This window comes from Pseudopipra pipra, chromosome 6 (genome assembly GCF_036250125.1).
Source record: "Pseudopipra pipra isolate bDixPip1 chromosome 6, bDixPip1.hap1, whole genome shotgun sequence".
NCBI classification, from domain to species: Eukaryota; Metazoa; Chordata; class Aves; order Passeriformes; family Pipridae; genus Pseudopipra; species Pseudopipra pipra.
In genome coordinates this window covers 65,616,955-65,689,043 of record NC_087554.1, presented here as the reverse complement: position 1 = coordinate 65,689,043, position 72,089 = coordinate 65,616,955, and the positions used below count along the sequence as shown (strand labels likewise).

The 72,089-nt window shown below is 44.1% G+C and overlaps 2 long non-coding RNA genes across 4 annotated transcripts; one reads left to right on the top strand and one right to left on the bottom strand.

The window, feature by feature from the left end:
- Positions 1 to 42,368: 42,368 nt before the first annotated feature.
- On the top strand, positions 42,369 to 51,636 carry LOC135416521 (uncharacterized). Its single transcript, XR_010431619.1, has 2 exons — positions 42,369 to 43,338; positions 50,094 to 51,636. It is a non-coding gene; the product is annotated as an uncharacterized LOC135416521 (long non-coding RNA).
- LOC135416520 (uncharacterized) lies at positions 44,321 to 60,192 on the bottom strand. 3 transcript variants are annotated; one of them, XR_010431618.1, is made up of 4 exons: positions 59,469 to 60,191; positions 54,675 to 55,020; positions 53,480 to 53,588; positions 44,321 to 46,893 (listed from the first exon to the last, which is right to left on the bottom strand). It is a non-coding gene; the product is annotated as an uncharacterized LOC135416520 (long non-coding RNA). The 3 variants fall into 3 exon arrangements; XR_010431617.1 differs by lacking the exon at positions 44,321 to 46,893 and adding an exon at positions 48,985 to 51,189 and having other exon boundaries at positions 59,469 to 60,192; XR_010431616.1 differs by lacking the exon at positions 44,321 to 46,893 and having other exon boundaries at positions 48,985 to 53,588; positions 59,469 to 60,161.
- Positions 60,193 to 72,089: the final 11,897 nt, after the last annotated feature.

The window sequence follows — 72,089 nt, the reverse complement described above, 5'->3', positions numbered from 1 at the left end:
TATGCTAAAATATTTTGTGTGAGATTAATTGCAATTATGCAGCTATTCAGAAATTCAGTGCAGAACAGATTGCCAACAGTGTGCGGAGGATGTTTATTGACTTATTTCCACACTATCTCTTGGTGAATACTGCAAATGTGAAAACTTGCAATAGTGCAATAGCTTCTTATATTTACTTACATGCCAGTCAAAGTAGGTTTGCATCACCTCTAACGGAATGATAAACATAGAAGCCAAATTCTGTACCTCCTGGAAGGGAGGCATGCAGCCATCTGGGTCTACGTCAGTAACTCAGGGAGGGAAAGTGCCAAGTGCTCAGAGGTGGTCAGTTTATCTCACACAAAACTGTGTACCTTACTTGTCTGTGAATTTAGTACTGACCATAAGTAAGCACCAGAACCAACTTTGGAGAGAAGTGCTGGATTCTTAATTTTCAGATGTCTTTGAATTAGAAAATAATCATATTTTAACCAAGGATTAACAGGAGCAACAAAGTTAGATTTGAAGAACATACATAATGCTAAAATCTAAACAAGATCTACTGTAGTGGCTGCTTCAGAATTTGTTCTCAGTTGCTTTCTCAAACACTATAGTGGTGCTGTTCTTGGCTGCATGAGTCTTCCACGTAAAGTAACCATGCAGGAACATATGTTGTATGGAAACCCGTGTTAGGATATTCTGTAATCTGGATTTTAATCCGGGCCCATGGGGTAACTTGCCTCTGCGTGAGGAGGAGCCATGTGCTGCAGTCCCTCCCAGCCCCTGCCAGTGTGGCTGCACTCCTGAAGCAGGGATGGATGGACAGAGCATGGATGGCTCACACCAACGTCACAGCCGTGTGGTCTCTGCAGGAGTTCTGCAGCCATGCCTGTACAGACAAAGAGAGGGGTGCTCTGTGCCAGTGCCCCCTTCCAGCTCCTGGCTCCCTGGGCAGGGAGCTGCTGGGAGAGAGGCGGGAATTGGCAGCCGGGTTCTTGCTGTGCCATTTGTGCACAACTCAGCTCCACACACCTGCAATGATTTGTGTCATCTCCACCCTGGAAGTTGCACGGTTTCTAATCAGAAATCCCATCCAAGCTGCAGCAGGCCAGAACTGGACCAGAGGATGGTTTATCTCCATCATGGTCCTTTAATTTTGTAGTTTCACTAGAGACAGATTGCTGCAGATCTGATTTTGGACTGTCAGTGGTGCCTCCTGTGGTCTTCCCAAGTGAAGATCACTGCCTGCTTCCCCTGTTACACATACATTCCCACTCTTTAGGTTGCAGAAAATTTCTGTTTCAACTGAATATCTTTTCTTTAAAAAATCCCAACCATTAATATTCTAATTCTCTTTTCTAAAGAAATAGCTGTTGTCTTTTGCTATGTGAGTCCTGAATATTTTTATTTGCTTCCATACTTCCATATTTCGATTGTTCTGTACAGTTATGCAATTATTTTTCACTATGACCTTGACAGATTGACTATGACTCTTTAAATTGTATCTTGTGTATATATTTGTTCACCATCCTTTATTCAATTTTGACAATCTGAAAGGCTGCTGGAAATGATTCTACTTCTCATTGCTGAGCACAGTAATTGTGATGGGAACTCCTGGAGACTGTCTTGTGTGCTACACCCCGATGGGAATGTGGGATGAATGGAAGTGTGCCCTTTTACAATACTTTCATTGCTTTCTTAATTTTCCTGGCTGTTGTCAAATCTTTACAAATGTTCAGAAGGCCAACAATGCCAGGTTTTAATGAATTTTATTAGCTCTTGAGGCATGGGTGCACAGAATAGGAAATCAAGTATATGTTTGAGTAGATTTCAAGCATGCAACTTGTCATAACTGTCTCAAAAAAACTCAGTCCTACTCTTACTTGCATATATGGAGTAATCATTTTGTAATAGTGTCTTGATGGTCTTTTCATTATCCAGGCCTGTAGAAAATTGTAACAATGGTTCTTATTCCTCTTATCCTTCCTTGGAATGTTTCTGTATGCGTGAGGAAAAACATCTCTAAAGAGCAGTCATTCCTATTCTGTAACTATTATAGAATCATAGAATCGTAGAGTGGTTTGGGAAATCCTACCGCAGAAAAGCTTAGGAGCTCTCTGACTCCTGCTATTCCTTTGCACCGCTCTCACAGCGACCCTGGCTGTCTTTGGGGAGCAAACAGACACTGGGTAGCCTGAATCCCACTGCAGTAGTCAGGGCACTCTTCCTTCTGAACAAGGGCTGCTCACTATGTCCTTACACACAGTGGAGCTCCATATCTGTGTTCAGTGGTATAACATCTTACAAGATGTCACACTAGGCATGCATAGCAAGACTGATGGAGAACTCCAAATGCTATACTTGAATAAAGAGTACACACACATATATTAAATCTTTAAGCAAATGTGGCTTTGTGCAATAGAAAAAAACACTAGTAATAGTATTTAAAGAACATAGTTTCCTCTTTTATCTACATTGCTCACAGAAACAACTATTAAAGGCATATCACATCTGAGTTTGTGAAGATGTTGACCTAGTGTGTGTCAGCCATTGCTCAGGAGAAGATGGCAGATTTTCATAATTACCAACATTCCATTAACCCTAACCTTGCACCACCAGAAGAATCTTCTTCTCACTCCTATATATTCTTGAATTTCCCAAAATTGGTGCCTTCCTCCATGTGATTTTTCCCTCCCACTGTGACTCCAGTAACAGCACAGGCTCGGCCTCACCTTCCACAGTGATTGTCTGGCTTTGTGAGAAGTGCTTTGTCCAGGAGCCCCAGGGCGTGAATTACAAGTGTGGTCGGTTGGCATTCTTCCACCCAGTATTCACACTCGCATAGTATACTGCTGTTTTCATTTAAAAAACAGACATTTTCCTGTTCTTTGTGGTCAGTTGTGCCATGATTTCAAAAATTTCAAAGTATAAACAGTATGTTACTTGGAAATTACATTTCTCGAGGTGATATGAAATATTCCTCTTTAGCCACACTGGAAGTATTTCATGTCTCTCTGTGTGCTTGAGCATCCTTCAGTGCCAGAACATGTCTGCACTCCGAACCTCCACCAGAAGATAAAAATTAGGTATGATTACTTGTTTTGAAAGTGGCAAACAGTAACATCTGTTTACAAAGAACATACTTTCCTTGCAAAGTTGAACAAGATTGACAAAGCAAATGAAGGACTAAACGTCCACTAATTGCTGTGGCTGCAGGGCAAAGGGTGTTTGATCTGCAGCAACACTTGCATCCTGCTCCTGAGGAGGACCAGCAAAGCAGGGCTCAGGGTTGCTGTCCCAGTTGTTGTGAAAATGTGGTATTTTGTAGAGTTGACACTTCCTTTCTTGAATTTTGGATACTTGACTAAATTGTGTGTTGCTAATATGGAAACAGCTGAGTGTAGACTGCATTAGAAAAATTGTCCAGGAAATTGTCAGGTGTATTCATCTGCATGGACAGACCACCTGAAAACCTCATCAAAGAACTCTTGTGAATTTATATTTCACTGCACTGTAAGACAGTTCTTGTGTCATAAAAAAATGTACTTATTTAAAAAACTGTTAAATGCATAAAACTATTCCTTAAAGACAAACACAGAACATTCTGAATTAACAAACCATCATGGATTTCAGTGCATTTCTGCGTTATTTCTTGTTTCATTTCAGTTAACTTTGTATGAAGCTGCAAAAAGTGTAAAAGTTGCTGCCTGACATGTGAGAACTGTATTTTTGTTTGAAAATGAACTCTGGTTGTTTCAGGGAGGGCTGCAGAGAGAATAACTTCTACAAGTCCTTCAAAGTCAAATAGGGATGTTGAAAAACACAGCAAGGGGACAAGCTGACATGTTTTCTTTTGAATTATTTCAGGATCTTCTGCTGAAAAGATCTCGGATTGGATTTCTGGGCAAACTTTCATCATTGAAGCAAATAATTTGATGCTCTCACTCCTCACTTAGGGAACAATTCTCAGTTTGAAATCACTGAACTTCAGGAAGACAAATTTTTTCCCCCCTAAATGCAGGAGTGCTTAAGCTTTGGACTATTGTTCCAGATGACAAATTCATCAACTTCTGTCTTGCTGCCCTGACTTATTCCTGTCTTGGCTTAACCTACTCATGCAAATCCATTTTCCCTGCTTTCAAATACATAAAATAAAAGGGCAGATTTGCTCTCATGTGCTTTGTTATATATGTTTATCATAAGTAGAAGCCAAACTTCAAGAACACTCTAGATATTCCAAAAGTTACAGTCTAAAACTCCTGCTAGAAAGGAAGTGGTGCCACTACTGTCTGCTATTCTCTAGATGGAAAATCATCATTCAGTACATTAAAGAAGCAAACCCTAAATTATCATATAGTAGAAATACATTAATTAGCACTTCTATCAGTGCTAAGTATGCAAGAAAGGCCAGTTGTCTGTAACGGTTTAACTTCTACTAGTAAGAGGTGTTAAAAGGCTTCTGGATTATGGAAAAGAATCACAATGTGAAGAGCTATGGTCCTTCGGCTCTCTGTGCCCATCTTTCAACTTTATGTCTCCTTAAGATGCATCACTATTTGCCTGGAAAAACAGGGAAGGGATTCAAGACAAGTACTTTACAAATCTTTGTAGAATCACAGAGCAGCCTGGGTTGGAAGGGATCTTGGAAGATCATTTGCTCCAGCCTTTTGTGGGAAAAGGAGCCCAGAGAGATCTTCTCACACCCTGTCCAGCTGCACATTGAACCCTCCAGTGATGGGGACTTGACCCCTCCCTGGGGAGGTTCCAGTGAACGATTATTCTCACTGTCCCGTTCAGCAAGGACCCTCCTCTGAACTGGGCTCCTAGGCTATTCCATCCCAGGTGCAGCACTTTGCACAGAACTTTGTTAAACTTCACAGTTCTTGCTAGCCCAGTCCTCCAGCCTGTCCAAGTGTCTCTGGGAGATGGCTTTGGCTTCTGATGTGTTCTCCTCACCATCCAGTTGAGTGTCAGCACACTTGGTGAGAGTGCTTTCCATCGCCCCATACGGATAATTTATGAAGATGTGGAACCATGTGGGACCCAGTATCGACCCCACCTGTGCCAGTCTGCCAGCCTGAGTGACAAACCTTTGCCAGTGCTTGGGGTGTGGACTATTAGCCAATGTCTTACCCCTCTCGGAGACCAAGCATCCAACCTATGTCTTGCCTGCTTGTCCAGAAGGTGACTGTGGGAAATAGCATTGAATGTTTTGCTGAAGTCCAGGTAAAAACCCACCACTGCTGTCCCCACACTGACACAAAGTTTTACATTGTTAGAACAGAGCAGGGTAGGGCAGGATAGGGTAGGATAGCATAGGATAGGATATAGGATAGGATAGTTCAGTTGGAAGGAACCTACAATGATCATCTGGTCCGACAGCCTGACCACTTCAGGGCTGACCAAAAGTTAAAGCATGTTCTTAAGGACATTGTTCAAATGCCTCTTCAACATGGACAGGCCTGGGGCACTGAGCACCTCTGTGGGTGCTCAGTGGCACCTCAGGAGACTGACCACCCTCCCAGTAAAGAAATGTTTCCTAATGTCCAGTCTGAATCTCCATTGGTGAAGCTCTGAACCATTCCCAGGAGTACTGTCCCTGGATCCAGAGAGAAGAGCTCAGCACCTCCCTCTCCATGACCCCCTCTCAGGAAGCTGCAGGAAGCCATGAGGTAGCCCCTTAACCTCCTTTTTGCTAGACTAGGCAAACACTTTAGCTCATTAAAAGGAGTAAAAAATGTACAGGGTTAATACTTCATTATCTTTTGTGATACAGAGGTGAGAAAAAGCCACACTAAACTTACCTAGATTGAATAGAATTGAAAAGAAAATGCAAAATATTTCTTTTTGAGCATGTTATGGTAACTTTATCTTATAGAAATATTCTTTGTAATTTATATGTTTTAAAAGTCAGCATTTAAACTATTAACTCTGTACTTTAAGCCTTTCGTAAAGACAATGAAAATCACTGGGAAGGTCTACCTTATAGTCAATAGGATATTGTATATATAAAAAATACGTATTGTCAGATGAATAGGGATATGATGACATTTTAAGTTTAGCATCACATTATAAAGGCCTTAGAAAGTAGAATCAAACTCTGTCATTAACAATCATAGTGTAACATGTTCATTATTTGCCATTACATCTGAATGAATGCTATATGAATATTCATAGGCAAACACCTTGATTGTTACCAATGACAATGATTTGGCATTTCTAAATTATTCAACGAGGTATATTATCTATATTTATGATACTAGTTTAATTGACATTGGCTTAAAATGGATTATTTTTCATAATTCATGTATTCCTAAATATAAAGCTGTATATTATTACTAGTATTAACTTCTTAACCCTCTGTGAAACAGGAAAAAGAGAGACAGCATTCCTTAACGTGAAAGCAATAAAGACCCTGGAGCAGTTCAACAGGAGCCCAGGCCTCGATGTCTCAACTCCCTCCCTGCAACTCCGAATCAAGAACTGAATGGTCAGCTGGAGGTAACCAGAGCCAGGTTTCCCGCTGTCTCACGTGCATTGTGTAGCCCCAATGCCCTTTCCGCAGACCCCCCCAAACCGAACCCCTGCACAGGACAGACCCTGCAGCACCCCCAGGAGGGAACAGCAGGAGGCTCAGCTGCCGTGGGATGCTCTGTTTGCTCCCGGGCCGGGACTCCGCCGGCGTGTGCAGTGCTGGAGGAGGCAGCAGCTCAAGCAACGCAGATTGCTGCCACAGGTGTTCGGAAAGGAGGAGAAGAACTCGGTGTGCTGGTGGATTTGAGGCTGGACATGTCCCAGCCACGTGCACTGGCAGCCGAGAACCCCTCTGTGTGCTGGGCTAATCCCACAGCGTGGGCAGCAGGGGAGGGGGGATCCTGCTCCTCTGCCCTACTCAGGTGAGACCTCACCTGGAGTCCTGCATCCAGCTCTGGGGTCCCCAGCAGAGGAAGGACATGGATGTTTTAAAGCACTTGCAACTTTTTAGAAATTCCTTGTGAGGTTTTGCATACAGTTTAGCCAAGGAGGTGCAGAATAATGAAATATTTACTTGGCAGTGAGGAAGGTCAGTTTATAAGTACTTTCAGTTCCATGTGATTAAATAAGGCTTTGGAACTGTGCGACACAAGTCATGAGGAAAGCAGTCTAAGGTGGGAAGACACTGTGAGGCTGTGACACAACACAGCCCACTGCCACCTGTAACCTGTCTCCAGCATGGTCCAGCTTACCAAGTAAGCAGAGGACTGGCAGCTTTTTGCTGAGACAGGTGCCTCAGCAGTACCTGCAGCACACGAGCGTGCTGCAAGATTAAGCAGGCTCAGGCTATGCAGTTTTGATACTCGTGTCTTTCAAAAAATAGGCTCTGGAAAAAGAAGAGAAGCATTTTCATAGTTGTCAGAGGGAGTTTGCCTCTGCTTTGGCATGGTCTGACAGTAAATGAATGGGTCTGGCAACTCAGTGCCCTTCAGCACTGGGCTTTCCAGTTTATCGCACTTTGCCTGACAAGTTGCCTGATTTTTGGTGTGATTAATCACTGTCTCTAAGAACTGCATTCAGCTTCCTTGTTCTGCTCTTAGTGCACTTCAGTTGCCTCTTTTGAGGAATGTCTTCTGTTTTATGATACGCCCTGGGTGCTCAGAGATGAGTGATGTGACATAGAAAGCAGTTCCCGCTGTCCCTCTCCACAGGCTCCTCAGACATCAGCCTGCCAGCTCTGACTGTAACCACGCAGGGCTCTGCCACAGCAAACACTGGGTTCACAACTGGCTGCTTCACGTGGAAAAAGTGGGGGGCAAGGTGGAGTAAAAATTATGAGACTGAAGCAGGGAGTCAGGGCCACCTTTGGGGTGAGGAAGTAATTTACCCCTCATGGTAAAAGGAGCAGTCTGTGGGACAAAGGCTTGATGATGGATAGCCATGGTGACTTCTGACCATGACTGTGTAAAGCTGGGCTCTCTGCGTGTAATGGACACACGGGCAGTACAGAGCAATTATATGCCCAGCACCTTCACATTGGTAAATCCAGAACAAAACAGGGAAGTGCACGTGCTGAGAGGTGCAGAGTAAAGTCACTGTCAGTCCCTGCTATAGGTTCTTCCCATTTTCAGTGGGTATGTTCTTCCAAAGGGATACATAATTCCTCCAAAGTAATATGTTCCTGATTTTGGTATTGTTATTTCTGCATTAGTATACCTATGTTTTCTGTGGAATGCTGACCTCTGTGTGAAGATAGCACACCACACCCATAGTCATTTTCCGCCACCTCTCAAGTGCTCCTTTAATTTTTGTCCTTCATTCCAGCACTTCTTGCTATTCTCTTTATTTCATCATGGAGTGGTTTTTACTTCCATCTTCTATTTCCCGCAATAGAAAATTCTGGTCTCATTTCTTTCATCTTTTTTTCACATTACTGGTGCCAATAAAAAGCAAATGTAACAGAAACTTCAGAACCCACTGACGTCATGTTCTTTTTCTTGTTGACTTCATCAGAGAGGAACCAGAATGCCTCCGTGAGGTTTTGTGTTGCCTAGCAGCAGGTCTGTCACCAGCGTGAGTCTGTGATGCTGGATGTACTAATGCAAGTGTGTTTAATGGAAAGGACCGAGTGGGAAAAATGGCCCATAATAATTCCATAATAATTCCTGATTCAATCTTATTTTTCAACAACGATCTTCAGAACATTTATGAGTTTACAGATTTCTCTGCATTTACTATGTCTTCTTCTAACGTTTCCTTTGCATGCCTTTTCAGCTGAAACAAGGCTGTGCACTCAAGTAGGAGTCACTGAAGCCTTAAAAAATAAAAAGTCTATGTCAGTGCAAGGTAAGCTAATAGTATCACGTAAATCTATGGCTATAAACTGTCTGTGTGTTTCTGCAGGTGTCCCAAATGCACCAGGTTGGTTCCACAGGTGATGAGCAGCTGTTGTTGACCCGGGCTGTTTGTGTGTGCCACACAGGCACCTGCAATGTCTCCGTACTGCGGAGGGCTGTGGTGCCATGCTGTGCTCTACCTGGGGCTCTCATCTTTTGACCAGAACATCCAGCACTGGAAGCTGATCCTTGAAATGTTCTATGTAGTTGTGAATTCTGCTCTCCGTGGGGGTGGCCTCTACTGACTTTATTAGGCATTAATGGCAATTTTGATGGCAAAATACACAGAAATACATAGTTCCCTCCTCTACTGGCAGCTGTGGCAGAGCTGTAGAACCATCTGAAGAGCTGGGTCAGAAACTGCGAAAGCAAGGATCACAATTATAGCTCAAGTAAGGCTAATGTGGTACCTCACTGTCATCAACAACTTTCCTGCAGATAACTTGTTTCCTCTGCCGAAAGCAGGCCGTGAGGAGCTGGCATTGCTGAAGTGCTGTATGTCCCCTTCCACTGCAGCAGGGGCACAGAAAAAGGAGAAGTTGGTGATAATGTACAGCTCAGCACTATGCATCAGTTCACACTGAGGAATCTGCAAGAGGACTTGCCCATTTCTATGAAAGTTCTTATGTACTGATGGCTTCAGGAGAACTGAGATTATTTTACATCATGTTATCTTAAATATCAGTGAGAAAGAGCTGGGCAGAAAGAGAGCTGCAAAAGGCTGTAATCTTCAGATCAAGGGGTAATGAGGCATTAGCCTTTCAGCCCTTGTCCAGACTCTGATCTCAGCTGGGGTTGTTTTGATGGTGTGCAAACTGGTATGAAGTTAAGGATTGTCCTTCCCTAATATAATGTGAGTTTTATTTGTTGGGTTTTTTGGCTTTTTCCTTCCATTCTAGGGTCTCTTCCAATGTAGTTGCTTGAGGTTGGTTTTGCCTGGTTATTGAGATATTTCTGTCTGTAAAGCTAGGGCCAGCTGGCAGATGGGTCTAGTTGTGTAAGGAAATCAGGGTGATTATTTTATAGAAACATTAGGAGAAGGAAAACTGCACCAAATCCATCATTTGATGTGTTTTGGTGATGCTAGCACACAGAATTTACATATTGAAATGTAAAATACATTGAATAGCTCATTCATCATGGCTAGGCTTCGCGAACGAAGATTTGGGAAGGCTCTATCCACATTTGCTACAGGCACACTGGTGGCTTATGAGGCCAATATGTGACAGACATATCCGATTGCAATAGCTCATTAACAGAATGGAAAATAGCTATGAAAATGTAGCAAGCAGGATAAAAGTTCTCTGAATGAGAGATGACCAGTGGGCTGGAGCACCTCTGCTATAGACACAGGCTGAGAAAACCAGGGTTGTTCAGCTTGGAGAGGAGATGGCTCGCTAAGGGGACACCTTAGAGTGGTTTTCAGTACTTAAAGAGGATCTACAGAAAAGATGGGGAAGGACACTTTATCAGGGAGTGTAGTGACAGGATGAGGGGCAATGGTTTTAAACTAACAGAGGGCAGGCTTACATTAGATATTAGGAAGAAATTCTTCCCTGTGAGGGTGGGGAGGCCTTGGCACAGGTTGCCCAGAGAAGCTGTGGCTGCTCCATCCCTGGAAGTGTCCAAGGTTGGACGGGGCTTGGAGCAACCTGGGCTAGTGGAAGGTGTCCCTGCCCGTGGCAGGGGAGATGGAACCACATGATCTTGAAAGTCCTTTCCCACCCAAACCATTCTGTGATTCAATGGCTCTATGACACCTGCAGCTTCAGGGCAGTGGGAGACAACAATCCTTTTTATAGGGATAGTACAGCTGCAAAAACTGGGAATCTCTGCAAGCATCTGAACGCCTAGGCACTGCAAGAACATGAGAAACATTTCTGAAGGATATCCACAGGGATGAGGAGCCTGAGAGCCTCCAGGGAGCCAGATGCGTGGCTGCCCTGCAGATGGCAATCCTGCACTGTGGCAGCCTGGCAGAGCCATGCTCAGAGATCTGGCTCCATGGTAAGGGGTACTTTTGGGTTTGCTGGGAAGCCACTGTGTTGCAGCATTTATGGCTTCAGTAAAACATGCTCCAGAGAAGGAGATTTATAGCTGTTATTTACTTTTGTAAAACAAATGCACAGATTTACTGTGCTGCAGGGTCATTCCTTTCAAAGGTGTGTTGAGTACATTACAGAGGAGACAGTGATGCAGTGACCAGGTCACCTTACACTGCTGAGTAAAGGCTTTGCCTAGTGGCCATCACACCCATACTTTCATTTTGGTTCAGGTAGCAAAGAGCAAGAAAATCAGTGTAACAAAAAACACATACAAATCTCACTCCAAAATATTTATCAAAACATTTTCTAACAACTTTCCCTCAAAAAATATCCCCTAGGGGGAGAGTGACTGAACTGAGAAAGGTCAGATGGATGGGAAGAAAGGAAGCTTCATACTAGTCTGTGTGTCATACTATAACCATGTAGCCCTGCAACATGGCATTGCCTTTGCTCATAACAGGCTCTGTACTGAATTTGCCAGGCCTCAGCACCAAGACTCATCACAGCTGCTCTGTCCAAACTCGGTGTGACCTGCCTGCAGCTTCCTCTCACCCAGCTGAGCTGTGACAGCAATTTTTCTAACTTAGTAGGTGTCTATACCTAATCTGCTTTACTTCTGCTACTATTTGCACTGTACAACCATTGTTTTCCCCAGACCTGGAACCCTGGGTGGACAACACCCACGTCCTGGGCTGCTTTAGCAAAAGCACAGCCAGCAGGTCTAGGGCAAGAAACATTCCCTTCTGTCCAGCACTGCATCTGGTGTTTATCCACAAGTGTGTGGCCCACATTATGGAAAAGGTGTCAGGGAACTGAGGAGAGTGTAATAAAGGGGTTCCAAGGTGGGGTTGAGCATATGGAATAGGAAGAGCAGTGAGAGGAGCTGGGTTTGATTAGCTGGGTGACCAGGCTTCTAATGGGAGGTAAGATTCTGTGACCTCGATGGCCAGTCAGCACAATATAGAAAAGACATAAACTCCCCCTTTTCTTGAACCATTGTTTACTTGTTTGTCCCTATCTGTCTGTCTGCTGCACTTGCCTTATTCTCATAGAGAACATCTGTGCTGGTATTTGTGAGCAGAATCCTTTCTGGTCTGTACTTGTGCAGCAAATAGCAGAAGAAGGCTAGAGTTCATGCCCGAATTTCCTAGATATCACACAATTAGAGCTGGCAGCAATAACAATAGGCTGTTTTGTGTGCACTATAGGTAACTGTATAAATAACCACAAAGTCAGAAAAAAGAATGGAAAGGATGGGAATTTTTCCATTACTTAAGAGACAAGACATGAGCTGCTGTCTCTACTCAGCTCACTAACTGAGGCTGTCTGAGAGGGAAAAGTGCATGCATGAGCCATGATGTGTGAGCCATGTCCTGGCTGGTGCTAGGCCTGGGACCTCAGGCAGGGGTTTCTTCTTCCATGGCCACTGACACGATGATTTCTTTCTTTCACACCAATTTACAAAGACAGAAAATTACCTTCTGGAGCTGATGTGGCCAACAGCTCTCTTCAGCCTTGAGAAGAAGTTTTCAGATTAAGCACACAAACATTAATGGATCCTAGATGATTCTTTTCTTCACCCCTGAATACACCTGATCCTGGGAACAGAGATCTTGCTTAGATTCTAAATGCAATATGCCTGGAAACAGGATTCTTAACAATTTCTAGGATTGAGTCACTAACAGGTTAGGGGAGGAATTGCTACAAGAATGTCAGGATGTGGCTAAGCCCTCTAATGGGCGTATCTGACAAATGAGATTAAACGATTTTAAAAATGGACCTGTTGCTTGCATTTATTAGGAGGAGAAAATGGTGAAGTAATGTTGTGTGTTTCTCTGCCATCTCTATACTGCAGAACAGGCAGCCATGAAGAGCTTGGCCCTGACTCCAGGGCAAATAAGTAAGGGTTCTTATTACATACTATATTTATTATATATAATATCACAAAATGAAAGAAAGTGTTACTTTCTTTCCTTCAAATTAATTAAAACAAACATTTATCACCTTTTCCTGACCAATATCTAATTCCAAGTTTCAGAAAGAATCTTCAAATATTTCAAGTCTGTTTGCATGTGCTGACACGAGTCAATGCAAAATGCCACTTCCAAAAGCAGCCACAAGGGTGAGTAAAAGCAGAAGCATCTTGAATGTGGAGGGATTCTGAAATAAATCACATTGAAAAAATTATTTGTTCTCTGAAGAATCTCCGGCATGAAAAAAAAAGAGCTAGTTACAAACAAAAACTGATAAATTCATGTACCACAGGTGTTGGGAAGATGGGGAGGGCTCTGCTGACTCGAAGCTAACCAGTGTTATTCGAGTTCACAAGAAGGGCTGAAATGAGGACCCAGGAAAATACAGACCTACTAGTCCAGCCTCAGTTTCTAGAAAAATTATGGAGAAGATTATACCAGGTGCTACAGAAAGCCATTTAAAAAATAATGCAAAATTCACATCAAAAAATCCCACTGCCATGAGTCCCTTGGAATATTCCTGTCTTCTCTGAGGTTTCCTGTTTCACTGTCTCACTCACTTTCAAGATTAAATTTTTCTCCTAAAAATTTGATCTGTTGAAAATGTGTCTTATAATGCATATTTAGTTTCTCTGTATAATATGGCTGAATTGGATAATCAGCTTTATTTAGTGAGATTAAAATTCTAAGTGAGACCAGTGATCTTCAGGAGAAAATAGTTGCCCTTTCATAAATGTTTTTTTTTTCCCAATTTAAGCACAGAAACAAGGTAGCAGTTTATTTTCTAGCACTTAATGTACCATAAAAGTACCTCAGTAGGAACAGAGTTAGCAGATACTTAATCTGACAGCAGGCCAAAGGAGGGTTTGAGTTTTCCCTCGCTTTGCTCTGGCTGGCAGGGCTCTGGGGCAGACACAGCCAGTGCTCTCGTCCAGCAGGGCCACGAGCAGTGGAGGGGGAAGTGTGCAAGAAGGAAATGACCTCCAGCAGTAATGATGACCACGAGCCCACAGACCTTGCAGCGCTTGGAGTCCACACCATATATTTGCTGTGGAAATGCAAGCGGTGGAGCAGAGTTTGTTTGGAGCACACTGAAGTGGCGGCTCCCTGGGGATGCTCCCTGGGGATGCCCTTTGTCACTCGGCTGTTTGCCCAAGCCCCCCCAGTGTCCCACAGCTGCCATCCAAGCCGTGCTCATGGCACAGGCCTGGCCAGGGACACACATCGTGTTGTGGCCACACAGCTGCTGAGCAGGAGGGGAGCTGGGAGGCAATATCAGGGGCTGACCCTTTGGCCTGGGCCTGCGACCGCCCAGGGAATGTGGGGGTCCCCTGCAGCCATACCTTGGGTGGCCAAGCAAGCCCAGCACGTGCCACTGGGGCTTCCCGAAGGGCACAGTCTCTTGAGCTCAGATTTGGGCCGTACTCTGCACTTGGCCACCCTCTCTGCAGGAACAGCCAGTCAGGATGTAAAGCTGGCATGGGCTTATCCCACCATGAAGCTGCATCCCCACTACCCATGGGCATGAGTGGAGGGCAATGTCCTCACAAACACAGCAAGCATGCTGCCTGCTTTTCTATGAATCTGCAGAGAGTAGGCCTTCTCTTGCATAAAACAGTCATTTGCCTTCCCAAAAAAATATTTCTTTTTGCCAAGGTTTTTAATTATTGCTTGCAAACCTTGAAATATTAAAATAACCACAAGATTAGGATCTGTCTTGCATATTATTCCTCCTCTTGGGACACACAAGGTTTCCTGTGCCTTGCAGTGCTCTAATACTTGTGTTCTCTTTCAGCCTGCTAAGTTAAGTTAGGGGTAAGTGGCAACAGTTCCCAGCTCCTCCCAAGTCCATTTTATCTGAGCATTCCCCACCCTTTCTACTACTGACACCCTTAAGAGAAGAGATGTGTATTGCTTTGTTCCCTGTACATTGCTTAGTGAACAGTCATTGCATCCTTCAGTATGCACAACTGGGCTGTCACATGCCAAGTGCATTCATCCCTTAATGAGGTCCAGGCTAATTTATCTGAGGGAAAGTAAAAATAAACAAAAATAGCAAGGTCTTTTGAAGTCTCTTAACAATGAATGTGCTAATGAAGCTTTAAAGTGAAAGACAAGATTAATTTTCTAAATTCTTAAGTCAGTATAGGGGGAAATGCAGCAGTCAGAGAAAAGAGAGAAGCTACTTTTCCAGGGGTAAAAGCAAACAAATAAAAAAGGAAAGTGCCTTTCTTCCCTTAAAACAGCACTACTATCAAGGCAGAAGATCAGAAAGTGACCTGTTTCAGATTCTGAGCAAAGCTATGACTTCAGTGGAGGTTTCAAAGTCATTTCACTGTCCTCTCCTATCACTGTTATGATGGAATCGCTCCAGCCTCAGATCCAACCTGCCTGTTTCTCACATTCTTAGGTGTCTATTATATTCCTGGAGAAACTGGGTTAAGTGAATTACAGGCCACCTCCTGCTGGCTTGTCAACCCTTATGGTGTCCTCCCTTGTCCTAGCAGGCTGCCCCAGAGGGAGGAGCCAAACTCTTTCCTATCTGTCATCTACAGTGTTTTGGTGGAATTTTAGGCCTGTATCTCTAGCTTTCAGATACATTCAGAGCCAATGTCCTTCAGACAAAGCATAAAAATAGCAGTGTTGTTCTAACAGTGCTGTTCTAGACTGCTTAAATTTGAGTACAACAACAAATTCACGATGAAGTGAAAATGCTGAAGACATTTAGAAATAATGAAGAATTACTACACTGGCTAAGTTTATGTTAACAACTGTTTTATCATAAGAAAAAGTGAGAAAAATCTATGGTGAATAAATGATTAACTAGGGAACTACAGTGTATAATATAAACTCTTTCATCTTTTTACCTCTACATTCCCACAGACTGTAAAAAAGGAACATGCCTGAGACCAGAGTGTAGCTGATCAGTGAAAACCCTTGTTAAACATTCATATTCAACACATAGAATTTAAAATCTCTCACTGTGAGCTATTAGCATAATTACTCATGTGGCTGACATGGAAATCTACTTTAATTACTGTCATAGTCCAAGCACTGTAAGTATTGTGTGGCACCAGCAAAAGTTGCTTTCCTATGAGAAAGTTTATTCACTTTCCTGCTTCTTAAGGCCAGAAGAATAGTCAAGAAACACATTTAAAACTCTCCTTATATTTTGCAAGTGTGGGAGAAGCAGAATATATGAACTTTTAGACCATATGAACTTTTGGACCATATTAGATTTGATGAAGCACCACCAGATCAGAATTTTAAAAAGTAGTTCCCTGACTTTTACAGGCTATCTCAGCTACATTTGTTTGAGATCTTTAGATCCTTTTTAATCAAAGAGGCCAATCTCACCACTTATTCTCTTATTCAGAACTGAGTAGTGATTAGAGGACTTCTTAAGATTTATGTATGCAATGACCTGAGAGAATTTTAAAATATATTTGCGAGTAAAAGCATGCAGTATGAACATATCAGATGGGCAGCTATATGTGCATTGACTTTCTGTTTGGAAGGAGAATTTTTTCTGCTCACAGAACCCCACATTCTTTGCTGTTATTTGAAGCAATTTTAGAATTATTGAGCTGACAGTCAAACTGAACGTTTTGTGTGCTTTGAACTTCAGTCTTTCCACACAGCTGCAACAAGTCACTTTGAATCCTAAACTGACGTGCTTAATTATGAATTCTCAGTCTTCCTTTAAGGCTGTTTGAGAAAGGTCTGCACTGTTTGTGCTGCTAGGTGGGCACTTTGTCAGAATTCTCTGGAGAAACACTACTTACAGGAAATGTCAATGGAGCAAAGAACAGAGTACCTTTTGTAGCTACTTTGGACAAACTCTGAAAAAGCAATCATGGGTGGCACATAGGGGACTGAGGAAAAGGAAGGACAAGAGCCCCGTTTGGATACTTTGTCATAATTTTAGATTTATGGACCAACATAGCACATTTTCCAGGGAAGGAGTGAGCTTTGTATAGCCCATGGAACCTGAGGACAAGAATCACAGAATATGCTGAGTTGGAATGGACCCATCAGGAGCATCGAGTCCTACTCCTGGCCCTATGCAGGACACCCCAAGAACAACACCATGTGCCTGAGAGCGTTGTCCAAACATAGCTACCTCCCAAGAACATGCTGAAGCAGCCTGTGAAGCAACATGCCCCCCATTGCTACTCTGGAAAATTATACAGTGAGCCTGAAGTACTTTTCAGTGAGTGAAATAAGGCTGGTAGAGCTGCCTTGTGTTTGACATGCTTCCAGTGTACCAACACAATGACAATATTTCCAGCACCGGAGAGGATGCAATGAATGGATCACCAAGAAAAGCACACCACAAAATTAATAATCTGCTTAATGACTCAAAGTTTTAATGAATGAGCCTGTAAATCTGGTATATATTTAATTACAAGTGATCTCATAATGCAACAATGAAGTAAAGTGTAGAAGCTCATCTTTCTGGTTACATATTTTCTAGGTTTTGTTCTGTAGCTCCCTATTGTTGCCCATAACTTGTATTTTCTAATTAATTGAAAAATAAATTAAGAATAGGTTCATGACTAAAGGGCTGTCACCAAAATAGTTTTATGACTAAATGGCTGTCATCAAGCACTTGTAATATCCCTGCTTTATGTGCTTGAATTTTCTTTAATGAAACTATGAACTTGATAATTATAAAGATTTTGATTACCACAGAATGAGCAGTAAATTTCAACAACAGTAGTAGTGGGATTCATTTATTTTTTTGAAGAAACCTCAAGCCTTTACATATTTTAAGCTACTATAAAAATCCATTGTCTGAAAGAGAGCTAACAAGATCAGTTTTCATGAAGGTTTGATAATGATTATGCTACAAACTGTATTACTCATTATGAAAGCAATTACCCTGTGTCTGTAAAGCCATAGACTATACTTCAGGAAATTTCAAGTGCCCATGCAGAGAGAACTACACCATAAATTTTATTTCTCCAAAAGAAGCTGGTTATTCTATTAGGGAATCCTTTCAACTAAAACATAAAATAGAAAACATAAGCAGCAGGGGTTCTGCAATTCATTTTTTATGAATAATCTGTGGCTAGATCGTAGAATCAGGTTGTGGTGCTTCTCTCTAAAGTATTTTTTGGCAAAAAAAGTCCAGGAACAAGAGCTTAAAAAAATCTTCAAGTCTTGTTCATAGATATGGTTAGGAAGTATATTCTTAGAACAAGGGACAAAGCACTGGTAAACTGAAATTTTAATATTTCTGCCTTTCCTGATATTAGCAAGTTCTACTGTTCATGTGGAGGTGTAGTTTTGGGGTCCTATTCCTCTGAGTAGCCAAATTACCACGTTCTTACACATCTACCATCATCATCATGGCTGGGCTTCGCGAACGAAGATTTGGGAAAGGCTTTATCCACATTTGTTACAGGATCTACTATCATAGGGAAGAATGAAAGCACAAAGGCTTCATCTGTGTAAGTCAATTAATAAGTGCCAGAGAACATTCCCAGGAACTCGATCCTCTACACTGTCACAATGCACAGCTGTCATCCGTGAGATTTAGCACTGTTCCAAATAACCCCTGGGCAGGTTCAGGAGTTAGATGGAGCAGGGAACATCACCTGCAGCAGCTGTCCTGGAGACGGGTGAGTTTAGTATTGCAGAGGTGGTTTAGAGCCTCAGCACGGTGCCAGTCATGGTAATTTTCCTTTCTTCGATTACTACTGCTCTCAATACGACAAGCAGGAGAAAAATTTTTTCATTTTCACAGTGACTTTCGAAGCAAAACCAGTTATTGAAAGTGATGTTGCCTTGAGATAAATAAAGATTTAATGGGAACTTTTTTTCTGAACTTCGCTATACAATTGTGTGGCATTTTTCCACATTCTTTGCCTTGTCTTTTAATATTCCCTAATACATTTGCAGTGGAGACTATTGGAGTACTTCAAACACACCCCAGCCAAACCAAGCTACTTTCCTACTTCCTCACGTAGTGTTCATAGGTGTTTTGTGATCATAGGTTTCAATTTTTGCTATTCATTTACACTAAAGCAGATAAAGCGTTTAAACCTGAAACTCAGAAACAAGAAATCCCGGCTTCCTAATGTCTCTGCTGTCTCAAAGATAAAATCTTCACTATGTTTATTTTCATAAAGTTTGAAATGTTAATACCCAGAAAATACTTGCCTATCTTTCTACAGTCTATCTCTATACCTGTCTCTCTCTCTTAGACATCTGTAAGGCTGGGATTACTCTGGTACTGTCAGTGAATAAATGCCACAGTTATATATGGTACCAACAGGAAATCTGACTCGGACATGAAAACAGCCAGGCTCAGTGCAAAAGTTGTTTCATCCTTTGACTGAATCAATCAATAAACTCTTTGTTTCTTTGATTTCTTCTTTGTCTTGTGCACTATCATGGTCCTAGGGCTGACTAGTATGTTCAGGAGTGTATCAACATTATTCTCATCCTAAATCCAAAACACAGCCCTGTACCAATTGCTAAGATGAAAATTACCTCTATCCCAGTTGAAAGCAGGACATAGATGAATGTTCAGCTTCTGAGCTGTTCAGCTGTGGGGAGAGGAACCAGATAGGCTGCAGTGCAGTTGCTCAGACTAATTGTCAAATACCAGAGATATATGATGAAAAATAACCCTGCAATTTTGGCTGTGAGGAGTTGCTGTGAGTCACTGAACCCCCAAAGGATCAATATCAAGAGTGCTTTTGTAATGTATTCTAAACTTGCAGCTTTCAATGGTTGAAGTTAAACACAACATGCCGTGGTATGTCTTGTACTATGGCATCTTTCTCACAGTAATGTTTCTCTCTCCATTGGTTTGTTACCCCAGTCCCTTCTCTTTCTCTTTATTCACTCTCTTCAGAAAATGGAAATCATGTTTTCCACAATCCAGGTTTCTTTAGGGTACAACTGTTCTTATTAATCTCATTTTACTATTGTAATTAATTGTTTCAGTAGATAATAATAATAATACCTTCTTCATTTTGGAGGACTTCTGTTGAGTTCAGAAAACTACTGCATATCTTTTAATTCTGAGGTTCAAAGAAATCTTAATAAAACAATCATCCAACCTAACGCTGTAACTTGCTGCCTTCTCCAGTTCTGGCTAGAAAAATAATGTAAAACTGGATCACTCCTAAACTGAGCACATAGAGTCTCCAAGGTCAACAGATCTGACGTTAGGGATAAAGAGGGTTCCAGAAGAGTAGCCACATAGCCCTACATACTGTGTAACAATTATGATAGAATTCTGTTTCAATCAGAAAGTCTCGAAGGGCACCGTTCACAGGCAAATAAAAATGAGCAAGTTTTCATGAAGAAGCTGTAACAATCTCCTTGTCTGGTTCCTTCCTCACAGGAGCAGAAGAACATTTAACCCTCTGTCATCATCTGCTAACCCTCTCCCAGGCTGCCCCATGCCATCATCCCTCTCCTTTTGTTGTGCTCATTCCTGCACTACTTGGGTTCTCCTCGGTGCCTCATTCCCTGTGTGCTATCAGTCTCTCTTCAGCTGTACATCAACAGTCATCTGAGAGGTCACCTTTCCTTCTTTTTATTTCTGTTACTGATTAGAATGTTTTTAAGGTCCATTTGTTCTGTTTTAATTAGTAAAGGCCCGATCAGGAGGGCTGTGCAGCCCATCATTAGCAGTCTGAGCACTACCACTGATCTGTGGATTACTTTGCACGTTTAAACATCATTGCTTGACTGTTACATCCACTTACTATAGCAGGAGTTGTTAAAGATAAGCATATGAACAATTTAATGTTAAACAGAGAAGGAGAGTTGGGGTTCACTTGTGAATTTACACTAAAAACATAGAATGATGTCTGTCACCCAAGATGAACATGCAAATTACTTCCCTTGAGGAAGAGAAGCAACCAAAGCACTAGGCTGATTCTTGAGGGGAAGGATTTTCAACAAAGCAAAGAATCTGTTCTCTGTTTGATTGTTTGGTTTTTGGCTTGGTTTTGTTGGTTTTTTTTAAACTCGCGATTAGGCCATTATGTTTTCAGTACATTTTCCACTAAAAAGAAGTGAGGACTATGCTTATTCTCCATTTACCAGCTTTGAGTTCCTGCCCAGAAATGATCTATCCCTCTTGAAACTGTCTAATTCTAAAACAAACCTGGTGTCTTTTGGGAGGTTTTTTGTTGTTGTTTTGGTCCATATTTTTAAGTAAACTGAGAAATAAGTTTTTGCATTCTGTGAAGACTGACAGAAAAGAATCATTTTGGTTAGAAAATTCCTCTGAGATCATCGAGTCCAATAGCCAAGGCCACCACTGCTCATGTCCCCAGGTGCCACATCCACATGGCTCTTAAATTCCCCCAGGGATGGGGACTCCACCACTGCCCTGGGCAGCTGTGCCAGGGCTGGACAACCCTTTTGGGGAAGAAATTTTTCCTAATATCCAACCTGACCCTCCCCTGGACCAGCTTGAGGCCATTTCATCTTGTCCTGTCCCTTGTTTCCTGGGAGCGGAGCCCGACCCCCCCCGGCTCCCCCCTCCTGTCAGGGAGTTGCAGAGCCAGAAGGTCCCCCCTGAGCCTCCTTTTCTCCAGGCTGAGCCCCCCACCCCAGTACCTCTGCCATTCCTCATAACACTTGTGCTCTTCACCATCTCCATTGCCCTTCTTTGGACACATTGAACAACCTGAGACTTTTATGTGCAAATTAGTCTTGCAAAGTTGCACAGTGTCAGGGACACTCCTTCCTTACTCCTTTCAGATGTGTGTCTCGCACAGTCCTGGGATGCTGATACTTAAGGACCCCCAGGAGTGGAGCAGAGGTCCAGAGAGGTTGTGGGAAAACTGTCCTCAGAAGCTTTCAAGAGCCAGCAGAGTACAGCTCTGAGTGACCTGATCAGAAGACAGTGCTGTCTTCAGCAGAAGGCTGGAGCAGAGACACCCCTACCCCCTCTCCCATCCTGCTGGGCAATTCCAGCCTGTCACTGCACTGCGTCCCTCATGTCACAGACAGCAGTCACCCCACAACCACACTGCAACCACAGCTCCGACTGCTCTGGGTCTCCATAGCAACTCTGGGCAGCATCGGATCTGAGACAGCAGTTCCCAGAGCTGCGTGGGGGGGGTTCTCCATTGGGGAACCTCCTGGGGAGCTGAGGGAGCCTCCAGGAGCACATAGCTCTGGGACAGAGACAGATGGGACCCGGGTGGGGCCAGAAGCAGTGGTGGTCGATCCCCTTCCTCCCCGAGAAGGAGCCCCAGGGGAGAGTGAGTCAAAAAGCACCTCCAGCAGTGCAGGCTCGCAGGGCCTGGGTTAGACATGTGAACCTGGAGGTCTGCAGGAGGCCGAGGCAGCACTGGATCAGATCAGCCACAGAGCTGTACCTTTGACCAGGAATAATCAACTGCAAAGCCATGAGAGGAGCCCAGCAGCTGCTGAATGGAGTGAAGGGCCCTTTGGGAATTATGGCTGAACATCAAGCAGCAGAAATATGGTGGTGCAACAAAAATAAGCACTCAAGCCAAATGTGTTAAAAGGTATCACCTGTGGGGGTTACCTCCTTCCTGCTGCACTGCAGCAGCATTTCTTCTGCAACGTGATGACTTCCCATGTGTCCATGGAACCCCCACTCCAGTTCAAGATATTTGAGGCTCTTTTTCTCCTCTGTCTCCAGACAGATGTTCCAGATGTTGAATGTCTGGGTGACAGGGACAATACGTTGACTGCTTGGCTGGAGCCAGCTTGAGCAGGCAGGGAAAGGAGTCACCTGGCAGGAGTGGGAAGGGAAAGAGGAGATTCAGACTCAGGAGCTGGGGGAGAAGGAAAGGAAACCCGGGTGAGTGAGAAAGGAAAAAAGCTGCTTGGAACAAGGTTTTAAGCCATAAGCTGCCCAGAGCAGTTACATTTTATTTTAGGCTTTGTAAAAGCCTTTGGTTCATTATAACCTTGAATTAGCATCCAGAGAAAGAGTCACACACTCTCCTCTAACAGAAATTCTTTTAATTTAGTGAGAAAAATAAGATATTTTGGCAAAAGGTTTTACAGGAGTAAAATACAACCAAGAAAAAGCATTTCATGAAAACACTCAGCAAAAAAACCCATTCCAGAGAATCAATATACTAGCTTTAGTAAAACACAATGCATTGGTTTTAAGTTGACCACAAGAGAAGGAAAAGAGTAAAAGAAGAAAACAGATTAAAATGGCAAAGAAGGAGAGAAGAAAGAGAGAAGAAGAGAGGGGAAAGAAAAAAATGGTCACCGACAAGATCTGATGGTTCCTATGCTTCAGGTTGCGGGAGAGAAGGGAGAGAGCTGGCACAGAGTCTCATGTATTTATGGAGTTCGGTTTTCCCTCCCAGGCAGGATGTGCAGTCAGTGCCTTCCAGGCCAGAGTGAGAGGTGCTGTAGCCAGTCACAGGCTCCAGGGATGTGGGGTGAGTGGGCTACCAGGCAGCTCTGCCCTGACTGACAGCCTGGCCGCACGGCCTCCAGCTCTGCAGCGTGCTCTGCGTGGGTGCAGCCGTGTTGGCTGCAGCCCTCTGGCTCTGCCGTGTGCTCAGCAGGCCGGGTGTGACACGGCAGCCTCACCATGTACCTGCAGCTCCAGGCCCAGCCCTTCCCCACACACACACTCTCACAGTGAGTTGGTTCCAACCCATATCAATAATTCAGTGAGACTCGGATCCAGTATGTCACACAAGGTAGTTGATTTTGTTTGGGGATACCCACTGTTTACTGTTTTGTACCATTTTGCTATGTCGAATTACTGTTCTGATTTGAAGCAAAAATAAGCATCCCTTCCAAACATGCTTGCAAAGGTAAACAGCCCAGTGATGCTGAAAGGAGACCAACATCAGGCCAAACAAGGAGGGAGGGGAAACACCAAATACCAAATCAATAGATACCCAATCTCCTTCTCCAGGGAACTGATTGGGACTATGCAGAATCAATTTAGTACACCTGAGTTGTCATAAAGTAATCCTGAATCAAGTTCAACTGGTGTGGCATAATTGTTTGCACAAATTGTCAAGGAACTCTCGTGTGAGACAGTACACTGAAGTACAAAATCAGTGATATGGGTGGACATAATAGCTGTGGGAAAGTATAAATGTAACTCGTGGGCAAAAAAACGCATCCACTGTACACATAGACGTGCTGTTTGTTTGGAATGGGGATTTTGCTGTGCATGCTAACAAGGAGAGTCTTTGTGCTTGACTGAATGAAAGAATGGTTTTAGATTTCTGGTCCAGGAACTGTTTTCCTATAGCTCTGTCCTTCAGGACCCTTAGCTGCCTCTTGTCCCCTACACAGACCAGCATCCATTTAGAAATAGTGAGGGCTCTGTGACTGCGACCATCTGACTATGCCCTGCAGAAGTGAATAATGATTTTTTTTTACAGCTCTGTTGAGGCTTACACCAAAGAAGTATAATTATCTATTAACATCGGTACTCCTTTAAAGTGCAACTCTCTCTTGATATTGCCATACTGCCATTCCCATTACTTTCTACAAGACTTTCCCATAAGAAACGTACTTTTTTTTCCCCCTCCCTCTATTTTTTTACCCTTCCTTCCATGTAGACGCTGTCCAGCTTTTTTTGGTAGAAAAATTTTAGTAAAGATTTAAACCTGAAAGCTACAAAAGGTGGGGAGACCAAAATAGCAAGGACTGTCTCCTCTGCACAGATACATTTTCTTCTTCTTATGAAATTTCCAGTATAGCAACGATATTTTTTTTCCCTGAGTCCACTTACAGTTTGTTGAAGGCAATTAAAGTGGCTGTTTTGTACCAGTTTCCTAAGAAATACTTAAGAAAAGCGATCCAACCCTTTGTGCTCAAAACACACTGAAGGGTTGGGTTTTATCTGTGAGGAAAGAGAGCCCTGACAGCAGGACTTTTTGTCCTTTTAAAATGCCCTCAGATGCCATTCACAGGAAGTGTCAGTCTGGAAAACAATTAGAAGCTGATTTACTGCTGTGGAGAAAATGTTCAGAAGCCTTGAAGTTGTCAAACATTTCATCCAGCTGCAGTGGTGCTCAGAGAGGCAGTAAAAAGAGAGGGATGAAGAGGCCATCACACGGGGAGCCCTGGTTTTTTCTGATGTGAGGTTGGACGGGTGCTCTGTGTCCCACAGGACAGGCTCAGTCCTAGCCCTGGGCAGCAAGGTGAGGGGTGGGCACAGGTGTGAGGAGCTGGGAATGCTGCTCTGGGATGGGGGCTCTGATGCCCTGGCCCAGCTGGAAACCCTTGTGGTTAGGCAGCATGAGCAGGAGCTCCACCAGGAGCCTCTGGCAGGAGGGGTGGGATGCTCTCGCCATCAAAGATACTTTGTTTTTCACAGATTTTGTATTTTTAATTAGCAATTAGCATTTGACTCCACAATCTAATTAGATAAGAAATTATCTCATTAGATTTCAAGATGTTAATTTGTGTTGTGTCTGACTGCTTGCTTAAATGTGTTTGGCTTTAATCCACAGCTGGAGAGTCCTGTCTCAGATTTCTGTGCTGGATTAGAAACCAGTGTCCTCTGCCAAGAAAGATTTTTGTAATAACTGACTTTCATGCCCATCTTTTATTTATTTTTGTTTTAAACTACACTAAGAGGACTGATCTTATTAAATCGCCTAGTTCAAGGCATTTTCTGTAGATCTTAAATATTTATTTATGACCTTTTTCATTTTTGTAATATAATTTTAATAAGTATAGAGGTCAGATTTCAACCAAGTAATTCAGTGCCAGTATTTGGAGATCCTGAGCTTTGTCATCCCATAGTTTGGCTCTGTTTGCTTTTTATTGTGAATAGAATGAGATAAGGAGAAAAATAACTGTATAGCAGTCCAAACTCTGGTGGAGGAGCCACGTTTCCCCTGGGGCACAGCTCTACATCAAGTCAGAGCAGTTGCAGTATGACTGAAAACAGTTGTGCCCTCTCTACCCCCCTCTTTGGCTTTCACATGCCATCAGGCACATCACCCAGGTTTTGCAGGAGCCTGCCTTAACACTGGCTGTTTAGGAGCCGTCAGAGCAGGGGCATTACCAAAACCCAAGTACTCAGACACCACCTTAGCACAGTGTCAGGAATAACCACAGTGTCCAAAGGGCCTGGAGAGTTTGCATCACACCTACATGTCTCCAGAAGTACAAGAAGCATTTGAATATGTGCTTCCGTGATTCCGAAAAGTGGCCCCAGTGGCAATCAGGGCACTCCCCATGCATAGGGAGTGCTGTGATTCCTCTGTGGTACCAAGGAAAGTCACCGTAGCCCTAATTGTGGACCTGCTTTGTCTATGAAGTACAAACCTTTTTTGAGGAAATAGCTTGGGCTGTTTTATAGACTAACAGAAAATACAATGATCTGAAAAATGTTTTGCTAGTGAGGCACAAGATAATCCAGAAAAAAAATAACCAAATCAAAATTCTTCCTAAATTTCATTATTACTGTGTCTTTTGTTTTTCTGCTTCTTGAGTGATAGGGATTTTGTGACCAATAGTCTACAGTGAGAAAGTGCTGAACCAAATGCCTGAGTCATCAGCTCCCAGGAGCTAATGCTGGAGCTGAGGCAGCAGGGACACCTGGATGGAGCAGAGGGACCAGGCTGCCCACCCTGATAGGTAAGCCCTGGGTTTATAGCTGGCCCAGCACGAGGACATCCCTTCCTACCTGGTCCCCTCTTTGTGGCCCAGAGAATCAAAGCACGAAGTGGACACAAGCTTGGGTTCCTGCTGGGAGCTGATATGCTGTTGGAGACAGTCATGAACTGCTTCTGCTTCCAGAGAATTCCAAAGACGTATTTGCATTTTCATTCATTCATAATTAATGTAGTGACAAATAGCCCTGCTGAAATAGTGCTTCTTTCCCATCCCAATGCCTGTCTCAAGCAGTATCTGATGTTCCAGTTATTCCATGGCCTAAAGAAGCTTCTGAGTGTAACAACACACAGGGGATCAGTGTGCTGCTGCCACATCCCAAGAGCTTCAACCAAGGGGATGGGGTCACCCACAGACCTGCAGACAGCACGCCCTACCAAGGCATTGCAGCGGGGCCCTCCTCACCCAGCACTGCAGTTTCGTAATTCCTGGGCCCTTTTTGCCTTTATCCCAGTGCTTTGAGCCAGGTTAAAAGTGCTGACATGATCAGGAGGGGTCCCTACCGAAGGTAGGCCCTCGGCAGACACGGTGGGATGGCAGGATGAGCCCTCTGCCTCGCGGCAGATTCGGATGAACAGACCCTCCTTGCTCTGCTCTGGCTAGGGAAGCAGCAGAGGAATTTCCAGCTGCTGTCACGCTTGGTGAGCTCTGCTTGTCTTATGTCCTTGGATTTTACTCTTCCTGTGAGTCTCCTTCACTCCTTTATCTCTATCTTTTGAGAGTGATTAATGCATTGTTTCATTTTAAGTCAGTTCGGTATCTAACCATTCTACTTTTCCTTTGTTCAACGTTTAGGTTTTGAAAGTCAAACAGCCTGGGACAGGCTTGCAATCACTGCATTATCAAATGATCACATTCCTACATGAGACAGCCGATTGTTACTGCCAGAAGCCCAGAATGCTACAAAAATGAACTCTGGACCAAGGGGAGATCAGGGAGGGGAAGTCAAACCACGACAAAAAAGAAGAAAGAATTTGAACAATTAGCACACAAATATTTATAATCTCTTCTCTGCTGTAATACCTCCTCCATGCTTCTCTAAAATCTGCAAAAAAATCTGAAATCTGGTACAGTATCTTAACAGAAATCAAGAGAAACAGCGCTCAGCAAAAACTTCCACCATCTTGTAAAAAGCTGAGGAGCCTGAAGCACCTATTGAAGGGAGGAGAAAGGTGGACACTAAATATTTGGTTAAAGATGACAAATGAGTTCATTTTGATGTCATTTTCAACCCAGTACCCACCTCTAACAACACCACCTGTCATGAATCACCACATTAGCTCTTCAACATAAGAAAAGGAAAAGAACTGAGGAACTGTTGAGTGTGAGCCAGAAAAAGTAACACTGTACTGCATGATAACATTTCACTGACTTGAGAAAAAAAGAGACTAAACAAAAACCAACCTTTACAAAACAAATACAATTTCAAGAACTCAGAAAACTTTATGAAATGTAATTGAAAAAAAAAACACACAAGGATTATATCAAGGAAATAGAAAGTAGAAAAAACACATTCTACTTGATCTCATAGAGCGATTGCAGCTTGTAGTCAGAAGCACAGAGATACAGCATCATCCAATATAACACAAAAATAAATAAAAATGTAGTCAGTAAATCAGAATATTTTTAAAATCTCATTAATTCATGGTGACATACAGCTGTACAAAACTAAGAATGAACTAAGACTGAACAAGGTAAAAAGAACCAAAGATAGAATAAATTGTACAAGCAGAATTCACCCCTTCTAGACAGATTTTATATTTCACCTTCAAAATTTAATTTAAACTTTATTAAACATTAAACTGTATTAATTGAAGAATCTTGCAGTAGATACTCTAAGGTGTTCCTCTACAGTTTGTCCCACTACTTAATGTGCCCTGACCTTTCACAACTTTTTTCCTAGCTGTTGAAAGTAGCCAATATTTGAAATGTTGTTTGCTTTTTTCCTCCCAAGTAATAACAAGTTATCAAAGCATTCCTGTAGAAAGGATGCTTTTACTTCCAAATGTTTCAGCTTGTATGATTAATATGTATTAACATGAAATGATTTATACCTATTTTACAATACTTGGATTATTCTTTGAAAATTCTGACCGAACCCTGTTGCATTTGGTCAGGCCCTGCTCTGCCAGGCTGGGGCTGTGCCACTGGTGAGAGCACATCTCTGCACAGCCTGGTGCTTCTCCCACAGGAATTCTGCATGGAAATACACTGCAGTGTTATAGAATTAATCCTGAAGATTTGTTTGCATTTTTCCTTCTATCTTTTGAAAGCTGAAGGAAGAATGACATCCAATACATTTCACACCTAACAAAAAGATTAATTCTGGACTTATTTTGAGAAAATTTCAAGTGCCTGGAAAATTTCAAATGCAGCCAGGCTCCAGAATGTTACAGTCCCAGCTCCATTCCTGGGAGAGGAACTGTTGTCCTGAGCCCAGGCTCTTTACTGCAGGAATCTCCTGTTCTCACACAACCCTGCCCCATAAGGGCACAGCTTCTCTCTTACATGGCTGCTGCTGGGGACTAGCAGCAAAAATCTGGCATTGAGGCTTCAAAAGACCCATCTGATACCTTTAACAAAGCCTTTGCTGTCATGTTATTCTGTGCAGAATGTCGGCAAGACACAGTCTTGTCCTTCACCTTAGAAATACAATCTCACCTTTGAGTTAATATTATATATAAACTTCCTGACAGCTAAAGTGGGGATTTTCTGGCAGTGCCTACATTTAAAAATCAGAATATTCCATGACAGAAATAACAACACTACTGTTGCCACCAATAATAACTATTATTATTATTATTGATGTTGTTATGATTATTATTATTATTACTACTACTACTACTACAAAAGGAGATAGTGCAACTCAGTTCATGCAAATAGCCCCAGTGAAATCAGTTAGGAAAACCATATGGAATCAGGGTGGCTTCTTGAATGACTCATTACACAAACAAGTCAACATTGTAAACATGAGTGCTTCACATAGACAGAAAATATGGAGAACAGCACTTGGCCTCCTAAGTTCCATAACACTTCCTGGCTCAGACTGCTTCTCAGCCTCTTTGTACATTTTAATAGTGTGGTTTTTAATAAGTTAAAATGATCTGTTTGGTTCCTCAAGAGAATAAAAGTCTTTGTTAAAAACAGATTGTTGCCTCAGTTTTATTAATTAGGAAAATTATAATCCACAATAAAATTTTTGAATAATTTCTTCTGACATTGAAAAATGATGATGAAACTAGAGGAAAGTCAAAGGGGATATATTCAGGCATTACGGTTTTTCTGTACCTTCAGGACTTCACATTGTGGATGTGAAGAGACACACGTGTAAACCTTAGTTAGGGAATATAAGCAATTTTATCAGAAGCAATTTACAAATTAAATCATCAGAAAGGATCACCTGGCTCAAAAATCTTCCCAGGTCTATTGACGGTGGCTGATCTCTCAAGGGCTTGGTGAAAGGAGTGTTCAACAGTTATTGGAAAAACAGAGAGAGACACAGGTAAATAAACTTGAAATGTCAAATAGATATAAAAGAGCTCATTCTTACCTTGCTGCTCCTGAGTAAAGTCCACAGAAACCTCGCCGGCAGCTCTGAAGCCTCAAAAAGAAGCTGCTGCAGAGAGCACAAAGCTGGAGCTTGCAAGGAGCAGGACTCATAGTCTTAAATACAGGCACACCCTGAAACATCCAGTCTGAACTATCTCCAACCCACCTCTGTGGTTTGGTTTTGGTTTTACTATAGGTCTTGTTCCTCGGCATCCCAAAGGAGGTGGTAGAGCTGTACTTGGCTCCTGGCTCACGCAGAGTGCCAGGGAAGGCGGAGCAGCGTTTGTTTCTCTGTGCTCACCCAAAGAAGGTAGGTGTGACACTCAGCTGTGGGACCCCCATCAGTGTCCCCAGCATGAGCCTCTTGTTGCAGAGTTAAGGGTATCAGCATGGTACTGAGCTGTCACTCCAGCAGTAATCATGATCTAGCACTGGTTGCAGAGGAATTTTACCTTAGCTTTTGGACACAAGACTTCATGGCTTGTGTTGCTTCACATGGAGAATTGTATTGTCCAGAGAAACTGCATATTTCCAACTAAAAAAGTGAATGTGTGAATTCATCAAATGGGTGTTTTTATAGGAGTTATTTATTTAATGAGTTCCCCAGTAACTTTGGGGAATAAAAGTTTGTAGCCACACTGAATAACTGCATCAAAACAACTGTGGAGAATTATAAAAACAAATACTTTCTCCCTGCCCCCAAATAACAATAATCTCCTTCAAACAAATGTGTGAGAGCACACATCAGGGTGGGACATAGCTGCTGAAGCCATGGCATGTGATGAGGGGCCCCAACACCACTGTCCCAAAACACCAACAGCTTCTGGAAGAGTGAGCTGTGCCCTCCCAGCAGCTGCATGGGAGAGCAATGGAGTCTTCAGAGGGAAGCCTGTTTGGTGTCTGACCCAGGAGAACAGGGTCTGGTTGTGGACAGCCACAGGGGACACTGAGGGCAGGACCCCCCACCCTCTGTGCCCCCATAGTACCTTCCTGCTGACTGCTTTGCCAGCTCTGGGAGTCGTGAGGAATAAACCTTGACAATTTTCCTAATTGGGGAATTTCTTATCCACATTTTCTTCAGCTGCTTCCTGGGACTTACCAGGCCTGTCCCACAGCCTGTGAGGGACAGGAATGGGAACCCAGTGACTCAGGGCACTTTGTGTCCCCACTGCTGTGGACTTGTCAGGGGACATCCCTATATGCCTATAAATTCCTACTTTATGGCCTGTTTGACAGGGATGGACAGTCTTGGAAATAAGGAGAGTTGGAACTGATTCCAAAGTGGGACTGGTCTTCTGACAAAGGCACTTTTTCCTTGCTGGACTGTTGGCATTACAGAGTTTTTGAGAGCGCACATTCATTTTCCACACGAGTGTTTCTGGGTGTAGATTTGTGATTCTCCAGACACAGGTGGATTTCTGCAGCTTCTTTACTGAAATGTGAATATTATCTAAAGAAACTTGGGCTGCCAAAATGAAATTACATGTAATGAAAAGACTTGCTGCTTGGAGCCTGTCAAAACCCATTTGCTATTTTGGGTGGCATTCAACAGCCAGCAGTAAGAATTTGACGGGCCTTTATTTCACACCTTCAAAGAGCTTTAAACAGCTCAAAAGCCCAACTGTGGAAAACACCAGGGAGGAAAATATAAGCAAGTGTGAGTGCAAGTAAGAACGGAACAGGCACTGTGAGAACAGGTGTCTCTGAAGCTTGGTGGTGCCCGGGGAATAACAGTGGAAGTGCTTTGAACTGACCTTTTTGCCAGTGCAGACTACATTCAGCAATAGTTACCTCATAACTCTTTGTCATGGGTTAAAGTAATTACTGTGGTAAAGCAACTGCATGTGCATTCTTCTACGGATGTGACAGAAATTAAAATGGCTGTAAGAATTTAGCACTGATCATCAGTGTTGGCAAGTTATGCCTTTCACTGAATCACTGTCACATATGAAGGCTTTAATTGTGCTATATAATTTTCCAGCCACAAGTGACCAAAAAGAAAAGATATATTTCTTTATTACAAGATTTTTTTGTAATAGGAGTTAATTTGATTTGCTGTTTCACCTTTCTCAGTAGGAATGTCCTTTATATAGAGGATTTATCAAGCACTTTTGATGTGCTTGACCACTGAAGAAGTGATCTATATTTCACAGATAGAGCTGCTCACCTTTATAAATTTTCATTGCTATTTTGTGTTGCGGTTTTGGATGGATTTGTTTAATTTCTACAGTATTTCATTTTGCCCTTACTCCTAAATTGCATTTATAAGAGAAGGCTTCCAGCTGAATTAATTGTCAAACTGCCATGCTTCTCTTTTGGCAAGAGCCAGCTGGGTCAGGCTCTGTCCAGCCCATACAGGTGTTAGAGACAGAAGATGTCCAGTTCCTCCCTCCACTGTGAAGCTCAGCAGAAGTCACAAGCAAGTGTTGGAGGAGCTGGGAGCCATCAGTGTGGAGTGTGCACTCCACTTCCCCTTGGATTGGGGCTGGCTTAGCTCCTTGTTTTAGGGTAATGCTGCCAGAACAACATTCACAGATTCACTTTCCTCTTGTGCTCTTGATGTCCTGGGCATCAAGAGGCTCCACTGATTCCCCTGTTTCACCTGGCTCCTGGCCAGCTATGTCCAACAGGGTGTCCCAGCATGAGAAGCAGCAGCCAAAGGGCCACAGCTCAGGATCTGCTGAAGCTGCTGTTGCTGTGGCCCTGCTCGGCACAGCCAGGGATAAGGAGCTGATACAGAAAGGTGATAGGGAAGTCTGAAGTGGGACTGACACATCTCCAGCCAAAATCAGAGTCTTGGAAGCCCTTTCTCAGTTGCTGCTAAAACCTGGGGTCTTAAAACACACAGGTTGGGTTTTTTCCCTTGCAATATGACTGTCCTTGGATACCTAAACCCTTCCAGAAGGTACAGCAGCAGGCCAGCAGCCCCAGGGCACACTGCAGGCAGGCTGAGGGAAATGCCTCCATGAGGTTTAGTGCTGGGACATTTCTCCCTGAACTCTTCACTCCTCGGCCTAGAGCAGCTGTAAAGAACATTTCTGCAGAGGTGGTATTGGGCAGCCCAGGAAGGAACTGTGTCAGCTCCCCCTCCTTGAGCTGCAGGCCTTCGGTCACACCAGGATGGCTGGAATATAGAACTCTGCTTGGAAGCTTCAATTAACCAGCCTACTAGATGTTAATGACAGTTCACATTTTCCTGCTTCATATTACTCCTAATCAATTTGAATAACAGATTGCCATGGAAGACTGAATTAAACTATCTCTGACATTAATTCCATTTTTCTTTTATGTTTAATGATATAAAGCTGCTAACTGCATTATAGTTACTAGTGATGGATTTTCAAGAAAGCAAAGCTGTTCCAAGTTTCTTTAAAAAACAAATGAATAGGAGGATATTTAGTGGGATTTTTTTCCTTGCAGATTTATGTCCTGCCTAGGAATCTATAGGGACATAGAATAAGTTGATGTAGAGAAGCTTCTTAGTGCCAAACATTTTGTTTCCTGATTGTTGCTGAGGTGCAATGCTACTTTGTGTGATACATAAATAATTGTGATTCGTGAAACAAATGGGTGATTACATCAAAATAAAACAAACGGTTGTAAAACTTAATTACAGCCTCATAAAGAAATAAAACAGACCCTTACAAGGTCAAGAGGCCTAAAACCTCCTTACTATCCTAAGAATAAAATATAGCAGAACTTTAAATCTTTAGGCGCCTGTTCGTCCAAGAATACATGAATTATGACTGGTTGTAGAGATAACCCTTTTAGCTTTAGCTGTAAGAAAACCCATCTATTAAATACTTTGCAAAAACCTGTAGAATGTATATGTATATGATATAATTAATATGCATGAAGTAGCTAAGATAAATACTAAATGTACCCTGTAGTAGGGGTGTGCAGATTTGGGAAACTGGTCCCATTTCTGTCACCCTTCTGTCACCCAGGCTGCTTGCTTTTACCATATAATAAACTATTATTCGAAACTTATAGAAACTCGAGGCTTTGTTTATCACATTTGGAAGAAAGGATGTGCATGCAGGGAACTTGTCTCTAAGAGTCAGAGTAGAGAGACATGGCAAAACTACCTCATGAGGTGTTTTTCTGGCATCACTCCAGCTCTGAGCCTGCAAAAGAGTGCTGACAAGCAGTGGGTTTTGTCAGTCACCTTTACCTCCTAGACAAATGTTCCCTGCTTATGGACACTCACTCAAACCCTCACATTGTACATTGATGGCCCATTAAGAGTGTGATTGTCACTCTCATCAAGAAGAAAGTTAGGAATCTCTTGCTAAAAGAAAACAGAAAGGGTTGGATATTTATTCTCTTTAACTAGAGTCACAAATAATTATGTCTCTTTATAAGACTCTTAAGAAACATCAAAACTGGTAAACTGGCTCAGGACAGATTTAAATTTCTGGAATGATCCATCATGTGATGAAGTCAAGATGAGAAAACTGTGCAAGACGGAGGCTAATAAGTGCTCCATGGATAAGAGATTACCCTTTTGTCTTGAAAATTAAAGTTCAAGAGATAGGGTTTCAGGCTTTAATTTGTTTGCACTATCAAGGAGTTGAAAAGGAACTGATTTCATACACTCTTGTTCCTACAGTTTATGCTGGATGTAGTTCTTCAGTTCTTTGATTCAGCTCATACACTGATATTCAAAGACTCTAAAAGATTCCTTTGCATAACTCTTTCCCCCCAAAAATTGTAATGTTTTGTGCTGCTGTGGCATATTTTCTGCCACAGCGGAGGTTGCAAGACACAGCTTGGTGCTTCTGCTGCTTTTGAGAGATTTCTCACACACCAGGTGAGTTGATCACACAGTTGTGGTTTAAAGCCAGTCCCCAGGTGCTGAGACAGGAAACAGCTTTGTCAAGACAAGTTGATGGGATCACTCTTTTGAACACTACCTAGTGAAAATAAAAGCTTTTCAGCACTGATGAATTCTTTTGTCTCTCCAGTGCTATACTGCAGCTCCTGGCATGGGGGTGTTAATGAAAAGAACTCTCTTTGAGGATAGATCTAATACTCAAATCCTTTGGCATTCATTATTTTTCAAGTGTCATGTTATATTTTACATATTTCATTCAAAGATTCGAGTTTAAGTTCAGTCATGTTTTTCAACTCTAAGACCTACGGTGTTTCCTAAGTTTATTTGTCACTCGTGGATTTCTACATCCTTACTTTTCATAATACCCTCTGGAATTCTCATAGTCAAGATAACTGTAACAATGTAAATGTGAGTAGGCTAGAAATACACTTGGACTCTGAATAACAGTGTTTTGAATACATCTTACAAAAATTCTCCTCATTTGTCTTTCTTAACAGGATTGCTGTCAGAGACTGAAATGGTTAATGATTTATGCATTCCAGGAGTTTGCAGGCTTTGACTTTTGCATTATACCTCAGATGGGCAGTTGGGCCCATCCCTCCCTCCAGTGCTAAGCCCTAAAAAGGCAAACAACTCCTCGTCCAGGGAGGTGCAAAAGCATGCTGAGGGGATATAAACTGCCTGGTGACTTTGGGATTTCGGGTTCTCCTTCTCCCCCACCGCCTGTGAACCACCGCTCTCAAGCCTCGCTGGATCCAGTGGCCGGTGACTATATCCATTTCTTTTGTGTTCTCAGCTTCTCTTTTCCCTTACTCTCATCCTGGTTTTTTTTCTCTCCCCTAAGCAGTTTCTCCCCCCCCCCCCAAAGTTTTCTCTATGTTGCATTGTTGTATGACAGCACCCAAAACGCTAGCATACCTGTTGATACAAAATTGTTAAAATAAACTTTGTTTTCAGACACTGATTATTTAGTGTCATTTCACTTTAATCCACCCCAAGGGAACTATTGATAAAAACTTGAGTTACCCCCCCCCCTCCTTTTCCTGGGGCGGGTGGTAACAATTGCTCCAGCTGAAAGGGAATGAGTCTATTGACTCGTTAGAAACAGAGAGGTTTTTTTCTCTGACAGTGTCATTTTCACATCAAAAAAGGCTAACACTTCAATTCTGGAAGGAAACACTCTCAGTATAGCAATTTTTCTAATTATGATGGGAATTCTCATGGTAGTATTTTCAACTAAAAACACAGCTTCTGGAGATGTGGTCTCAATCCATTGTACTTCTATTTTACTTGTTAAAACATCAATGAATACCTTAGGTTCTGTTAAAGTATATAATTATTTAGACCATTTTGGATTCTATTTATGCCTAGGTCTTCATAAAGTGTGAGTTTAATTTGTGATTTTATATTCAAAGGCTGACTGTACTTTAATTTTTCTCTTTAATGATTGTTCCAAGCAATTGTTCATTCTGACATTTTGTTGCAGTGTAACACATTAGTCAGTATATTAGCAAACCATTTTCTCTGCTTGGAGAGATGCCAGTGTCTCTTTAAAGGTGCTCTGAGCATGCAAATGAAACCTACAGCAGCTCTTGGCCAGGTGATGGTCAGTGACACAATGGAAACCTCAAGGTGAGGGGCAGCAGGAGGCACAAGAAAGCAGCTGCAGTTGGCAGGGATTCTGCTGAAGGAGCTGGTCCCCACACCAGCAGGCTTTTGTTCTCTCTTGCAATCTCCTCCCCCTTCCAGGCAGCTCTTACCGAGGCACCATTCGCCCGGTGGGTTGTTCCTTCAGGGTCTCTGCTCTGCAGCAAACACAGCCCCACACCGCAGGACTCCTGCTGTCCTGTGCAGGGGTGTTCTCATGCTGGCCCAGCCTCGGGCACGAGTTACACAGCCCCAGCTCTGGCTGGCACTCAGGGGGCCCTTTTCTGTGGTAGCCAAGGAATTAAAAATCAAACCCCACCTGTGCAGCCGGGTGAGCCCCTCACACTGAGCCTTGCTGAGCTAAGGAAGGGGCTGTCTCCAGTTACTGCTGCACAGTCTCCTTCAGTAACTGAGCCAGTGAAAAGAGCCTTTCCTTTTGTGACACTTGTTTCAAACCCTAGAAGATGAGGAAAGTGCAATGATAAAAGTACCCACTTTTTCAGACAGCTAAGCATCCCCACCGGTGACACCCCCTGTGCAGACCACACACTCTGTGATTGTCTTGTCACAGGGTCACCTGCCTCCTGCAATGACCTTCAAGTGCTCCAGCCACTCTTCAAGATCATATTTGTTGTTAGCAAAATACAAAATTGATTATAATTAACTGAGATAAATAATTTGAAATGGAAATGTAATTGAGATGAGACGATGAAGAAATTAATATTGAATCTAGTGAGGTAACTTAAAATACTTCAAATTAAGATTACCTTGATTCTTTATACTAACTGCCAAAGTTTAAATATGCAACAGGGTTGAAATTTAGGAAGACAATGTTGGCACCCTTGAGACATCCTTTAATGGTCGTACTCCAGCAGTCAGACAGTGACATGCCATACAAGACCTGTGAGCCTCCACAGCTTCATTCAGGTAGAAACTCCAGAGTACAGAAAAGACCAATACTAAAATTTCTCCCGTCTTCCACTGGTCCAGAATGTCCATTTATACTCTAGTGGCAACAGAGAAACACTGGGCAAACTTGTTCTCCAACTACATGCAGAAATATTATCTTGTCAACTAAAATCAAAGTATTAAGAACAAGAAAACTGTTTTCTATATACCCTTTTTCATAACCCCTGAAGATTACTTATATGGAAAAAGAATATTTATGCAGAGGCTTTTTTTAAAGCCACTGTATGTAATTTTGCTTTCAGCAAAAGATATTCCATGTGACTCAGTTTTCTGGGTCTTTTTCTTTAAGCAAAGTCAACTAAAAACCTCTCTTGATTTCAACTTCCACGTACCATCCTAAGCAGCTCTGTAGGCAGGTGATGTTCTGGGCAGACGATGTACTGCCAATGTCTCCTGGGGGATTTGGAAGGCCCAGCTCACCAGAGGACTTAGCATAGCAGGTTTATCCATCTGGGAGTCATTTGATGAGAGGCTGGTGCCCAGGCATCTTTGATCCTCCCAGGCTACAGCACATGGCAAAGTGCAGTGGGTTCCCAGGGGTCAATAGACTATGGTCTCAGCCTCTAGAGTTGGAACACAGGTACTTGCCCTGAAAAAGCCCCTAATTCCAGCTGCCCATCACGTGTGGGCTTGCTGAAAGTGCAAAGGGATCACCGGCATGTGATCTGAGACCAGCAAATAACAAATATCACCACTGTCAAGTGTTTAATCACTGCTCACCTTTTATGTTTATCTTAATGTTGATCTTTAAAGAGCTACTTGAGCTGCACTGAGTGAAGCCTCTGGGCTGGACTGAAGTGTGCAGAGCAGCAGAACTGGTCAGGTGCTCTGGAAGAAGCTTGTCACCTTCCAAAATGGGAGGATATTTCTCAGTTTTCATCTGAGATGCCTCATGGTGTAGCAGTAGCAGAGTCAAGGCTAAACTTTGCTGAGCCACCGGGACTTACCTACCTTTACCTCAGGTAAGGGAGGAGTTGGCTGACAGAAATATGGCTAGTTTTCTTTGTTTTAATTGCTCCTTCATGGAGAAAACATTGGCTGCTTCTGTTGAAAGAATTCTCACAGAGATGTAGGACTGTCCACATTGTTGAATTCCTACACAGAAAGACTGTCTGGTTGTGCTGTGTCTTGCCCGTATTTTGAAGAGGTGCAGCAGATTATTTTCCTTTTCTCCTGTATCCAGGTAGAATTTCTCACATCATTCCTATTCTCTGGTCGCCCAAAGAACTGGAAAAGGCATCTTGAATCAGCATAATCTTATCACACACGACTTCACAATGTAATCCTCTTTATGTGGGGAAGGTGGAGGAGAAGCAGCCAGTTCTCCCACAGTGCTGACAACAGCTTGCAAGACCTCCCTTGGCGAGGCTCTTGATGGACTATGATAGTCTCAGTCCTGGTACAGTCAGTAATGCACATCTAAACATACATCTCCTTTTACACTTCCAGTGTTACACTCATTGACAAATGCAACAGCCTGTAGGCAGACCCTACTCTGGACTTTAATTCAGATTTTTAAAAAAATTTTTCCTAAGACTTCGGTTTTGATGTAAAAAGCAGAATTAATCTTCTACTAAACTATATTATGCTTTCAAACCTTAAAAATGCATTTAAAATTTTGTTTATTGCCACGTTTAATCCTAAATTTCAAAGAAAGTGATGTCATGACTCACACCTGTTTGTATAATCTAGCATTATTCCCAGAAAGACTAATCAACAGATTTGATGCAAAAGATTAATTACAGTCCTCTCCAGAGACGGTTTGTTTACTAAACAATCAGCCATATGCAAATTCTTGATGTACCATGCCATGTTTAATGGCTTCTTGAGGGAGTGTAAGGTTTTGTTTTTGTTTTCACACAATTACTTGGCTGAGGAGCTGCTTTTAGGGAAGAGGTGGAAGTTGGAAGTGCTTGAACTTCCTCTTTTGTCTCATGCACCTATAGAAGAAGCTTTCTGCGAAAGCAGATGGAGCTGGCTTCTGCTTTCACTTTTAGGATCAAAAGCCAGAGCAGACTCTTTTGGAGCCTGTTTGCAGTGAGCACTTTGCTGTGCACACCCTGTGTGTCAGTGACGGCAGTCGCAGCCGGGAAGCCACGCTCGGTGCTCACAGGGCATGACCCCGGTGGTGCAAACCAAACTCGAGAAAACTGACTCAAGGGAAGGACAGTGTGCTCAGCACAGGCTGGGGATTTGTCTCCACACCCAGCCTGAGGGGGGACTCAGTGAGCACCAGCTGTTGAAGGATAGATGGATTTAAGTTGTGGGTTCTTGGAGGAGAGTCCTGTGGAGCCCTGGGTGCATAAATTCATAAATTGATGCATTATTCACTTGATTTTATTTGTAGTTTATGGTGTTACAAATCATTGTATGGTTCTGTTTTAGGTCAATACACAAATATTTGATTGTACTTTTCAGCCTCCAGGGGAATAAAACACTCTAGTGTCTTCCAGTCTGGAGCTGTGACACTGAGTGCTAATGAGATAATAGAATCACACAGATTCACAGAATGTCATGAGTTGGGAAGGATGCAGAAGGATCACCAAAGTCCAACTCCTGGCCCTGCCCAGGACGCCCCAACAATCCCCCCCTGTCCCTCAGAGCATTGTCCAAACCCTCCTGGAGCTCTGGCAGCCTTGGGGCCGTGCCCACTGCCCTGGGGAGCCTGGGCAGTGCCAACCACCCTCTGGGGGAAGAACCTTGTCCTGAGATCCAACCTGACCCTGCCCTGGCACAGCTCCAGCCCTTCCCTGGGTCGTGTCCCTGTCACAGGGAGCAGAGATTGGAGCTGCCCCTCCACTGCTCCTCACGGGGAAGCTGCAGACCCTGGTGAGGTCTGACCTCACTGTCCTCTGCTCCAGGTTGAACAAATCAAGTGACCTCAGTCACTCCTCATATGGCCCCTCCAGCCCTTTAACATCCTTGTGTGCTTGTTTTGGATGCTCTCTGTCCAAGCTTTGCTCGGCCCCGGCAGATGAACCTCAGGATTAAAGGGTGGGCTCAGTTCAGCGCACGCTGTGTCTCACCTAAAAAAATCCACTGCGCAGGCTCGAAGGGTTTATGACCTTTCCCAAATCTTCGCTTGCGAAGACTGGCCATTATTTAATAGCTTTATATCTTTCTTATACTGTGGTGCCCAAAACTGCACAGAGTATACTGGTACTAAATGCTGATGTTCATTTTGGATAAATCATTTGGGTTGCTAATTTTGCTTAAAGCAAGTGTTACCCTTTCCTTGTTTAGGAAACATGATTGAAATATGTTTTTTTAAAAGCTTCTGTGTCCTTGCACAGTAAGCCTTTACCCAAACTATCTGCTAGAATATTTAAGCTCTGAAAATCAGCCTGTGATTGTATCAGTGCAGCATCCCTTTCACAGCTTTGCATGACTGTACTTACTATTAAAAATGGGTAGTTTTGATCCTCTCCTCTAATTAACTTTTAATTGCTTCCGAGTTATTAGTATTTGAAATATGTTTATTCTCCCAACATGACCCACCTTTTGGGGACATCTTGGCACATAGTTAATGAATACTGAAAATTCTATTTTCATGTACATACAGTGAACATTATATGTATATATTACATATTGATGTACTATTATGTTATATATTTTATTTACAGACATATAAAATACATACACTGTGTACAATATATGTGTGCCTATTTTTGGAATCATCTGCAGAAATCTTGTACAGTCAGAGGTGTTTTAACTGTAAAGGAAAGATAAAGACAATCCCACTGCACAATCTAGTAACAACAGCCTAGTAAATCAGCTTTTATTCCCAGCCTTCTTTCTTTGTATGCCTGGAAACACATTTTACGTAACATTTAAAAAGCAGGACATTTATGACAAATGGCATTAATCTCATACTGCTTAAAGTGCAATTTCAGTGGCACAGCTTAACATTTGCAGCATCACAAGTGACAAAATTTCATATGCTATTAATTCCTTAACATTCTCTACCCCATAGTCACAGACAATATTGATATATGGAAATCATTCAGCAGTCTGTTAAACTTAATGGTGGAAAGGGAATTCAGAGGGCCTGGCAAACAACTTTAAAGATTTCCAATTATGCAATAAATTAGGAAAATAGACACTGTAAAAACGGTATAACCCGTTCCTTGGTTTTTTTTTCTCAGAACACTTCTAACTTTTTTGATGAAAATAATTAAAATTTACTGTAATTTACTGTATGATATAATAAAAACAGACAGGACATATATAGAGATAAAACTGTACAAATGCAGGCTGAGAAACTCCACAGGATGCATTTTAAATTCATTCTAATGGCTTCCCACGTCCATCTCTAGTATTAAGGAAGACTGACATACAGTCAGAAGAAAAAAGAGCTACAGATGAAAAATTAAAAGTAAACTTGTGAGATGCAGTAAGAAGTCTGGCTGTCCTCAGCTGCGGAGAATAAACTCAGTGCTATTAGTGGGGAAATACAAGAACTACCTGGAAAGGTTCCACAGGTTTTTTCAGAGGTCCTTTGAGAGGTACTGAAATTACTACAGAATGTCTGTTAGAGTAACTGGTCACACTGCAGGGAACAGCAGTGCCCTTTTCTCTCCAGCTGATCCCTGAGCGGCAGCATCTCCCTGAGGACAACCCAGCACAGCCCCACTGGCACCAGTGCTGGGGGTCCCTGGCCCCTCAGACCCCCCTGTGTCCCAGTGCTGGGTGTCCCTGGCCCCTTGGACCCCCCTGTGTCCCAGTGCCAGTGCTGGGGGTCCCTGGCCCCTTGGACCCCCCTGTGTCCCAGTGCCAGTGCTGGGGGTCCCTGGCCCCTTGGACCCCCCTGTGTCCCAGTGCTGGGGGTCCCTGGCCCCTCAGACCCTCCTGTGTCCCAGTGCTGGGGGTCCCTGGCCCCTCAGACCCTCCTGTGTCCCAGTGCTGGGGGTCCCTGGCCCCTTGGACCCCCCTGTGTCCTGGTGCAGATCTGGTGGATCCCTGGCCCTGGGGACTCTCCAGTGCTGGTGTTGGGATTAAACCCACAGGATGTGCACTTTGGGAAACAACTCCTCCCTCTGCTCCCATTCTGTGCTTTGGAGCTCTGTGTGGTTGTTACTCCAGAGGATTCTCACACGGTTACAGCCTTTGCAGCTGGCACTCTGTCTTCCTGTTTTAATAAAATATAGATAAGGCTGGACAGTTTTTTAAAGCTAAATGTGACTTATTGGAGCAGTTATACTGGCACTTTACATGACAGTTTTACTGCCATCTCAGCAAGTGTCATTTAAACATAATATAATTTCTTCTCAAGTAATATAGAGTGGTTACAGATATATATTATGTAATCACAGAAAAGCATTAATAAAGAGGTTTTCTCCAGCCTTTTGAGGGATTTCTTTTTCAGGCAGTGAAATCTCATCAGAGCTAAGCTAATCAATGTCAGCTATAATGTGGAAAATATTTTTAATCAGTTGCTTTGATGCCAGGAAATGTAGGATGATTTTTCTTTTTTACCCTGAAGAAAGATTAGTTAGCAAAGCAGTTAGTCAGAGGTATGGAGCTCTTGTATGAATATTGGTGTTTTGGCTAACATCTTATGAACCTGGATGTGTATAGATGTCTTTTAGAGCCTTTTTTGATATATTTCTCATTGTTCTCCAACATCCAACAGACACTTGCCTGTGGAGTCTGCCTTGCCTGGTGTGCTCTCTTGGAACCCCCCACCATCTCAGCAGGCCCTGGAGGAGGTGGATTCCCCCGTGTGCTGCTGAGTTGTCCCCTTCCATGAGCTTTATTGATGAGTTTAAGCCACATCATCCTCTGACCTAAACCAGGACTGACTAAAGAGCAGCGGCCCTTTGAGTGAAACCCAGTGTTTTGCGATGGTTGGTATGTTTATTTGTGTGTATGGGTGCTGGGAAGATCCAGGCCTGCATAGCATGGAATGGGCAAGGCAGGGTAATCCAGGTGTCAGGGAACAGCATTACTGAGTGAAAGGGAATAGGGAATAGCGTTGGTGAGGTTTGGGAACAAGCAAACACAGATTACTGTGAAGTTCGCTATTTTTGTCAGCTTTATTCTCCTCTTTCAGCAGCTCCCATCAATCTCAGTGCTCAGTGACAGACAGCTGGGGGATCAGATGGCATTACACAAAAATGATACAGGCCACAGAGAGAATAAATGTTTTTCTATCTATCTTTCTGTCAGTGGCCTTGGGAAAGACCAAGTGCAGATAAATAACATTCAGCTCCACCAGGCAGCCGACTGCATCAGCACTTGTATCTGAGGAATATGAATTCCAGGAGATAACCCAGTTTGGGATAACCTCATTCCGTACTCTGGGGTATTGAGGTGGGTGGGTTACTCACAGCAGCAGGACCTGGCCCCTTGCCTCCACCATCTACCAGTCTCTGTCCCACCCATTGGGGAACTGATGCTGGCCATCACACTTTGGAAGCTGGTTTAGTTTCTTACCAAAATGTGGATGGCCTGTGTATCTTAACCTCACAGCAAATGTGTTAAGGTGACTTGTGAAATTGTCGGTGTATGGACAGCAAAAAAGTTGTGTCCTAATTTACATGAATTTATGCCATGTGTGAAGTTCAAAAAACTAGATGACTGTTTCACCTAAGGCAAGGGTTAATCACACAACTAAAAGCAGTCATTACTGTGTTAACCGGAGACCTCTCCAGAGGTAAGTCACAAATTGAGCTGCAGAATTTGCAATTTGAGTAGCATCTAAAGAAGAATCAGCTACAGAAAAAGGTAAAAGGAAATTTTTGAGTAAAAACTTGTGTTTTCTTGTCTGTTAAATCAGTTTGCATAACAAATGACCTGAGCGTTTTGCAGATAAAGTGGTGGTTGGGCTGTCCCAGTCCTACCACTCAGTGTATGGATGTTCTTGTCTTTAAGGGTGAAATTTTCTGTGTGCTCTGCTGCTTTGTGCAGCATAACAGAATCTCTGAACCCCTGCGAGTCAGTGGTAATTAAATTGTGCAAATGGGAGAGGGTGAATTGCTCCTGTGCCCATTACTGATTCCTATTTTTAGTGCTGCCAGCAATACTCCGTGGACCCACAGCAGGGAGCACAGTCCCTGTGGTGCCTGCCCTGGCACACTCGGCCCTGCTCAGCACACGGGTCCTGGAGCAGTTGGTGCTCTGGCACAGCTGCACACAGGGGGGTGCTGAGCCCAGCCCTGTGCTGCTCTGAGCTCCTGGTGACCGTCCCTGTGCTGGGACGGTGTCACCGCCCACAGCCGGGGGCTGGCAGAGCTCAGCTCCCTCAGCCCAGGCACCGGGGCGTGTCTGGAGCTGTGCCTCAGGCAGGTCCCAGCTGGTGACTGGCACTAAGGTGGTGGGGCATTCCTGAGCCCTGCCCAGCTGCAGGTTATAATGCCTGTCTCTGAAAACAGTGGTCTGGGCATGGATAGAAATAAGTCAAGGAGCTCCTTGGCTAAATTTGGAGTTGCTCCACCTTTGAAAAATATGGCTACAAAAAGCAAAGTCAGAATCCTTCTCAATACATGAGGCAAAGTGGATTTTAAATCTGCCCTTGCAGTTCAGATCTGGTCCCTAAACCACTCTTGATCTTGCAATGGACAGGGGAATGGATGCCACTGCAGAAGGTCTGGGGAGCGATGGATCTAAATTCCTAAAGGGGATGTGGGTCCTTAATTTGCATACACATAAACATACACACATTTTGCAAGAGGAAATTAATAGTGGAGAGGCAAGAAATATAAATTGTACAAAAATTATTTAGGTAATCAAGACCAGAGGTGCCTGTGATGATCTTCAAAGGGTACAAAAATATGGTGAAGTGAAAGGATAACAAGATGACAAGCAAAATTCAGTTTTGACATATGCAAAGTAATTTGCACAGAGGAATTAATGAGAACAATTTATACTGCTGGCTAGGTTCTAAATTAACTGCAACAACCCAGAAAAAAAGGTCTTTGCATCACTGGGAAAGCTCAAAGACTCAACATGTAGCTGCTTTCTAAGGAGCAAGAATCATTAGAATGCAGAGGAAACAGGATAAAATAACACTGGAAGTATTGGAAAGCTGTCAAATAAATCAGTGTTACACGCTCACCTGAAATAATGTGTTCAGCTCAGGTCACTGTGTCTCAGAAAGGACATAGACGGAATGGCTGGATTCGGAGATGAGCTCTGAAAATGACTAAATGCTTGGACAGAATCTACAGGATCTGCAGGGCCAGATGGCTTGGATTTATTGTTAGAGGAAGTGATTAAGTGGGAGACTTGATAAGAAGTAACGAGCAGTGTTGTGAAATCAAATTGTAGGTGCCCGCACACCTTTTAGCATGGAGCAGAAAACAGAAGGTCTGTCACTGAACAAGGGTGAGAGGAAAACAAGCAAAACAAAGCCAGGGAGGTGCTTTTCCACACTACTAGCTGGTGAGACTCATTGCTGTGAGTTCTCAATAAGGCCAAAACTTGCATGAGCTACAGGAGATCAGGTGTTCATGGAGATAAGAGGAACCTCCAGACACACTCTGATGAAGATTAAAAACCAAGCAAAACCAGTGCAGCAGGTGGAGATCTTTATGCCCCAAGGCTTGAGCTGGGACCTAGTTGGTGTTGGAGACACCCACAACACTGGTAGTGACTGAAGGGTATCCGCTGTGGCCCTGTTCTGAGGGAGAGGGATGCAGACTCAGCGACCTTGGGCAGCCAGGGCTCCTCTGGAAATCCCGGGGTGCTCCAGGACAGGGCAGACACTGGAACAGCACCAGTGCTCGAGGGCTGGTCTCACCTGGAGCTGGGATGGTGCCTCCTGCCAACCTCAGCATGGGCAGTGGGATGTGCAGAGGCACTGCCAGCCTCGCCCCTGCAGGCAGAACCTTCTGCATTCCGTGCAGGTGAATGCTCCCCTCGGGCAGTGAGTGCTCCAGGCAGGACCTTCTGCACATTCTGTACAGGTAAATGCTCCCCTCGGGCAGTGAGTGCTCCAGGCAGGACCTTCTGCACATTCTGTACAGGTAAATGCTCCCCCCGGGCAGTGAGTGCTCCAGGCAGGACCTTCTGCACATTCTGTGCAATTGAATGCTCCCCTCAGGCAGTGAGTGCTCCAGGCAGGACCTTCTGCACATTCTGTACAGGTGAATGCTCCCCTCGGGCAGTGAGTGCTCCAGGCAGGACCTTCTGCATTCCGTGCAGGTGAATGCTCCCCTCGGGCAGTGAGTGCTCCAGGCAGGACCTTCTGCACATTCTGTACAGGTGAATGCTCCCCCCGGGCAGTGAGTGCTCCAGGCAGGACCTTCTGCACATTCTGTGCAGGTGAATGCTCCCCCTGGGCAGTGAGTGCTCCAGGCAGGACCTTCTGCACATTCTGTGCAGGTGAATGCTCCCCTCGGGCTGTGGCAGGAGCGGAGCCCACATTGGTTTCACTGCTGAGGAGCTGCAGAGGTGCCCGTCTGTGCCCCGAAGCAGAAAGAACCATCACAGTAAAGGAAAAAGGTCAGAAGTCTCCTAGAGGCAAATTCCTCACATGGGAAAGGTTTTGTTTTGCTGGTCAGGGAGCTGCAGAGGATTTTAGAGTGACCAGGAGGTCTAGCCTCTGGCCTGAATTTCTCTAGTACCAGTAACACGACTTTGCTTTCTTCGCCAAAGGAAAGAAGGGAAAAATCAATATTTGTCAAATGGAAAAGACCAAAGCCATTAAGAAGGAAATTTCTGGATTTTTTTCAAGCTTCAGTTCACAACAAATAATGACAATTTGAAAGCACACTGAGAATTCCCTGTTAAGTATAAACTCTAACAACATCTTAATTTGACTGTTGAGTAAACTAGAGTAGTCTCAAAATCTATTCTGAAGACCATTCATTTCCTTTGGCACAATTGCGTATTAGTTTTAGAAATAATTAATTACAGTGCATCATGGAATGATTAGCACACTGTGTGGTACCTGTCATCACCACCACCCCAGTAGAAGGGACAGCCAATTGGTGGGAGTATCAGTTTACTCAGGCTGTAGCAGGGAAAGGAAATACAGGAAATCTCAGAGAGAAGGTCTATCTTCTGAAGTGTTTCCCTATAAAACCTCTCCCACTGGCATTGAAATGTAAAAATATATGCAGTGGCTTGTCTGGGAACTGGGGAGGCATAAAAGGATGGGATCACAAAAGAACACTTGCTTTGGCCTTTGTTAGACTTAGCACTACCAAACTGGAAATCACCTGCTTTGTCTTGTCTTTTGTGGTTAATATTATGCTTCAGAGTAGCGAAGATTTGTTATTTCTTTTTTATCTGCTATCCTTAAAAGTCCCGATTAAAGCCCCATCATCTAAATTCCAGCTTCCTCAGCCATTAGGGTAGCTGACCAGAGAGGCTTCCATGGGGAAGGAAGGAAACTCCCATCCCCATCTTTTACCACCGTAAGAGTGTTCCTATGTGAGATTGTTCATTTTTCCTGGTGGGAAGGGCCTTTCTGCCCCCAGTCCCTGTGAAGGACAGGGAAGTGGTCACTCTGCCTCTCCTTGCACTCTCTGCCCTCCATCTGTCAGCACTGGGGAGGAGAAGGCAGGACCGGGTGGGCTGAGAACAGCTCCCAGTTTGTGTTTGGGACTAAAGGAAGTCCAAGCAGAGCTCACACAGCAAGGGTGAGACCAGGGTGAGCTGGAAGCTGCACTTCTGAGCTAGCAGTGTACAGGGACTAAAGAGGAAAGAGCAAAATGGACCAGAAGGTGCACTATTAGTTTGGAAGAGATTGCTAGAAAATATGGGAGAAGCAAACTGAAGGGAATGAAGCCAGTAGGTCAGTGCTGTTGTAGGGAAGGAGTTAAGGCTGGTGTTTCAGACAACATATTCAGTGGTCTTAGAGACAGGAGAAGGGAAAGGCCTGAAGTATATAAGATGAGACTGACAGCCTTGAAAAACTCCTAAGGAATCTGGAAGAATAAAGTAATAGGCCCCTGTGGAGAAACAGTTTGTGATAATATTGCCTTGAACTTCCCTGTAGACTTCTGTAGAAGAGATATCAAAATGCTGAAGGACAGATCAAAACATTTTAAAATATTATCCTCCTCTTTGCAAAATTACACAGGCCATTCCTGTTATGTGTAAATTCAGTGTTTTGCCTCGTGGTAATGCCTAAACCTCCTGGCTGTTTTATAAAAGAACGAGTAAATACAGAAATGAGATTTCAGAAAGGCAAACCCAAACCTGCCCTCTGTCAGCCACCTTTCTCTCAGCTCTTGGGCACTCTCTAGTCCACAACAGCTCATCCACACTGGGATCCTGCAGCAGGGTGCAAGCCAGAGCAGGGCAGCTCTGCTCCACATCCTGGTGCTGCTTCTGACTGTGCTACCCCGAAGCCAAGAAGGGACTCTTCCTCTGGCTTTGGAATCCCCTGTTTCTTCCCAAAGATGTGCAATGTTATACTTGGTGGGCACCAGGCTGTGACATCACATGGAAACCCCTTCAGTGTCTGCTCCAGATCACATAACACACTTCTAGTGAGAAACGTGTGCCCTCAGTGATGCATAATGAATTCATGTTCTAAAGGATGTGCAAGATTCATTCCTTCATTTATTTGCACACATAAAAAGAGTGACATTTACACTTTGAGCAGTGAGACAGAGGGAGAAGCTGGTCTGGATTTTTTTCCTCTCTCTCCCCTGCTTTTACAGCATTACTGGCCTCTTTACAATGTGATTATACGAGCAAGCAATTGGATTAGTGAGAGCAGGCAGCTCACATTTCCTCTGTTGAAAAGAGCTGTGAAAATCTTTATATCTGTGCCAGAAAAGAAATAGAGATACCATAAAGTAAGTGCCTAGCCTGATATCTCTGCAATCTGATTATCCATGTGAATGCATTTCTGTTCAAAGGCACCACATTTCCCATTTCTTTATCTAGCCATTTGTGAGGAATGTCTTTCTATTTCATGGGTTTGAAATATCTGTTGATGAGGGAATAATTTTTGTGAAATGCTCTGCCTCCCTTTTCTCAGAGCTCTGTCCCTGGGGTTGCCCTCTGCAGATGTCACATGTGTCCATGGAGGAGCCTTCATATCATCCCTCTCTATGCTGGGGACGTGGGTGCTTCTGAAAGCAGGAGTCACTTCATGGACCCACTGCTTTAAGTGTCTGTGCTGAGGGCAGTGAATGTGGGGTGTTCGTGCATGGTTGGGGGTGTCTGAGTGTGGATTTCCCACCAAAAGACACCAAACAACCACTCTGATAGATTTCTTGGAAATAATTTTGGAGAACTCTACCTGGATAAGGGAGAGAAACACTGTCCTACCAAATAAATAATTTCAGTTCTTTTCCATTTATTTATCTGTGCCTAATTGAACAAGATGAGGCGAGCAGTACAGGTAATGAGGGTTACTGGTCTGAGGTTATTGTGATAACTAGGGAACTGATAATATATAGCTCTGGGGTTAGATTCATTAACTGCCTCCACATGAGGAAAGCCAAAGTACATTTTCTGAATGTGAATTGACTCAAAATGAATTCAAACTGGTGTTTTAAATTCCTTGTCTTTCATATAGAGAAGGGAAATTCAATGGATTTTAATGTTTTCCCTAAATGTTTATTATGGTTCTGTTTTATCGGTCTCAGGAATGAATTCCTTTCCACTTAAGATGTGCATATTTTCTACTTTGTTTCAGTTTCATCATATTGGTCCCAGCAGGAGTGAAACCAGAAGTCAGATGATCTCCTCTCAAACTAACCTGAACTAGAAACCAGTAGATGTTAATTACTCGCTTGCCAGTGGTCTTGTCCTTCCTCCTGCAGTGTTGCTCTGGAGAGCTGCTCTTCTTGCTGTGTGCTGATCCGTGTGGGACAGGGGGTTCCAGATGCCTTCCAGTGTGTGAACGTGTCCAATGGGCTTCTGAGTGGCTGCTGTAGGTTAATTCAAGCCAGCTGAATTCTGTTAATTGTATTTTTCTGTCTGAGTAGTTTTACTTAACATGAGAAGCTAAAGTTACTGAAGCCTTAGGCTGAATTTATCTTAACACTTACCTTTGGCTGAACTTAATTTGTCTTGAGCTCTTAGTTATGTAAGCTGGAAGTTACGAAGTCACAACCAGATCAAAACAGCTACTGGCCCACTGGGAGAGAGAGAAAGAATCTACTAAGGTGTGAGAAGACCCCAGACCAAAAATCACCATTGAACCAAGAGCTGTGTGCAGGGTGTGAGAAGCAGGTGAGGATGGGGTGCAGGGACTGTCAGGGTATAACAGGCCAGGGATTCCTTTGTTTGGGGTCCCTCCTCGGAGGCACCCATCTCCAGCTGTTCCTACCACTGTAGCACTTGAATTGGGCTTAAAGCTTGAGACTCTGCTGCAGGATACCTGGGGAATACAGAGAAAGTTCTGTAACAGTGACCTCACCTGCATCCTCACAAAGTCCAAAGTCCCTCCTGGACAGAGCCAGCAGTGCTGAAGCAGAAGGTACAGGGTGAGGTGCAGGTGTGTGGGATGTCACGTGTCCAGCAGAGCCTCAGATGAAACCAGAGATATGTCCAGAGCCAGACCTCACTGCACTGGGGCCAGGTAGGTGGGACCAAGCCTCCTCCTGACCACCCCACAGTCTCGAGCTGGCTCCCAGCAGGATGAGGTGTCAGTCATCTGGGGCATTTCAGAAGAGAGATCTGGTTCTTGAGAGCAGGTCCTGTGAAGGACATGGCTCTCCAGGCACCCTTCAGGTCTTCCTGGTAGCAGCACACTCAGACAAGATGCTCAGAAGGCTCCGACCTCATCCCTGTGGGCACATGTGAGTGTCTGGGACAGCAGTAGGGAGCTGGGCATTGATACATGCCTTCAATGAGCCCTGTCCCCAGGTCCCAGATAAAGCAGTCAGGTTTTTAGATCACATGTCTTTGAACATCCTGCTGCCCAAAGCTAGTGGAAAGCAATCCTGTTATCGTTTACTTTAAACAGGCATTTTGGAGAGTGTCTAGAGCTTTAGGGATGTCTGCTTTCATTTGTGAAGGAAACAATGGTGTTTGTCTCCAGAATGCGTTTTGGCTTGTCAGTAAACATCACAGTGGCATCAGCCTGCTCTGGCCCCAAGTTGAGAACAGCACTGCGCAGCTTGTGACGTGATGTTCATGCAGCTCATTTGGAGTAGTCTGAGAAAGTGCTAAAATGCAGTTCAAATGGCACCAGCAGAAACTATTTCAATAAAAATTTCTAGTGTTTTTAGTCATCACTGTGTCATGGGATGATGATTAGGGCAATGGGGTGGAATTCAGGGAAGAGGTGCCAAGAGGAAGAATCTGGATTATCCCATTCCATCTGAAAAACCATCAGCACAAAACACAGCTTTTGGGACTTTGTTATGGATCAAAAAACTCTGACAAGAGAACAGCTGATATCCCACAACAAATTAAAATACAGCTACAAGCAGAAATTTTATGCTTTGGGAAATTCCAGCAAAAGTGCTTTTTAAGTACAGATGATCAGGGCTACAGCTCAGCCCACAGCTCTGCCTGAGGACAAAGAGAGAGGCCAGGACCTCGGTGCCCTCGGAGTCGTGGTATCAGCAGGACTCAACTGTGCAGAATTTTCCCCCTAAGACAGGGCAGTCTGAAGATTTTGTTTCTGTTTCACTCTCTCAAAAACTTCCTACTCAGTAACCTTTCTCAGGGCTCTGAACCAAAGCTCCCTGTTACAAAAGTTAGTCCCTGAACCCTGCCATCCCTTCAAAGGCCTCCTTTTGCCAAAAGAAACAGCTTAATGAGAGATGTTGTAGGACAGCTGATACATCATTCTCAGGTCTGTGCAAGGGGCAGGGTCTCGGTGCTGGTTGAGGTGGCAAACACCATTTCAGCAGCCAGAGGGATCTGCAGCAGCCCCAGAGCCCGGCTCACTGCCAGCCCTGCCCTCTGCAAGGGCTGCTGGGCTCAGAGCTCCCGGGCTGTGCTGGGCCGGGCAGGGGCTGGGCACTTTGGCCGTGTGCCCGGAGCCAGCGGCTGCTGCCTGGCAGAGAGGAGCGGATTTAGCTCTGCTGGTGGAACAGATTTGTCGGGTTCCACTGAAAACACTGCAGTAATAAACTAGGAAAATGGACAGGGCTGGCTTTTGGAAGCAGATCTGCTCTGCAGGTACCTCTCAACTTCATCAAACAGAACCTCGGCAAACCAGTTTGCTTCCTCTTCCAGGGAAGGTTCTCCTACAGATGTTGAGGTATCTAATCAGTAACTAATTTGAAAGCTGAAATGGAAAAATATTTATGGTCTGGGAGGTACAAAGCTCTGTGGAGATCCCAGACAAGGCTGAATTTATTTTTAGTGCTAAGAGCTATTTAGGCTTTAGGTTGTTTGTTACCAACTTGCAATTCTGATTTTTTGATTAGTGCTTGAAGCCTTATTACTTGGTTTGTAACATTAATGCCTACAGGAACAATGATTGTTCTTTGGAAAACTCATGTTTATAGAGCTTTTAAAATATGCAGTCTGCCTCAGAGAAGATTAAAGTATTGCTCCATTCCTTATCCAGGAATTGACAAAACTGTAACAGAATATATTTCAGCAGAAGGAGTAGTAGAAGAAGCAAATATTAAAAATTCCAGAGCCAAATATGATTTCTTGTTCTCAGGTACCCATGAATTTTCCAGACAGATGTGTGTTCCAGGCTTTCCCATGATACTATCAGTTCAAATGATTAATTTCTGGCTGTTTTAAAAGACTTTAAAAAAAATTTTTCATCTGTACTCCTTTTAGAAGGGTAGTGAAGGTGGCTGTGGAAGTTACACAGGTAGAACACCACTGTCAGAAGAGAAAATATTTTGAATTGGTTTGTTGATAAAAAGAGCTGGAACAGAACCTGAAAACTTTAAGAAATGTGTTTTGGTGCAGCTCAGAAAGAACGTGGAGAGGCATGAGACATGGAGACAGGGATCACCCCCCAGGACCCTCCCGCCCTCGAGGGGTGGGAGATACCAGTCTGTGTGTGCTCTCACAGCAGGGGAATTCAGCACCTGGGCTGCTACCTGCTCGGAGAGGCAGCTGAGTTTCCTTCCCACAAAAGACATTAAAGCAAAGACTCACCTCTGCTTTCGCACAATGTTATCTCCAAGCCCTTTCTCCTTACAAAAATCTGCCCTTCTGCTGGGGGCAAGGCAGCAGAGCACAGAAGATATTGTTTTGTTCCAAAAACCTGCAAGTGCAATACCCACAATTAAAAAAACCCAAATGTCCTGTGCCACATATCTGATCACCAGAATTAACCCAGAATTTTCACAAAGACAAATTAATCAAAACCCTTCCCCTACTCGCCTTTCTACCCAGGCTCAACTTCATTCCTCCATTCTCACCTTGTCCACCTCTCCCCTTAGATGTTTTCCTCCTATCCCTGTATGGCTGTTAGGTAACAGAGAGAGGACAGAGAGAGAGACTGCCCTGCCAACAAACAGTCGGTATTTGGAAACTGTCAGTGTTATGGTGCTTGGTGCCCGTGTTTATTTTCCATGTGTCAGGCCTTTGAGGGCACTGTCAGCTCTACTGGCTGTTCCCAGCCATGCAGGGAGAGGCTGGGGAGGATGTCCTGGGGGAAGTGAGAAGCACTTACTAAGTCAGGGGCAGTCAGCCCTTTGCTGAGAGGTGAGGACACAATCCTGCTAATGCTGCAGATGGTTCGAGGGAGGGATGGTTCGAGGGAGGGAAAATACAAAGCACACTTGGCCGAGTGTCTTGAATTCCACTTGCAAAATGCTAATAGGGTGCACTGGGCTTTTCTTCAATCACAGCTTATTCAAGTGAGACTTTAAATTATAATTAAAATAGGATGCACTTGTCCTGTGTAAATATGATAATTGGTTCATAAATGTATAATGCTGTTAATTAGCATATGATCTCTTGTAACACAGGAATGTGTGTTGCTGTCTCCTGAGCCCCTGAGGACAGGATAATGAATCACTAATCAGTGCTCCTGTCGTACTTGGAAAGAGCATCACTCACTCAGATCAGGCTCTTTGGAAACTTTGACAGCAAAGTAAGGAAGAAAAGAGGAATCTTTGCAAGACTGAAAAGCTAATAATCATCTAGTAGGAAGACACAAATATTTTTCTGTTCAACAGAGGGGAAAAAATCTTTTTACTCTTCACATCACTCTGTCGCATTTAGTGCTCCCTGGTCACATGAGTATGACTGAGGAACACTCCTGTTTGTATCCTAGCATGAAAGCAGTTGTATAAACAGAACAGTTAAAAAAAGCTGTGAGGAAAATGTACTGACACACACTGACATGCGTGAACAAGTTTAATATCAGCTCTAGTTGAAGGAATATAGAGTAAGCCACACTGGAAGCACAAATACTTGGGCTCCGAGAACAAATGGCTCCATCCAGAAGACCAGTAACACTCGTGTGGTGTCATTCATTATTCATGTAGCTGTTCACTTTGTTTCTTCTCAAGGTTTGTTTGAACAATTGTTTTCACTTGAAAGGTATTCTCAGAAGCAGTAAACAGTCGGAGACTTAGCTTTTGTTCTGCATCCACATTGTGCTGGAGATACAGGGGCTTTCACTCTGCTCAGCTCTAAGATATCAGTTTGAAGTGGGTTTCATCCACTGTTCCCTGGTCTGAAAAGATCTGCAAAAAGTGGTATATCACTTCCTCAGCCACTCAAATTCTGCTTTACTTGTAATAATTTTGATGCTGTCAAATATACTGTTGGAAAGAATAGAGAACACAACTTGATTTCAAAGGAAAAAGAGCTTTACACAAACCCAGGACCTATCCCCTCGCAGTCTGTTTTGCATTACAGCAAAGCATCTTTGTATCAGAGATGTGTTTACATTGCAGAGCTGCCATCAGCCCCTCTGCCAGCCCTGCAGACTTTGGCTTTCCAGCCTCATAGAGGGGTGATGTCTGTGACCCATTCATAGCCAAGACAGTTACAATACCTATTGTTCTCATGAGTTAACAAACCACGGCAAATCAACCCCAGCCCCATTAGAAGAAAGGAAGATAAGGAGTAAAGAAGAGATGAACTGGCTATCCAGGAAACAAGGGGGCTGAAGGCACTGGTGCTTATTCCCAGAGGGTGCTGGGTCTATCTCCTCGAGGTCTCTGTGGCACAGCAAGGACAACAGCCACAGGGACATGAGGAGTGTGGTGTGTGGAGGTTGTGAGACAGTGGTCAGTGCCTGAGCAGGGAACTTTGTGTTTGAATACCCCCCGATGCAGCTTCACAGAATCACAGAATAGTTCAGGCTGGAAGGGACCACAATGGTCCTCTGGTTCCTCTCTGCTCCAGCAGGGCCATTCCAGAGTACATGGCACTGGATTGTGTCCAGACAGTTCTGGAATATCCCCAGTGAGGAGACTCCACTCCCTCTTTGGACAATCTGTTCAGTGCTCCGTCACTGCACAGCAAAGAAGTTCTTCCTCATGTCCAGGTGGAACTTCCTGGACATCAGTTCCTGCCTGTTACCTCTTTTCCTATTGCTTGGCACCACAGAGCAGGGTCTGGCTCCAGAAGAAACCAGAACACTTGGGGCTTTTCTATAGTGACAGGAGGACAGGCACTGTCTCTCGCTGTTCCTCTGACCATGGTAAGATCAGAAAAGAGAAGATATAGAGCACTTTTCTCACTAGTTGGTGTAAATTTACTCTTTATTATCTCAGCAGTCATTGTAAAAAATCAGTTGTGATGCTCTTAATCTGCGCTGTGGTAGCTGGTATTCACCAGCTCTACAGTTTTCATGTATAAAGAGAACAAATGGCTGAGAACGGATAATAAAACATCCAAGAGAAACTAATATTTGGTTTAGGGAAAGGTTTTCTGTTGCGGGAGAAGTGGATTTCTGAGAAGAAAATAAAAATGTGACCTCTGGAAAGCATCATATAAAAAGAAAGTAAAAGTAAGAGAAGTTGCTGAAACAGTTACAGACAGACAACGGCTAAGCACCTCCTCCAGAAAGTTACTATGCCAAGGACAGAGCAGACTACATTTCTCAGAGTCCAAGGGCATGGGAAGAAACCAGACAAAAATAGGTTGGGTGGGTTTTGTGGTTTTTTTTGTGTTTTCTTGGTTACAATGCATGTATTCACCCCCAAACTATCTGCCACATATGGCATGTGTAAAACACAGTTGCTTTTTTAAGAGAAAATTGCAGGAAATCCTTTGCAAAGATCTGCCTCTGGCTCTCTTGGCAGGGAAATCAGAAACAGGGAGAATATTAGAAAGCTAAGCAGAAGCCTGCTTTCTCCTGTGCATTCCCAAACATTGATTTAATAATATCCTTCTGATGCTATTCATAGCCTGACTAGGTTCATTCATCCCACTGACCAGTGTGCTCATCATCTCCTCACAACAGCTTTAGTGCCTTCAGGATTTTCAGATAAATCTTTTTTTATCAGTGACACAGGTCAAAATGATTACACATAAAAGTGTGTCGTTTTAAGGTAGACTCAGACTTGTTTTTTATTGCTCTGCAAATTATTGCCCTAAAGTAATCCTAAATTCAAGGCTGAGACCTCGTGGCAAACTCAGGCTTTTGCTGCTGGGACACACCCAGGAGGAGCCTCGGGACACATCCCTGCAGGAGCCCAGCCCATGGCACACACAGCCCCACTGCTGAGGGCTGGGCTGAGCTCCCTGCTGCAGTGAGTCCATGGGAGAGCCAGCCTTTGGAGCCACCTGAGAGCTCTCTCTGTCCTCATGGAGCTCTGTCCTGGCTGGCACCATGTACCCATGGGCAGAGTCCTGAGAGATGTGGTGACCAGCTTCACCTCCTTGGCGTCAGGCTGCTCGCCTGCCCTGAGCCATGCCAAGCTCCTCTCCAGGCACGTCTGGGGATGAGGGAAAGCTTCTCTCTGATGCATTAATGCAGGGGACCCTTTTATTAATCGCTAACATAAAGGTCTAGCCTTTATGACTCCAGTCAAATAGTGCTCCAGAGAAATTATTGGTAAGATTTCAGTTGTCAGCATGGCTGTCTTCTGGAAAGATTTATCTATGGATCTGGAGGATTGAGAGAGAGGAATTTTCCATTTCTTTAATTCACTCCCTTATGATTCCTTGTATGTGTACACCCCCACGTCCCCAGAGACACACGCTTATAAACACACACACATGCAGTGGCCACCTTTTTGAAACCCGCAGTCATAGAATAAAAAATATCCAATTTTGGTAGATCCAGTGAAAATTATAACAAAAACATGAAGGCCATTTCAATACCTAACATTCCCAGTGTGTTCTTTATTATGAATTTTTACAGTTGTCTGGTTAGAATCAGAAAGCTTGTTTTCCTTTAACAACGTACAAGGCTGGCAGCAGTGAGGTAAGTTGTGGTGTTACAGAATGTTTGAAATATATTCATTCTTAACAACTTTGAACTACTGAGAAGCAGGTAAAAAAGAATGTAAAAAATATTAAGTAAAGACCTTCAAAATTGATTTTTTTCACTCTCTTTTGTGCCAATCTTTTTACATTTGGGTTTTTATCCATTACTCCTTGAGTGTTGTTTTTTTAACAGCTTTTCACTAATTCCCAAACATGCCTTTTCAAATTCTGTAAGCCAAAGGAACTGCAAAAGCAAGTGTGGTGTTGTTGGCAGAGAACCAACAACGCTGGTTAAAGGGCAATGGGGCCAGTGACCTGGATTTGGCTGGTTGCACTGCTACTTAAATGAGACAAATTGGTGAAACCCACTTTCATTTCAGAGTAGCCTGTCGTTAAAAGGCTTTAAATCATCTCTATTTCTATTTCCTTAGTTTGGCTTCACCTCACTTCATCTGTGAGGTGCTTTTGATATGTTACACTCTGTGCAAACAGAACTAACTCCTGAATCTTGCCAGCCCGCAAATACTTTCCTTCTTACCCAGAGCCCAGAAACAGACTTCAGAAGGGGGAGTTGAAGAAATTGCCTGGTCAGCAAAAAAACCTTTCACTGCATTATTCATGTCTTAACTGAAGATCAATGGCCCTGTGGGACACACAGTGATACATCGTCTGCTGAATTCCTGCATTTTTCTCCCAAGGCCCAGCCATTCTGCAGCACCAAAGTCTTGCCCACACAGGCAGCAACTGGCTGTGACCTCCTTTAGATCCTGAGTTACTCTAGAGATGTGCTAGTGTGGCCTTCCAGACAAGCTCAAGGAAACGCAGTGCTCCCGTGGTGCTGACATGGCTCCCTTCCCTCCCTCGTGCCCAAAGTTCTGAGGATTCCCTCGTGCCCAAAGTTCTGAGGATTCCTGCCTGCCCAGGCTGACACCAGGGGCTGCTGTCACAGCACTTGGCCAGTCCAGCACCCGTGTCAGAGCTCAGGGGGCCAGGAGGTGCTGGGGCTCAGAGAGCCCCTCGCCTCCTGCTTGTCATGTAGGGAGTTTTTCATTGTCACTTACTGAACATCCTTCCATCGCTAGTCAGGCCTCCATCAACCATTCCAAGTAGAACTTTAACATGACGAATGAGGTATATGAAGTTTTTAAGACATTTTTCAGTCTATGTTTCATGATCTTGGGAAATAAATTAGTAATTTTTGCCTCCAGTCTTATTTAGAAGCTCTAACAAAGTATAGAGGGGAAAAACCAAAAAAGAACACACATTTAGAACCGAATGAAAGATTGATTCCAGCTATTTTGCCTACCTTTGATTTTGCTTTGGTGGACTAGTGAATATTTGTGAACATAAAATAAAACTTAAATTCCCAATTCTCTTTCGGAAACAAATTTCAAGCAAAATATTTGATTTCCAAATTTGTAACACATACTCCAGTGTTCAATTCTATCATAAGTCAGCCATGCAAGGAGCAGGAGCAGTGTCACACTGAGTGTGAAATTATGTTGTTTTTCTTTCCTTATAGAAGCCCACATTATTACAAACATAAAGAGACACAGATATTCTTGTCTCGTTACATTTGCTTATGTTCCCTCTGGAAAAAAATTCTCAGTGAAAAGAACTTATGAAATTGTTTTAATTAAGGGCATTGGAAGTTACAAAAGAAAATAAAATTTAATGTTTCCTAAACAACATTGTTAAAGAACTTAGCATAAAAAGAATTCTAGGAAAGAAAAGAAAATTATTTTCTTACCATTGCTGAAGCCATCAATGATTTTTACAGAGAAAATCACATCAGTTATTTCAGCAAAAGAAAGAACTCCTTCAGCTAGTTCTGTCCCTTCCTTTCCTTGGTAAACACCTTTCCTTGGTAGACCCTATCCCATTTTTGCCCAGAAAATGGCACAATTTGTCTTCAAGATTGCTGCAGCTGTTCTGGTTTTACCTGCTCAGGCCCCGGAGCAGGATGGGGAGGGTAAAAGTGAGAAAACTGGTGGGTTGAGATAAAGTCAGCTTAACAGGTAAAGCAAAAGCACCATATGGAATGCAAGGACCTGAACTTCCTCTTGCTGGTGAACAGGGCAGCTCTGACCTCACCTCCCAGGGACAGAGCAGCTTTCCCACACCCCCCAGGGACAGGGCAGCTTTCCCACACCTCCCATGGATGGGGCAGCTTTCCCACACCCCCAGGGACAGGGCAGCTTTCCCACACCTCCCATGGATGGGGCAGCTTTCCCACACCCTCCAGGGACAGAGCAGCTTTCCCACACTCCCCAGGGATGGGGCAGCTTTCCCACACTCCCCAGGGATGGGGCAGTTTTGCACTGGTGTGAAAGGCAGCGCATACCCTGAGCAGGTTTGCAGGTGGCACAGAACTGGGAGGAGAGGCTGATGTGCCAGGGATGCAGGAGCTGTTGGCACTGTGATGGTCCTCGGGCGCAGAGGCAGCCCTTCCCTCTGCAGTAGGAGCAGCTGATTGCAGGTAGATCTGCCACCTCTTTTTGAACAAACACATTGTCTGCAATTGTTAAATAAAATTACAGACTCCACCCCCCATTGATTAGTTTGTAAAAATTGCAGTGATGTGATGAATGTCACATATTGACCTGGGTTTTCATCAAAAAAAAAAATCTCAAGAGCGTTTTAGGCTGGTATTTCAAGCTGGCAGTTCAAGAAGAAGAGTAGGCAAAATGTGTAACCTGATCAGCTGAGCGAGTTATCAAGTGTCCCGGCTGGATTTGCTTATGGTCTGTGCTCATCACTGGTCTGGAGGAGGGCTGGAATTGCAGGCGAGTCACAGAAGCAGGAGGAGAGGGGTGGGAGTCTGCTATGAACCATCTCACTCACGACAAGGCAGGTGTCAATCAAAACAACTGAGAGGGATGTCCTTCTTCTTTAGAGTCCTCTGAGTGTGAAATAGCATCTGAAATGTGATGTTGTGTGAAATCTCAGCTAATAAGTGAACAACAGTTTTGCTGTTAATTTAAATTTAATTTTGCTGGTGTTTAAATAGGTGCTCAGAAATGTCAGTCCCAAGTAACATCCAAATTTTAGTGTTGATCATTGAGTTTTAGGCTGATAGAAGAACATTTCTGATTTTTAGTGTTGCAAAGGGCATTTCTGCCCAGTCAACAGGCACTTCCAGCTGCCCTCTGACTCTCCTCCAAGCTCTCCTATCTTCCTCCCTTCTCACCCAGCTTCTTCTTTGCATTGTAGCAGCTTTTTATGTTGCAGTTCTGCCTGTTTCTGTGTGAAAGCTCCGGCAGCCAGGGTAGATGCTGCTTTGAGACTGGCTCTTCTTATGCAGATGAAGAAATAAATGTTCTTGAAAAGTCTGAAGGGAAGGCTCACACAGAAAGATGTATAAAATATCAGCATTAAAGTACACAGCATATTGTGACTGTGGCATGCAGTACACTATAAATCACTTTATTTGGATTCAGCAATAAGGATTAACAGGAAACTATGGGTTTATTTATTGCTCGGAGTGACTAGTTACATAAACCAATTGAATTTTAATGTGTAAATATTGTCTTGTTTATAAACAAAGAACACATGTTATGTCTAGACAGAGTGAGTAGTGAGCATGTTTTGCATGTTTCAGTGGTTTTGTTGCATGTACCATTCATTCATCTCTCTTTCAGGAATTCATTTCAGCATTCCATTTTCCTTTAAACACATTTGAATCAGGCTTAAAGAGAATGGGAATAAAATAAAGCCATCCCTTCTTCTTCCCCCTCAGTGTGACATTTTCTTTGTCCATTCACAGAAAAGTTGACATGTCCAAACTCCTTCACAGGAAATATATTGGAGTGGTTCTGGAGAGATGTTTGAAATGTGCTAGTCATCATTTCTACTCTGTTTAGCCCTGCATTATTTGGCTTGTGATATTTAGTTATGAAGTGTTACAGGTAGACACTAACAACTGCAATACAGCAAAGATGATAAAACAAACCAGCAGCAGTGCCCCAGTGGGGACTGGGTGTAAGTGCGATCCTGCCTTGCCTGCCGTGCCCTGCTCACCCCGCACAGGGACAGCTCAGGCACAAAACCACTGAGCACTGATGTGACCAAACCCAGCCATCCCTGGCAGAATGCAGAGAGGGCAAACAGCTGCCCCAGTACCTTCACCTGCACAGGTGCCCAGATTGAGAACTGGGCAGACTGCACATGAGGAAGAACCCCACAGCCACATCTGTGTGGGCCAGCACCGCTCTGCAGATCGAGTGTGGGCTTTCCTTTCAAGTTTTCCTAAAGAAATCATGGACAGGGTTTGGTTTGAGGGACAATGACATTGCTGGAGAAGGATGCATTGTCCCAGGAGCAGGTGTGGACATAAAGAGAGCATAAAGAGAGGTGGGTTGGCTTAAAGATATTTTTTTCAAATGGTTTACCCTGATGTTCCTTCACTGAGACACATTGCTTGAGTTGAGTTTTCATGCTTGGTCAAACACTTCTAGCTTGCCCAAGAGGGCAAGATGCTTTAATATGCTTTGCTGAGGTTTTGTATTGCACAAAAACCCTGCTGAATAGAAAATTCAGAAGCCTCAACATGAAAGTCATCTATCCTCTGGTCCTTTTAGGAAAACCCCGCTAGGGCTGGCTGATGCTAGGACACTAGCACTTTTCACATACCATCCTATCCTTACCTGGCAATATACAAATTATATTTTGGGCAGGGTTTTTTGCTGGAGCAGTTTGGAAAGTCATGCTGGAGCCTGCTTTGATCACCTGACTAGAAAACCTGCCAACCTCAAGTGGGCAGAGTGTGGCTTTCAGTTATTCCAGCTCCTCTGTCTTTATAGACTTGTCTGAGCATGTGTGCCTGCAGCACATGGGCATGTGTGCCATAGGTATGCGTATGTGCCAACCCAGCCTGGACTCTGCCTGCATCTTGGCCCTTGCAGTGTGTAATCATCACAAATGGCACACCAGGTAAGCTGAAGAAGTCTTAGGGTCACTTTGCTGTCTTGGTAGACATGACCTTCTTAAATGTTTTACGTCTACGTTCAAACTAAGAGAATAGTCATAAAAACAGATGCATGATACTGGATGGAGACAAGTAAAACCTGCATATCCAGGCAATGTTCTCAGTGCAAATCACATTCTAGATCCATACAACTCTAACTGTATCAGCAGTGCTGTTGTGTCCTGTGTCAGGGCAGGCACTGAGCTGTTTGCTGAGCACAGCCTCCTGCTGAGACTTGCAGTGGCTGAGGGACAGGCAGGGTCACAGCCCCAGCTCAGTGGTGGACACTGCCCTCTGTGCAGGTCCTGGAGATGTGTAGGAACAGAGCCGTAGTCCACTTGGAAATTGCTGCTTTGCTTCAGAGGCCGAGCCAATGTTTCCTGTCTCTGGGATTCTGCTGGTGCCTGGAAACAGAGCAGCTGTGGCACAGGGAGCTGTGTCTGGAACCTCTGCTCCCAGGTGGTGACAGCCTCTGAATACTGCCCAGTGCTGCTGAATACTGCTCCGTGCCATGTTCAAAGAGAAAAGGAATGAGAAAGAGCAAAGCATGTGAAATACATGAGTGGGTTGAGCTACAATCCCCAGAAACCCTCACTCCACCACCACCAGTTTGCACTCCAGCCTGGCACTGTGGCTGTTAGCCAGAGCTGAGACAGTGCCTGTGAGAAGGAGAGGCTAAGAGGGCTTTCCCAGGGAAAGCTGGAATGCCTGTGAGCACTGAGGGCCTGCACAGGGGGAGTCTGGAGATGAGTTGAATCTCTCCTCCAGCCAGATATAAGAAACACAGAGATAAGGTGTCCTGTGTGCTGGTGTAAAGGGAATGGGAGAGATTCTGCACACATCCTCCATTTGCTTGTTAAACCAAAAGAGCAAAGTGAACAAAGAGTGAAGATCTTCCTGGGAGCTGTTTTAGGGCCCTGTATAAGCTACAGGTTTTGTGTAGCAGAAGTGCAATGAGTTTTTTTATTTAGTTTTTTAAACATGTGAACATTTCCTTCCACGAGTTGCATAGTAGCACTCCAGGGCAGGCATACTGAACAAGGTGCTGGTTTATAGAGCGTAGAAAAAGAACTGCAGATAAAAAAGGAAATCTTTGTAGTAAAAGTTGTCACTATAAGAAGAGGCAATTTTCTTCACAGAATTCTAACAAGGTGGATCCTTTTTTTACGAAGCAATCTGGCTTGTCCCTATCAGCAAAGGTGTCTCTTCTTTCCAGCAGACTGAGTTCCAATAATTCATCTCACCAGACACTTGTTGGCAGGCAAGAAAGCAATTTCTAAGTCTGAAAAAGGAATTTCTTTAACATCACTGATGTTCATAACACCAATTTTTAGAACTTTCATAGAGAGAAGCATAGAAGATAAGCAGCATTTTCAAACAGCTGGGTCTGATTTGTGTGTGTACATTTCAAAAAGCAGCAAGAGAGCTTAGCTGTTGTGAAACCTGGGAGTGAGAGGTTAAGGGATGGCTCCCACAGGTCCAAATAACATGATAGTGTAAAACGTTGGACCTTCAGCATGTTCTTGGCCACTGTTTCCTACTGCATTTACTGTCCCTGCCTCAGGTGAGTGGTCCCCCCTTGGCACCAGTAACAGGCCCCAGCTGTGGCTGCCACCTCATGAATAACAACTACTGACTGCTCCAAGGCCTGTTCTGTGCTTAGTGTTGGGGTTTGTTACCATTGGGGTGGTCAGTCACTGGTGTGTGTTGCTCAGAGGGGTTGTGGAGTCTCATCTTTGGAGATATTAAAGACCTGACTGAGCACAGCCCTGAGCAACCTGCTCCAGCTGACCCTCCCACAGCAGTAGGGCTGGACCAGTGAGCTCCAGAGGTCTGTTCCAGCACCCACCGCTCCGTGATTTTGGTGCTTCATGGACAAGAGGGAGGCAGACCTTGATGGTGTTAATAAATACAGTTCTCACCAACCAGTAAAGGCAAAAGGCCAGTGGGGCCGGTTCAGACCCAAGTGGAAGCTGCACTAGAGATGACCCAGCTGGCTGGGATCAAGGGGGGCCTGTGGGAGCACTGGGCTGAGCTGGGGGGTAAAGGCTGCCCAGTTCATTCAGCTGGGTGTGCAAATTGCTATGTTTACACCTGCAGTGTACTTGTGTGCACAGGAAACACCACAGCTCCATAAAGGTAAACTCACAGCAGCCACAGACAGGCACATTTCCTCAGAGAAAAAGGAGGCACCACTACTGTGGGGGTAGCAGAACAGCAGAAAATAAAGACACAAATGAAAGCAAAAGGCACAATGAGATTGCTAATGATAAGAGTGGAAAAGGACCCTGACTGCTAACACTGATGAATGTTAACCTCTGGTAGTGATTGAGGGAAACAACAGATTTGCACCTTAGAGGGCTTAAAAGCAAGAACAGGCACCTTCTGAAAGGAGCAATTCAGTAGACAAGATACTGGAATAATGCACACATCAGAAATTAAATTCTCTGGCTTAAGTTACTCAGTCTATCAGATAAAATGATTTAATGGTCCTCTTTGGTCTTAAAATCCAAGTTCTTAAGAACATTCAAGAGTGAACAGAGATGTTCACTCCTCTGATGGTGGAACTCTGCAGACAACATATAGCTGATGGTTCATTGGTTGAGACTATCTTTTATAGGTAATAGTGCAAAGAAAATGAATTGACCATGTACAGACTAAACATTTCACACTCTTTTGAAACCCCTGGCCAGATTTCAGAATCATACTTTCCTTGTTGATGTACAGAATTGTTCGGGTGTATTTCTTCCTCATTTCTGGTTTTCTTTCTTTCCCCATGCAGGTGTGAAATTAAAGGTCACTACTGTATACTCAGAGTAAAGGCAGAAACCAGGTAAATCCACTCAGGTGTCCAGCCCAGACTTGCAGATAAGAACAGGTTTGACCCCTATATGCAAACGCCTCCATTGCAGAGCTGGTGCCAGTTTTGCTTGTCATTAGTCCTTCCTGGCTCCCAAACAATAGCTCTGGACAGAATTCTTGACAGCCCATGGGTTATTAATTTCAATATGTAACAGCTGTCACAACACTTCTGAAATGGAGGCATTGGGTTCCAGCATTTACCAGCACTTTTATCTTATAATCATTTTTCTTCGCCAGTTTTGCCCATTCTAACACCCTCCAAGCACATCTGAACAATATGTCTGTAAATGGGGCATGTTTTCAGAACATTGTTTTCTTTTCATATTGTATAAGAAAAGACAAAACCTGTAAGCAGAAGCCTTATGTTAATATGCTGAACTGTCACAAACGTGAAAGTGCTGATGGAAGGAAATCCATAAATATGTCTCTGCTCACTCTTCCAGCGTGTGTCAGGAACTGTGAAAAATTGATCTTTCAATATATTTCTCGGAGAGAAATTTTGTCACAGAGAGGGAATGACTACAGAGCTGGTGAATTCGAGAGCTGAGACTCCTGGATACCCTTTTGCCAAAAAATCACACTTATTCCTCTGAGCAGACAGAGCCCTGCCTGCTGACTCAGCTGGAGTGCTCTGGTCATAGTAAAGCAGAAAAAAGTGAAAGCTAATACAGGCAGGACTTGCTGACTGAGGGTCCTGGTGCACAGGCAGGATGTGTGCTGGGCTCCATCCCACCTGCCCCAGGACAAAGCAGCTGCTCTGCACGTTCCTGTGTAGCTCATCCTTGTGCTTTCCCACCTACTGGAGGCATCAGTCCTGCACTGGAAGAATGCTGACCTTAAAGGCCTGCCAGTTTCCTCGGTCCCAGGAGGGATTTGGGAGTCCCTTGAGAGCTAACAGGAGTTACCAGATCCAAGGCTGCCCCTGTGACCACTGACTGCTGAGGCTTGTCTCTGTTCTCCCAGATCTGAGAGGATCTGAGAGGCCAGAGCGGCTTGCTTTGATGGGCTGTCTGGTACAGATGAGGCTTTGGCATCAGGTGATGTAAATGATTAAATGCTCATTACTGATTATTTTTAATTATTTAGTGGGAGAAGTCATCTGAGCTGATGACACTGCTCCTACCTCTACAAGTCACAGATGCTCTGGTTCATATGAGGGTGAATACTAATACATGTGCTGGTACATGCAAAACGATCTGAGTTATTGGTAAAGCTAAAGCAAGAGCTGAGAGAAATTATTAATGAAAATCTTTGATGAATGAAATCAGTGCCTGAAGTCAAAAGAAAACATATCCAGGTTGATGTGGGAGGGGCCATGGAGGACCAGAGCCCAGGCTCTGTTTGCTCTGGGGAGTAGCAAAGAGCTTAAACAAGTCCTTAATGCAACAAATAAAGGTCTGACCTGTTGTGGGACCTTCCACACATGAGCCGGATTTGGTGACACCACACAAGCATCCTGCAAGGCACTGGTCCTCTGAAAGGCACTGAAATGGAGAAGGGCACTTGCAAGTCAGCCAGGAGAGACCACGGTCAGCCAGGTAAGATATTCATAGTGCACAAAGCGTGCCCCAGCTCTCAGCTCACCAGAGACCTCCCCAGACAGCAAAGCAGGGACTGTCCTGCCATGTTGCATGGCCTAGAGGGCTCTTTGCCTGGGCCCACTCTGAGTGCATCCAGAGCAGAAGTGAATGGAGGAGAAATGATGCTGCCCTGGGTTCATCTTTGCAGCATGGAGAAGTGCCAGGTGGAGTTGAGCAGAGGTAATTTCTAACAGAAGCAGAATGCTTTCAATTTGTTGGGAAAATAAACCTGCCAGTAGCTTGTCACACATCCTTCTGAATGAGTACTTTGTAGAGAGTGACCACTGCTGGAGGCTGTGGGAAGGAGACCCTGCTGCCCTCGGGATGTGTCACTGCCTGGTCACTGCCTATCCTGGCCACAGCAGAGCGAGAGAACTGTGGCTGCTGTTCTGTTGTGTGTTAGGTGCAAATCCTTTGCAGGCTGCAGTGGCAATAGCCTGGGTTGTCCTGACTCCTCCCAGGGAGTGTGCAGGGAGTCATTGTTTCCATCAACATCTTCCATCCACTTCCCTGTTGCTATGCACAATGGCTTCCTCCCTGCTACCAGGGGGATGTTTGTCTCAGAGTTTATCAGAATATAGAGTCACTAAAGCCTCCAGCATTCCAGTTAGGGACTTCTGTGGAAATTGGTATTTTATATGATGTGCTCTGCCATGGAAAAGCTCAGAGAAGATTAGTTATTCACTGTAGGAGGAGGCTAGGGACTGCTCCAGATGCCTCTTTCCCAGTCAGACCACAGGGCAATGGCATGGCTTACCCCACAGGCTGGAGCCACATGGCAGAGCTGGACATGGCAGAGCTGGACATGGCAGAGCTGGGTATTGTCACAGCAGTGCCACCATGGCTGTGAAGAATGGTGGGGGGTTCTCCCGTGTGCTGCAGCATCCCCAGGGTCCTGCTCCTCAGAGGTAGCAAGTGCAAGGCTAAACCCCTCACTGCTCCACTCCCAAATGATTCTCCTTCTTCCCCACCCCTCCCCTTTCCTCTCCTCTCCTCCCAGCTGAGTGCCACTGCTCACCTCTGACCAGGAAGACACAAGCCTTCAGCACAGAATAGGGAACAGATATTGAAAATGGGTGCATGTGCAGTTTTGGAGTGATGTTGTTACCTGCCTTGAGGTGGAAAATCAGCACCTGCCTGCCCAGTCCAACATCATAGTTTATTACATCAGTTCATGACATATTTGCAGCACGGTGGGTATTTCAGATGATGATTCTCCATCAAAGGTATTTGTCTGAGGCTTTCCCAGATCCCAGGTTTTCTCTAAACCACCTGGTTGGTGTTGCAGCGGGTGTAGAGGTAATTCAATTACACCAGAATATTCCCAGCTCCTTTGCTCTCCTGGCACGGCCTCATAGGGAAAACCAACAATGACTGGGGCTGCGAAGGACTGAGCTGATCTGTCCTGCACCTCCTCACTGGAGTGATAAGAGTGCAACAAAACACAGCTGCCAGCACTGGACTGTGTGCTGTCCTGGGTCTCTTGGGTGCTCCCCATTCTGTTGGCACACTGGAATCCTGTCCATTCCAGCTTCTCCAGCAGAGCCCAGGTCAGGAGTCAGTGAATGTGTTATTCACTGGGACTTGGCCATTCAGCTCTGCCCGTCACTGAAGCTCTGCTTTAGCAGCAAACACTGTACAACACTGCTCTGCAGAGGCAGCAGAGGAGATTTTTTCTGCAGGACATTGTAAATCTGTGCACGTTTCCACCTCTGGTGCTTTCTCCCTTTTTCACTCCTTTCCTCTCGTGGTCTCTCTTTCTCTCTTCCCTCCCTTCTTTCCTTATTGCAATGCATTTCCTAAGCTAGATTTTTCTGTGAATTAGGTTTTAATGCCTCCTCATGAGAGGCAGTTTTTCATATTTTATATCTCCAACAATAAAGATTTCTTCCTTATCATCAATAAAATTGGAGTTTTGATTAAATGTGATCCAGCAGCTCTAAGCACATAATCTGTATTAATTTCAGTGCCTCATTATATTCCAGTGGTATTTATATGGGTTTATATATATCAAATATACTGTGTGTATATAAGCAGAGACCTTCAGAACAAATACTATATATAGGAGCCATAAAAAAGAGAATGGAAGAAAGCCTCTCACTTGGTCCAGCCATGGAGCATTAACTGACATTTTCAGGGACCAGGAGAGCCCTGGGAACTGCAGGATCAAGCCTGATGCTCCTGCAGCAGGGAAGGCAGAAGGTGCAGAAGCTCATGGCACAAGACTCACTGCAGCACTGCTCTGCTCTTCTGGAGAAGGCATGGGGAGAAAGCACTGAGGGGTCAACATCTTCTCAAGAAACCATCTGTTCACTTATGAAATAGCTCAATATCCTGATGGCCACATGTTCTTATTCACTGTTCATTCCCAACATGGCCTGCTCTTCTGAGGGAATCTTGGCTGTGCAGGGACCATGTGACCTGGAGCAATGCCCAGGGCGTTGGGCACCAATCATTAGTGCACTGGGACTTCGAACCTGGGGCTCTACATTGCACAGACTCTCTTGTGGCTTTGGTTGAAACTCCCTCCTACTGAGACAGCGTTTATAATCAAACACAAATGAAACAAAGATTACAGAAATATTTGTTAGTGCCTTGACAAAGTCGGCAGGTCCTTGGCTTGGAGAAACACTCTGCAGACAGCATTGCCTGAGAGGGACCAGAGGGGCTGCTCTGAGTACAGGCTCCAGGCTGTTTGTGTTCTCTGTGTGTCACCCTGAGAAGGAGATGTGCTGCTTTCAAGGTCTTTAGAAGGAAAACACAGATGGCAGAAGCCTGTACTCAACCTGACGCCACACAGCAGTTGTGAATGGATGCTCTCCCTCCCTGCATCACTCCACTCCTCTGTCTCGAGCCCTGTGAATGAGCTGGAGCTGGTGTGAACCACTGTGCACACACGTGGCTGGCTCCATGTGCAGGATGGGCTGTGCAGTGAGGGACACTGGGATCTCCTGGAGGATGGACATCGGGATCTCCTGGAGGAGGGGCACCAGGGCAGCAGCTGAGCTATTGCATGTGAGGGGCACAAGACACTTCTGGGACCAGCACCAGCCACATGGACACCTGAGCAGGGTGCTGGCTGCCCACAAGGACAAAGCCTTGGGCTGGAGAAAGGAATGCACTTGGATGAGTTCAGACATATGGCAGCATTAGATCAATTCATGTCCAGCAAAAGCTGCCTCAGCAAACTCCAGGAGCTGTGAACCTGCTTTCTCAGGTTAAAGATGTGCTTTTTTTATATAAGCCTTTCTAACATCATAGCCCAGGGAGTGCTTTGCATTCATACCTCTGCCCTCCCTTCTCAACACGTCGCTTTCACTGTAGTTAAAATTGAACTGAAAAATCCAGAGGATTATAAAAGAAGGAGAAAAAGTCTAAATTCTGCTGTTTCCTACTGTCATCAATAATGGTGGCACTGAATCAGGTACATCTCACAACTGCTGGAAAAAATGTGCAAAATTTTGCTCCCTGAAAACAGATTAAGATTTACTGCTCTCCATTTGGATAGCAGTTTGATGAAGATAAGGGGTTATCTCTGCAGGGCACTGTACATTTTCTACTCTTCCAGGCTCCATGGGGCACCTTATTTTTATTCTCACATATAAAACCAAATATACCAGATGAACAGAAAGGGAAACAGATATATCATCTGTATTTGAAACACAGTTATGACTTAAGTAAAGAAAAGTGCACAAATTCCAGACTGTTCTCAAGGAAAAATATGGGTATGGGCACAGAAGCTTTTCTTATCTGAGATTTTATGTGAATATCTTTTTTTTTTCCTGTTTGCCATAATCAGACAAGAACCAAAACCAATGAATTACTGATAGTTCTTGTACCTCCTCTTGGAGACTTTTCTGTCAAAAGGCAGATTTCAGCTCTGTGTAACAGGTGTCATTCATGTGGTTAGTTGCTGCAAAGGTAAAAACAGGTCCTGTCAGCGGAGTCTCATCTCCTCCCTGTTCAGAGGCTTTCAGGCTGAATTGCAGAGCTGGGTAAGGCACCCCAGTGCTGCATGGCAGAACTGCCCTTCTCCAGGCTCTGCATGGGGGCAGAGGCAGCCCTGGCCAGGAGCTCGGGCAAGGATGGCACTGCCCCCCCTTCCGTGTCCCTCATCACCCCCTTCCTGGAGAGCTGTGGTCCTTTTCCTTACTCTTCCCCTTGCTGCCAGTGCAACTGCAGGCACCCTGCTGATCCCTGAGCTCTGGGCACTGGGCTGCTCCTCTCTGCTCAGCCTGAGCCCTTCTCCAGCCCCCGGGGTTCACTGAAGCCCATCCATTCCCACAGCCTTGGAGTACAAGCCATCCCCTCAGTGCCATGATCCCCCCAGGACACAGCTCTGCTGGGGTGCTCACCCTCAGGCTGGCTTCCCTGCCTCGTGGACATCATTATCTTCTTCAAATATTTGAAGTTACTCAACTTTAAGTACATTTTGAAGTGTCACAGTTTACTGGGATGGAGTCGTGTCTTGTTCAAATAAGTAGAAAAATGTTGATTTCAGAAGCGGAAGGCTGGATTTTAAGATTAGAATGGTCTAAGAACCTCATGTGCAATGTCTTCTATAATGCCTTTGAGTGGTTCCTGTCCCAGGCCCCAGACTCCCAGGTATTATATAGAGATAGTCTCTGAAAGAATCCAATCTACATCAAGTAACTCCCACCAAAGGAAAATCCTTCACAACTACTAGCAACTGGTCAGAGGGTAATTAGCATTTAAAAGACATTTTATTTCTAGTTTTCTACTTTGAAATGATGGTTTTGAATCCTGTAGGATGCTTTCCAGACTTTGTTAGGGTGTAAACATAGAGCAATTTTAAGTAACTGGGTATGTTGGTTTTTCCGTGATTTTGCTTATTAGGAACCTTAATCCAACGACAGAAAGAAAAAGGGAGAGATCAGATATTAAGATTACAGTTTATACTGAGACGTTGCAGAAGAAACCAAACTGTAATTTTGAGAGTGTG